This window comes from Lolium perenne, chromosome 2, assembly GCF_019359855.2.
Source record: "Lolium perenne isolate Kyuss_39 chromosome 2, Kyuss_2.0, whole genome shotgun sequence".
Classification (NCBI taxonomy): domain Eukaryota; kingdom Viridiplantae; phylum Streptophyta; class Magnoliopsida; order Poales; family Poaceae; genus Lolium; species Lolium perenne.
The window spans coordinates 67,833,299-67,905,387 of record NC_067245.2 but is presented as its reverse complement, the minus strand read 5'-3'; the positions used below and the strand labels follow the sequence as shown (position 1 = coordinate 67,905,387).

General features: G+C 43.4%; 2 protein-coding genes across 2 annotated transcripts; one reads left to right on the top strand and one right to left on the bottom strand.

The window, feature by feature from the left end:
- Positions 1 to 14,143: 14,143 nt before the first annotated feature.
- Positions 14,144 to 17,363, top strand: LOC127332866 (calcium-transporting ATPase 7, plasma membrane-type-like). The gene has a single exon (XM_051359201.2). The coding sequence runs from the start codon at positions 14,192 to 14,194 to the stop codon at positions 17,228 to 17,230; it is 3,039 nt and encodes a 1,012-aa protein (XP_051215161.1). The 5' UTR covers positions 14,144 to 14,191; the 3' UTR covers positions 17,231 to 17,363.
- Positions 17,364 to 29,672: 12,309 nt separating this feature from the next.
- LOC127332865 (uncharacterized) lies at positions 29,673 to 35,369 on the bottom strand. The gene is made up of 4 exons (XM_051359200.2): positions 35,008 to 35,369; positions 34,461 to 34,715; positions 33,173 to 34,355; positions 29,673 to 30,073 (listed from the first exon to the last, which is right to left on the bottom strand). The coding sequence occupies exons 2-4, from the start codon at positions 34,680 to 34,682 to the stop codon at positions 30,060 to 30,062; spliced, it is 1,419 nt and encodes a 472-aa protein (XP_051215160.1). The 5' UTR covers positions 34,683 to 34,715; positions 35,008 to 35,369; the 3' UTR covers positions 29,673 to 30,059.
- Positions 35,370 to 72,089: the final 36,720 nt, after the last annotated feature.

Here is a 72,089-nt window from a genome sequence, read left to right as displayed (position 1 = left end):
CCAAGTATCTCTTTTTACTTTGTTTTGGAGATTCTATGCTTTATGTACTTGTCATCCTACAAGTTGAATGTCCCATGAACCTTCACCATGAGTACCCACACCTCATGCTATATAGGTAGGACACTTAAGCCTATCATCGTAACCATATAATGTCCTCAAGAGCATCAACTGAAGTACCTCTTGCCCCTTGGTAGGAAATACCCTTTTGAAATTATTATTTTCATGGTTGGCGGGTCATATCCATGCTTCGAAAGATAAGACAACAAACAAATGAATCACCTCAACACTTTCTTTTATTTACTATTTGCATAGCTTTTTATTAAAGGATTCATAGAATGTTCATGTTGGAAATTTCCACCGTGATTCAGCATGGCTTTAGTTGGCGGCCGAGGCATCTCTCTCATTATCTGAGAACTCCATAGTGTTCCATTTCATTTCAAATCTATGGGCATCCATATAAAAATAACATGGTATCAAAATAAAGCTTTCTCCAAAATAACATGGTTGAGCTAACAAACAACTTATAAAATGTCAACCACATAAATTTCCATAGTGGTAACACTCTACACCTTACTTTATCATGAGCTTAAAACTACACAAAAGAGAATTTTGAAGTATTTGGAGGAATAGCACACATATTTTACTTGGAGTAGTGCCACATAGGTTGGTATGGTGGGTGTTTAGTTTTCGGTGTTTGGAGACAAGTTTTAGCTTGTTTTGAGAATTTTGGGCTAGCAAAAAGATCTAGAAGCATGCCATAGTGTCCATAGTGCCAATAATTTATTATCAACAAGGCTCCTTAGTATTAAACATTCATGTACATGATAAAAAGGTAGCACTATATAAGGCACTAGGAAAATATCATTCACCAAAGTAGTTAAAACTAGCAACACTAAGCATAACTTCGAATTTTAGCCTTTTTTACTTTCATTCCCTTTTGTCTTCATAACATAAACTTATTTTAATCAAGGCTATCATTCATGGGACATTTTGTTTCAGTTGATCTTTCCTAAGCATGAAAGTATATCCATCATGGTGATCTCATTTATTTTCAAACAAAACTATACATTACACTAACAAAGACGACCCAAGTTCATGCGATCATTCTATGTTGCTCAAAAAACAAAGTTTAGAGGTTGCAAACCAGGAACTTAAGTAGGTCCAGTGGGGTTCCTTGGACATCCTCAAGCTGATGGTCTTCACCATTTTTGGTTAGCTCTTGGTGTGGTGTTCCTCTATTCCCTATGAAAAAACTTCAACACAAACTCTCTCCCATTTCTTTTCTATGGGGTGACATTAGTGATACAAGAATAGGATGGTTGGTACAATATAATCCTAATACAAAATTTTCCTTAATGGTCCAGCAAGAATATAGTGCCATACACATTCCTAGCATATCAAAAGATTCATGGAAAATCATTTTGGGACAAAAGTAATGGCTCAAACACTAATAGGCAGAATCTGTCCAGATTTTTAGTCGCAACAAAACAGGTTGAATTCGACCACTTATACATGTCAGGAATTTTTGAAAATTTTTATGCTTATATAGGATTACAAGTTTCAGCTTTACTGAATTTTTCGTGATTTTAGGAGTTACCAAACATAGTACAAAAATGAGGCACTAAAAAGTAGCATGCATAAATCAGCAACTCGTATTACCAAACATCCAAATGGGTTAAACTTGGTATTTTATTTAAATTAGCAGAGAGGTAACTAAAAAAACTCTCGTGCTACTCAAGAGTGCATAGGAAAAACTAAAAATAAAATAACTCGGATTGCATCCGGCCAAGCGCTTTCTTTATAGCCATATAGCTAGGCTTTACTTACTTGTTTCAAGTGGCATGAAGATCATGTGGTAGCTTGTATCTTGGTGCTACATCCTTCTTCCTTGAAAATGTCCATGATAACAAAATCAACATGCACAAAATGCATATGTAACTCAACCATTATATCATATACTTTTGCTAAGGCTTGTGTGGTTGACTCATTAGCAAGAAAAAGATCTATTGGGATTTTTTTTCATAGTTTTGAGTTCTAGTGGATCATATAATTCTTTAGATAGCACAGAGATAGTAGATCCAAGATCTATGATAGCATGTTGGGTCTCTTTGCCAATACTGACTAATATCTTGGAATCCAAACATCCCCAAGCTTTGGAGGTATCATAACTTCATTATTGTATCTTTCTATCTTTTCTTTGATTACATAATTTGCTATGTAAGAGCCAAATCCTTTTGATGAACATTAATAGATGGGTCTTTAGAAAACTTTTGAAAAATATCAATAAGTTCATGCAAGCTACATTTATCAATATCAAGTAGAGAATCCTTTGTTTCACTTAACATTTTAACTTCTTCTATATTTTTTTCTATACTATGTAGGTTAAAGATTTCATATATATCATCAAATACTTCCTCAGGCACTTCAGTTTTCTCCAAACTTTCCATAATTTTTACTTCCAAAACCAGGCCATCCAATAACACATAGTCATTGGAGGCTGTTATATTCATGAAAGCATCCCCACATTCATTATCCAAATATGTCCTAGAGGTATTAGTTAGACCCCTATAAAATATGTGCATTAACATCCAATCCCTAAGGCCATGCTTTGTTCCATAAGAAAGTCCTATAAATCTTTCCCGGGCTTTTACTAGTAATTCATCCTTGTTTTGTTTAAAGAATATTATGATTTCCCTAGGTGACTTACTATTTCAGGGTATCCAAATATTTCTACAAAGGCAACTTTAACATTAAACCAAGAGCTAAAGTTTCTAGTAGGCCATTTTAATATTTAGTCTAATGCTTTCCCAACAAGTGAATATGGAAAAAGTTTAACCTTGATTATGTTATTATTTGTCTTGCTTATGTTCAGAGCCTTGCATCTCTCATTGATTTTTCTTAGATGTGTCATAGGATCCTCCTTTGGTTTTCCATGAAAGCGGTTTTCATAAATTACTTTTGTTATTGCAGGATCACTTTCAAAGGGTTCAATGGGTATGCCATCTTTTTATGGAAAGTTTCTCACACTAAAATGAAAATAAGTTCTTTTATCAATTCTTAGAAGGGTTACAATATTTTATGTGTTTTTTGTGTTTTAAAGAAAAAATTAAAAGAAAGACTAAAACCAAGATCAAGAAAATTAATTTGAAAATCTAAAGGAAAAATAAAAGCTCACAATGTGGTGCGACCTCCCCAAGCTTAGGTGTTTGCACAAAGTTAATGAAGATGTCCCTCTTGTAACTATGGTGCCAGAAGATGCTCTAGCAGTTGTTGTGGGGATTCACCAGACTATAACCAAAATGATGTAGCTTCTTGCAATTCCCTGGCAACGGCGCTAGAAAATTGTCCTGGTAGTTGTCGTGGGAATTGGCTTCTACTTCACCACGCGACAATCACTATGATATAACTTCTCCCAACTTCCCGGCAATGGCGCCAGAAAATTGTTCTTGATGACAATAATCTATGTGTACCAATTCATTGGGACTCCAAGTGCAAAGTGTTGTAGCAAGCATATTTTTCTCACAAGCGTATTCTTCCTTCTCCTCTTCTACCAACCTGCAAAATAAAGTTCTTGCCTTGTGTCCCCAACTCTACTGTGTGGTTGTCAAGCACAAGGTTCCGTATTAGTAATAGGAAATACAAGTAAGAAATAAAAATAAAGTAAAGTAAACAACTTAAGGAAACTAACTAAAACAAGTTTAGGCTAAGGGTATTTGGGTTTTGTGTGTATGTATTTAGATATAGTATTTTTGGTATTTACGGATTAAATAATAGTAGAAAATATAAAGCAAGGTAAATTTATTGAAAAGATGTTTCTAGTGATTTAAAATGGACTGGGGTTCATGGGGTCACTTGTATACTCTCTTTTTAGTTGTTGTAGACACTAACAATTTATCATTGTAATAATATTGGTGGAACTTCAATATGAATTTGATAAGAGTCATGTGGGCATTATGTACTAACATAGAGATGATGCAACATATCCGTCTTATACTCCTCAAGAAAGGGAAAATCCAATAAATTTTGAATTAAGAATCAACAGACTATAGCCTTAAGCAATATGATATAATGTTTGAATATCAAATATGACCTTGAACAAACAAGATTATCACAATGTCACATGATAAATATAGCACATGTATTCACTTCATCGCTAGTGAGGCAACAAAAGAAAGGTAAATACCATAGTAGATCATGAATTTATTATCACTATTCAATCACCACCACCATGCTATTCCATCTAGTACACACTTCTCCCTATACATGTTCTTGCATACAAGTTGGATCAGAACGAACACTTAAGAATGGGGTACATGATATGCATCTATCAATACATCTTACACATAATAGATTCCAATCTCATATATCAATATCATAAAATAAAGATCCACTACATAGAAATTACATATATGACCATAATCATGTTGGGTAGCTCATATGGTACTACAATCTATGAAGAACAATAGAGAAAGATCAAGGTACTGCCACAAACTCATAGTACAGAGGTGTACTACTCCCTCTTCATCATGGTGATGATGTTGGAGATGTTGGAGAAGGTGGAGATCCCTCCGGTGGCAGCTCCGGTGGAGTTTCCCCCTCCAATCTTTGCTGGTTTTGGCTCTGTTTCAATGTTTCTCTATTTCCGTCGAGCTCTCTTCGAGGAAGCCTCAGGAACTCATATATAGGGGTATTTAGGTCAAACTAAATCCTTGGGCGAAAGAATCGGGTGAATCAGACAACCGAGGAGGAAAAGAGGGGGGTGCGCACCCTCCCTGCCAGGCCGCGCCACCTGCCCTTATTTGGTCCTCCTGTCCCATCTCGTGAGGTCCAAGCGCTTCATATGCTTCTCTTGATGAAATATTGACATTCCTCATTTTGACTTCATTAAGGTCTCTGATAGTAAAAAAATACACAAAACATGGTTTTCCTGTCCTGCAGAATCATAACCCAAATAAATAGGATCTTTGGTAAATCCCCAAAAATTAATATAAAGCATGGATATAACATCATATTATGTTGAAAATATGTGGGAATATGTGTCAACAAACTAGAAAGTTCATGCATGCATCTTACATGCATCAAACGCCGCCTCTGTGAATCTCAGGAAATTATGGGACAACTTATTTTGCTATATGGAGCTCCTCATAAAAAAAGATGCAAACGAGGTGACGCACGAGGGCTAGATTCCCCCATGGTGCAGCAGGGGTATCATGCCGCGCCATGTGGTCCATCTTGGTCTCCGCGCCGACTTCTTGTGTCCATGATCTTCTCTTCGAAAAAAGAACTTCTGTCGTATTTTCCATGATTTAATTGAGTACTTGAAGGTCCGTAAAACATAACAAACAAGAGATTTTCTAACTCGAATGAATTAAATAGCAAAACAATGTACTTTGTAAGAAAGTCCGATAAATTATCTGAATAAGTAGAAATAATGCAATAATAATGTACAACAACAGTATAAATTATCACTTTATGGTGCAAATATGATGATATAAAATGCATGTATCAGCTCCATCATGCTTAAATATTTCCTCGTCCTCGAGCAAATAATAGTATGTAACATGTGGAATTGCTCATAGTTAATAAATGAAATACATGCATTGTATTATTATAATGTCAATTACTAAAAAAATGTTATAAAGTAGCAGCCATCCAAATGTTGAAACCATATGAAGTAGTTTTGCAAAAAAAAAGTCTTCACTTAGAGCCAAAAGTAACTATTGTATGTTGGCAACTGAATGACATATTGTTTTTCTTTCCATAAATTTGTACTTCCTCCTAATTATTGGAGATGACCTTGGTCCACTTTATAATAAACATAAACTTACATAGGATAAGTTACTCTGAAGAGAATAGCTCAGACAAGACAGACATGAAGTTTGACCTTATTATCCAAGTATTTGTCTTAGATGGTCAAACACATTCGCCAAAAAAGATGGCAACAACGGGTCTTGCAAAAGAACTCCCATATTATTTATTTCATCTTTTTTTTGCAGCAACCGATAAGAGCTCTGCCTTTTCATTAACAAGAAGGGAAATGACCAATTAATGAGAAAAATTGGCTGAACCGAACGGCACAATGCAACGCACGGTCTTGAGACCGCACACCACACTAGAAGACGATTCTTTCACTCAGGTGGCAAAAGACGACACCCTACAGCTTGACAACTGCTTCGGGAGCCATCGCTCCAACATCTGAACCCCTGCAACCCACCCACAACAGTACAAAGACCATGCCCCAACGAGGTCGTTGGCTCTGTCGAGCAACACTTGACACCAAAGAGATGAAGGCCACATAAGCAACACAACATCGAAGCCCGAAGCCGCCGCTCCGGTGTCCACCCGGATTGCGAGCGAACAGATGCATCTCCACAAATGTAGAAGGATTCCCGGAGCCGCCGCCCAAGCTTCCAATCCCATCCCGAACCGTGCACATGTCTGGCCGATTGAGAAGCTGCCAAGCAAAGAAAGATAGCAAAGATGAACGAAGTACCCAACCTCCAAGGAGACACCCCATGGGGGACGCAACGATGACGTTGCCGACACCCACTCTGACCTCAACTAGAGTTTAGGTTTTCACCCGTAGAAATCGAGACTCGAATCAACGAGGGAGGTGAAGGAGCTCCTCGGTGATGCCTCCAACGAGGGGAGCAATGTCCGAAGACACCGACATTGTCGGCATCGGCCGAGCTTGGTGTAGTGCTTTTGGGCGGAGTTCACCATGTCCAAGTTGTTGGAGTCCTGCTGTCGTTGTAGATGTCATGCCCGCCCTGCAGCTGGCCTCCTTGCATCTCGGAGCCTACCATGGATACTCCTTCCATGGTGGCCCTCGCCATGCCCTTTGTTTCAAGGCCGCCGTCCTGACGTTCTCGCTGCAGCACACACAACCCCTGCCCCACCACCCACACGGACATGGAGGAAAAGATACTGAGGTGCCAACCTGGCCACCCCCTTCATGAACCTTAGGGCCTCACCGTGTGCAATCCTCCGCGCGCATGCCCTGGACGGCCATCTCGAGCTTCATATTTTTCTTTCCTCTTTACTTTTCCTTTTTTTCTTCTTTTATTTTCTTATGTTCCTTTTAGAAGTTCTATTGCAAGATCCTTAAATTACTTAGTTGACCACTTGTGGTTAAGAATGAGTTAGAGTATCTCATCTCCCATTGATAGCATGTTTACCTAGTGTCATATCTTATACAACTTAATATCTCCCATAAAGATAAATGCAATAATATAAAACTCAACACTTGTTTCATTTATATAATATTTAAGATTAATTCTTTGCTTGTCCAACATGCTCAAGTTAGTTAATTCTAAGAAAACTGTGATCGAAACCACTATCAAATGTGATCCTTTGCATGTGTGGTCCCCATAAATTTTCAAAAAATGGAAACAATGGATAACACCATACTTATATTATCATAAAAACCCACTTGCAAATTGATACACAGATAGATATTGCTCAAAGAGAAAGCATAAACTAATATGCAAGATAATAAATCCCCATAATAAAAGATAATGAGATGCAAGATATTAAATTGAAAGCACAAGAAACTAGATAACCCCCCAAGCTCGAGTTGTTGCTGCTGGTCTTCACACACCATTCTTTGGTGATGGAGGTGAAAGGACGTGATGTCTCTTGGGGGGGTAAATAGACGTTTTAAATTTTTTCTACGTATTTGGGTCGCAAGAATGTGAAATTAAACTAACGTTTATTTTACAAGCATAAAACCTACATAAGTTGGGCTCAACTAAGTGCAATAATAGCAACTCAAGCTAAGCAAGATAGGCACAAGATATATGTAACACAAGTCATAGAAAGATATAAGTAATTTGAGCATGATGGCTATCACAAGGAAATTAAACTTGGGTATAGAGATAACCGAGGCAAGCGGAGACGAATATGTATTCCTGTGTTCCTTCACATGAAGTGAGGTATGTCACGTTAGAGAGATGCATGATACCACAAAGGTCTCACAAATGCCACGAATGCTCATCTTTTCTCCAAGCCAACTAGGAATCCACCCTCCAAGAGTAACAAGCTCATGGTCTTTCACTCCAACAAATCGTAATGGAGAGCTCAAAATTTATGCAAGGATGCAAATCAAGAATAACCAAGGGTGTTAAAATCCTTCACACTCCAATCCTACCAAAGTAACAAATGCTATGGAGGAACTAGAGATGAAGAACAATGGAGGATATCAAGAAATAACTCCAAGATCTACATCCCAATATCTCTTCTCCCTTAGTGGAGGAATGGATTGGTGGATATTGTAGATCTAGATCTTCTATTCCAAATCCCTCAAGAAGATGCAAGAATCATAGGAGGGAATGGATAGAATCAAGCTTTTGAGGTTCAAAAATGGAGTATGAGAGAGAGAGAAAATGGAATGGTTGATCTTACCTCCTCAAGGAGGAAGAAAGGCTATTTATAGTCCAAGGAAGAAAACTAGCTATTTGAAGAGATTCTTGCGAGTCAGTCTGGTAGAAAGTCCGCAACGTCGAAGATCCCTCCATACCGACCGGTCGGCCGGTTCAACCGCTGAAATGGATGACAGGTGTTGGGTAGGCAGCTGGACCAGACCGGTTGCACGAACAACGAGCCAATGCCTACGTTGAACCGATCTGGCAGGCCGGGCCAACACCAAAATGATCAGATGGTTATAGTCCTCAATTAAGACTATAACCAATACCGTGTTTCGACAGGCACCAATGACATGGCACCCGGGAGTCCACCGGACATTCCGGCGGTGTATCCGGCGCTGCCGGTTTGGCCACCGACTTCGTTGGAAATTCTCCGAAGTGCATTTTCTCAAAAGAACTTAACTATCAGAGATTTCTCGAACTCCGATTTAGATGGAAATATTAGGAATCATCATAGGATATTTTTAGAAGATTTTAGAAGACAAAACTCTCCAAACTAAGAACCGGTAAAACATCCAAGCATGCAAAGGATTTTTCTCCCAAAGTCGATAAAGTTACCCAACCGAAGACCCCTCTTGATAGTGTGACTATATATCTATAACCTGCAGGTCTCCCAACAACTACCTTGAGACCGGTGAAAGGAAGACCTATCAAGGTCAAACATTTGCCTTGTGGTACCCGCTTGATCTTGGTGACAACGCTTCAAGATCCATTCCAGCGGGAATGCACCACATGATCATTGTTGCTTCGTGAAGACTCACAATTTGCTCCCCCATACACCACAATCGGATAGCTTCATTAGGACACATCTTCACATTTTTCATTATCACCAAATGGATGACAAGATTCAAGCATATGATCTTCTCAAGATGCTCATCTTGAACTTGACCTTCTTAACCTTGATGAGGATCACCACTTGATGTCATCCTTTCATGAGATATATGAGATCTTACTTTTGATGCATGCCCATGAAAATATACCAAACCCACATATATGATGGGTTAGTTCACAAAGCATAATTGGCAAGGCTTACCATACCACAACATCACATCTGGTACATTTTTTATGCTTCATGTGTTGACAAACTTGAATCCAATCTTATCTCTTAGTATTGGTTAACCTTGTATCTCTTCATGCTCTATCATAATATCTTGATCATCCATTGCTTAACACATAAGCTAGAGCATCGCTAAAATGAGTTCCACACAAGAACTCCATCTTCATTTCTTCTTCTTGATCATGTCTTATTGTTCTCTTTAAATCGATGATCTTGATGCCAAAACTCAAGGTATATCATTATCTTCATGGCATCCACACTTGAATCCAACATACAGACTACAAGAATTACCTATGGAATATTCTTCATATAAACTCAATGAAAACATTAGTCTATAGGATTTGTTATTAATTACCAAAAACACACATGGGGGAAATGTACCCTTGCACGAGGGTCATAATGCTTCTTGACTTCTAACATGAGGTTCATCATAAGGTTGTAGGCTTGTTTGAAGTCCTTGACGGCTTGATCTAGATTTCCACAAAGTGTTTGCCCAACTTTCTCCTTATTGAGTTTCCACTCAGGAGTTGGTCGCCTTTGCTTCTTCTTTGGGTGATGCCTATCCCCTCTCCCAGGAGCTGCTTCTTAGGGATGTGAGTGTATTCCCTACGATTTAGATTAGCAAAACGATTTTTGGAGGATAGGGAATGCCTTGGAGCCTTTCCACCATCTTGTATGCGAGCAATCCTTCTCTTTGACGGTTCAGGTTCCACCACCTTTATGACTGCAAAAGGAACATGAGGTGGCCATAACTTTCCCTTGTACCCCGTATTAGTGATGTGTGTGTGGTCTTCTTCTCCGTCTTATTCTTCACAGTAGTTATTCACCTTCCTCTTAGCCCTCCATGGAGACGTGGGGTTGTTCCTATTTATATCTTCATCATCGTCTTGTTGCGTGGAGCATTGGTAGAAATCTCCGGAAGACATGGTGGAAGCTTTTGACTAAGAAATCTGAAAGACAGAACTTGAAAACAATGTTTGCTTCGAAATGAATCGATGCGAGATTAGATTGAGAAGAAGGCGTATATAAAAGGTTTTACGTAAGTACCGAAGTCTGGGCACAAAATGGTGGCAAAATAGAGTCTGCTGATGGGGGACCACCTAGTGGCACGAGAGGGGTGTCTGGCCGCACCACGTAGGCATTCCCCTCCTCCCCGACTCTATTTTGTCGAGATCTTTATCATCGTGGCTTATTTTCCAAAAAATATTTCATGAGTTTTCGAAACAGTTACATACATAAATGTTACCTTTTATTAATTTCGGAGTTCCTTGTATTTCTATGCTATTACCTTGTCGGAACTTTGAAGATGCAACTCTTCCACTAATCCCATAAATTTTTGACTTGCAATATAATGTATAAGACATTGCCCATTAACAACATCGGGTTTCCCTCTAGTATCTCCTTGAAGTCGAAAAGTTCTGGAGTGGTAAACCTCTTGTATGACCTTTGGGCCTTCCTATTTTAACTTTAATTTCCCTCTAAAAACTTAAAACGAGAGTTGAATAATAAAACTCGATTACCCTCTTAAACTCTCTTTTAACGATTTTCTTGTCATGCCAAATTTAACCTGTTCTTTATATAATCTAGCACTTTAAAAGTACTAGGTTATTTAACAAATTAATGTCTAGGATTCGTTTTTCGCTATCAGTTTTAAAATTAATAAAAGTGCTAGATTATTCATATACCAAATTAATGTCTAGGATTCTTTTTTCTCTATCCGTTTTAAAATCAAACTTCAATTGTTTAACTGCCCAACAAGACCTGTGGTCTAACTCTACTAGAAGATGGCAAGATTTCCCATAAACGAATTTGTTAGGGGATATACCCATATGGTTGTTAAAAGCAGCTCTATAAGTCCTAAAGTGTCATTAATTTAACTTGACCACTAGTTTAACGATGATATGCTGAACTAACTCTGTGGTTTTAACAAAACGTTCCTAAAACTGAATTCCAAAAATAAGAACCATCAGTAATTAAAAATCTTAGAACTTCAAAGCTGAGAAGAATGATGTCTTTAAATTTCTTTATTGATGTACCATGATCAGCCCTCGTTGGAGTTGTGTACGGATATTCACACGTTTAGACTGCTCATAGTGGGAGTAATATAGCTAGTAACATCACATATCTTAAGGCATTTTGGTGATATGACATGCCAATAAATGAAGAAAGATAGGGAGGTGGTAACTAGTTAGGGTTACGCGTAGGACCTGTAAACCGTGACGGAGGTAGTATGTTACGATAACATCACACACCTCAAAGCAAAATGAGTCTACAACATAATAAATGATACAATGCATGCCACTACATATAAGTTACTACCCACTATTAAGGTAGTAATTTAGACTAGTAACATAGCATATGTTACTAGTTTAAGTTACTCCACACTATGACCAGCCTTACAAATGATCGGAGTCCTTTTTTCCAACATTTATTTAGAACGGTAGTACTGTAGTATAATTTTATATCCACTGTCATGCTTCTGCGTTTTGTGAAAATTAAAAATAAGTACGGAGTACGTATGATTTTGTTTGCTACTCTAGGTTTTAAAAACTAAGGTCGCAGGGGCTGTGTCCAGAGTCCAGACTAAGCGAGGCCGTGTTTCGCTAAAATAGATTATCGAAGGCGGAGTATCCTCGGAAAATAGATTATCGAAGGCAGAACCGCGGGCACGACGCTGCCGACGTTCTCCACCCGGCAGCAGGAGTAGTAGCTTGCACTCCTGTTCACAGATGGCGCCGAAACCGCGTATAGCCGTATACTAATCGATCGACCAAGCTGTTACCACATCTGTGGCCTCCAGCAATGTAGGTTCCCATCTTCGTGCCGGCCGCCGGCGCAGATACGTCGGAGCGGACGCGCCGCGCCGTTTCTGTTGCCTATGCGTCTCCATGGCACACTGTGCCGACAAATACCCGAGCAGTTAGCTCGATGCCTCGATCGACATATGAACGGCCCCCGTGTCTTAATTAGCTTGCCTTAGCTACTAAGTGTTTTTTTGTTTTGTTTTGCCAATCCCTTAGCTACTAAGCGTTGCTGTCCCGTTCGTACGCACAGTACTCTACATTCTAGTGGATAGTGCCACGTCCTACCCACGTACGTATCCATTGATTGTAGGATTGTATGGTGTGGCTAATTCCCGGTCGATTTTCTGTTAAGTAAAATAATTCATCCGTTCTTAAATATAGGTTGTATATATAGTTTTTGGCATGGACATTAAAGTATGCATATGAAGGAAATGTTAGTTACACCAATTTTGGCGAGATGACATGAGAAAATATAGGAGTTTACATGAGACATAATCAATCCAATTAAAATTCGAAACAAGTGATGCAATGTAATATACCTTATATTTCCGATTCTTTTTTCCCAAAAACTATATATCTTATATCAAGAAAAAGAGGGAGTATTATTATAAGATTTTGTATTATATGAATACATTTTTATTACATGAATATATTCGTACTGCGTAATATTTTTAGATGCAACTTACTTGCGGTTTAAAAATCTCAATTGCGATCCAATGAAAAATCTCAGCAACTCGACTTGCAACTGAAAAAAAAAATGGACTTGTTGAGCGCTAAGTTAATTCTAAGCTAGTTCAGAATTAGCAATTCCGATATACTAGCATGTTCAGGAACTGATCATAGAGTACTTGGTAAGAAAAACGATGTATCGAGACGGTAGGAAACACAACTTCCTTTCAACTCGACAAGGCAAACACCTTTCGGTATCATCCTAGAAAAGTCCCCTTTGACTCATAGGTGTAGATGCACCCACTGCATATAAAATATATTTTCAAATGTTGAAAATTTCTGAAAAAAAATTCTAGGTATACATCCGGGCAATCTATGTCCGCATACACAATTTCGCGAAAAAGCGACATTTTCTGTGACTTGTGCGAAAAAGACAATTTGGGTGCTCCTAGCCTCCTACAAGACATTTTATTTTGTCTTTTTTACACAAACCCCAAAAAATGTTATTTTCTCTCGAACATTTGTGTGTGAACATGGCATATCTGGATGTGCGCCCAGAATTTTTTTATTTTAAAAATACATTTAAAATGCATTTTTTTATAATTGGTGCATTTGGACATATGAGGCAAAACACCCGGACTGCATCTTTTCCTTCCATCTGAAGCAACAGAAAACAATCTGGTCTGAAACAAAGGAACGCGCACCTTTGTGATCCGGAGTACCTTTTGGTTGTACCTAGACGTCGACGAAACTATGGCAAGTATACTAAATAAATGGATGTTTAGATTTGTTACATATACAATCGGTGCTTGGTAAGCGCCTTTTACTTTGGCATGTTGAATGTTCCTTGCCGTTTACCCTGCAATTCTGCATGCAACATCGGCGTAACGGACCAACAACATTTGGTTACATTCTGTTGCCGTGACGTGAAGAAAGAACGGATTTATCCTCACGCTGCAATGACGCGATTCATCCACTAGCATACTTACTTATGTTCTCATAGTCTAATATCATGGAAGCTTCCTCACATTCCTCGTATATAATTCAACCGGAGCTGCAGCATATATATTCATGAATTCCTGATCAACCTAGTCACCGACCTCATCTCCCAGCCTAGGATCACAATTCACAATCCGGTCTCCTTTTCTTGACTCATCACCTCGCAACCGCTACGTTGATCAATCCATCGCTTCCCATCCTTCTCGCGTCTTGCCTTGAATTGCATTGCTGCAAAACTCATGGAGTGCACCGACATCCTGATCGCCGCGGGGCGTCGCTCCGTGTCGCCGTCGTGGCAGCCGGCGAGGCAATGGCGCAAGGCTCTCAACGTCATCCGGACGTGCCACAGGCTTGCTCGACTCGGCATTCTCTCCGCCGGCGTCCTCCCACGGAGCACCTCCTACGTCGCCATCAAGATCCACCACGACGGCGACTCCGATGCTGATGCCGACACGTGCGGCGCGGGATTCTCGGTCGCCGCTGACGACGACTCCTTCAAGGCCCTGGTCAAGGAGAAGCGCGACCACTGCTTCCGCCGCCTCGGCGGGGGCGCCGGCATTGCCGCAGCGCTGGCGTCGGACGCGGAGCGCGGCATCCGCGGGGACGACGGCGACGTGCGCCGCCGCAGGGAGGCGTTCGGCGGCAACACGTACCCGAAGCCCAGGCCCAAGAGCTTCTTCAGCCACGTCTGGGACGCGCTCAGCGACGTCTTCCTCATCGTGCTCCTCGTCTGCGCCGTCGTCTCCCTCGGCTTCGGCATTAAGGAGCACGGCCTCAAGGACGGCTGGTACGACGGCATCAGCATCTTCCTCGCGGTGTTCCTCGTCGCCGCGGTCTCCGCCGTCAGCAACCACAACCAGGCCAAGCGGTTCGAGAAGCTGGCCAGCGAGTCCGACAACATCGCCGTCACCGTCGTCCGCGCGGCCCGGAGGCAGGAGGTCTCCATATTCGAAATCGTCGTCGGGGATGTTGTCATACTCAAGATTGGCGATTCCGGGCCGGCGGACGGGGTATTCCTTGAAGGGCATGGCCTGCAGGTGGACGAGTCCAGCATGACCGGCGAGCCCCATCCGATTGAGATCGACGCCGAGAAAAGCCCCTTCCTCACCGCCGGCGTTAAGATCATCGACGGCTATGGACGGATGCTCGTTACCGCCGTCGGCATCGACACCTTGTGGGGCGAGATGATGAGCAGCATCACCAAGGAGACCACCGAGCCGACGCCGCTCCAGGAGCGCCTCCAGGGCCTCACCTCGAGCATCGGCAAGATCGGTGTCGCCGTTGCGGTGCTCGTCTTCACCGTGCTCACCGCGCGCCACTTCACAGGCAGCACAAAGGACGACCAGGGGAAGCCGCTCTTCGACAAGGGTCATGTCACCTTCGACGCCATCTTCAGCGCGCTTGTGACTATATTCCAGCAGGCCGTAACCATCATCGTCGTCGCCATCCCAGAAGGCCTCCCGCTTGCGGTCACGCTCACGCTCGCATTTTCCATGAAGAGGATGGTAAAGGAGAACGCGCTGGTGCGCCGCCTATCAGCGTGCGAGACGATGGGTTCCGTCACGGCCATCTGCACTGACAAGACTGGAACGCTCACTCTGAACCAGATGAAGGTGACCGAGTTCTGGGTCGGCACGGAGCAGCCTAGAGCCACCACGGCTATCGCAGGGAGCGTTATGAGCCTACTCTGCCAGGGAGCTGGGATCAACACCACCGGAAGCGTGTACAAACCAAACAACGTGTCGCCGCCGGAAATATCGGGCAGCCCTACGGAGAAGGCGCTGCTGTCCTGGGCCGTGGCGGACCTCGGCATGGACGCCGACGCATTGAAGAGGAGCTGCAAGGTGGTGCATGTTGAGGCGTTCAACTCCGACAAGAAGCGCAGTGGCGTGATGATTAGAGACAACGCCACCGGTTCGGTGATCGCGCACTGGAAAGGCGCCGCCGAGATGGTCCTGGAGAACTGCTCAATGTATGTGGACACGGACGGAGCGGCGCGCGAGCTCGGCATGGAGCAGAGGAAGAACCTCGAGAAGGTCATCAACGACATGGCGGTCGGCAGCCTCCGGTGTATTGCATTCGCCTACAAGCAAGTCAACAGCGAGCAAACAAAGATTGACGACGAGGGGCTGACATTGCTGGGCTTCGTCGGCTTGAAAGACCCGTGTCGGCCAGAGGTCAAAGCGGCCATTGCAGCTTGCACGAAGGCCGGCGTCGCCGTCAAGATGGTCACCGGAGACAGCATCCTCACAGCGCGCGCGATCGCAAAGGAGTGCGGCATCATATCCAGCAACGACCCCAACGGCATCGTCATCGAGGGGCACGAGTTCCGCGCCATGTCGCCGGAGCAGCAGCTCGAGGTCGCAGACAACATCCGCGTCATGGCTCGGTCCCTGCCGCTGGACAAGCTGGTGCTGGTGCAGCGGCTGAAGCAGAAGGGCCACGTGGTTGCCGTGACTGGCGATGGCACCAACGACGCGCCGGCACTCAAGGAGGCCGATGTCGGGTTGTCCATGGGCGTCCAGGGCACCGAAGTGGCCAAGGAGAGCTCCGACATCATCATCCTCAACGACAACTTCGACACGGTGGTGACGGCCACACGGTGGGGACGATGCGTCTACAACAACATCCAGAAGTTCATCCAGTTCCAGCTCACCGTCAATGTCGCCGCGCTGGTCATCAACTTCGTGTCGGCGATCACCACGGGCAAGATGCCACTGACCACCGTGCAGCTCCTGTGGGTGAACCTGATCATGGACACGATGGGCGCGCTAGCGCTGGCCACAGACACGCCCACCAAGACGCTCATGGACCGTCCACCCATTGGCCGCACCGCGCCGCTCATCAGCAATGCAATGTGGCGCAACCTCATGGCGCAGGCGGCGTTCCAGATCGCCGTGCTGCTGGCGCTTCAGTACCGAGGCCGGGACGTCTTCGGCACCGACGACAAGGCCAACGGCACCATGATCTTCAACGCCTTCGTCCTCTGCCAGGTGTTCAACGAGTTCAACGCGCGGGAGATCGAGAAGAAGAACGTCTTCGCCGGGGTGCTCAAGAACAGGATGTTCCTAGTCATCATCGCCGTCACGCTCGTCCTGCAGGTGGTCATGGTGGAGGTGCTCACGAGGTTCGCCGGCACCAAGAGGCTGGGATTGGGGCAGTGGGGCGTCTGCCTCGCCATCGCCGCCGTGTCGTGGCCCATCGGCTGGGCCGTCAAGTTCATCCCCGTGCCGGACCGGACTCTCCATCAGATCTTGACACGCCGGAAATCGTCATAACTGATAGTACTGCATTGTTTCATAGTATTTCGCATACACTAGGGTCCAATTCTTTCATACTAGTGTACATTGTTTTAAACATCATCCGTCGAATCTTATGTAATTAGTAAATATACGTCTTTTATTCAGAGTATTTCGTAGATCCTTCATTTAGAGCTAGCCGACTTCAGTTCTGCAAGAACTAATGTTACAGTAATTCACGGAATGATTCCCTGACAGAAACATGACAACTTGGCTATGAGTATGTAGGTATATTTCTTAACTTGGCTACCGTGTTTTCCATCATGCAGATATCCATGTGGAGAAGAATGTGAACAGCAACGCATCTGATATATTATTTCAGGCATGATCCATGTGTAGGAATAACAAATTTGATCGAGGGAACAAGCTTCAGGACACCTGAATGTCAGCTTGAATGCGCCTAATACGATGACAATTCGGGCTGTCAATTATAAGATAGCGTCCGTTCTAGATGGTCCACATGTTTAGTAATTTTCAGGTCCGCAACTCTGAAACTACGCCTAGACAATATCTTCGTAATGTCCTATGTAGAGTACTACTTTACTATTCCCTCTGTTTCGTAATGTAAGCCGTTTTGGGCGAAATGGTTTACATTATGAAACAGAGTGATGTCTGATTGTGTTTTGATTCCGCTTGTTGCCTATGAAAATGCATATGTTTTTCGTTGTTTCAATCCTTGCCAGTGGACCAGTGGGGATAGTATTTCCCGCTAAAGGGCGCCTAACGGTGGACCCGCAGGAATAGTATTTCCTGCCAAAGAAACGTCGCAAATATTTTCTTATCCCTAACACCAATGTCTGAAGGTGCATCAACGGGATATGGTTTTCCGCCACACAAATAGCACCAAATAGTTATATTCCTAGCATTTCATAAGTAACAGGGATATATTGCAACTGACATGGATGATGTCGATGCCCTGACTAGATAAAACTGGATTACCACTATGTGGTGACCCGACATAACATTGCATGGTGTAGTACATAAATCGCTGACGTAACACCAATGAAATACCGTTTCACTAGTTTTACATCCCTTAAAGTGGTACAAAAGAAGCATTGCGGTTCCAAGGTATGCCTATAGAATTACAACACAGCCTCCTAATTACAGTGAGGCAAAACCTGCAAATAAAGCTTCATAAGAACAACTCGTAGACTATACTTATCACTATCTCTACCTCTAAAATTACTTGGCTTGCTAATGAAACTATCACTGAATCCTAGTTATTTAGGTTACAGGATTAGGAAATTGGTTCCCTCCTACTCCTAGTCTAAGTTTCCACCATGGCTGATGTAGAAGTTGACTCCACTGACTTCACTATTTGAGTTATGCCTCTTATAGTAGTTGACTCCTCCATGTTCGAGTTCCACAATGGATTCTCCTTCTGTGATTCCCAATATAAGCAGGGGGTTCTACTGCCCCACAGCTCTGGAAAACGCTGAGAATTTGGTACGAAAATGCAATGGGTGCCAGCGGTACGCCAAGCAAAATCATACCCCAGCATCCGGTCTCAAAACTATACCATTAACTTGGCCGTTTGTTGTTTGGTTCCTTGACATGGTTGGTCCGTTCAAAACCGCAAGGGGCAACATGACCCACGTCCTGGTGATGGTGGATAAGTTCACCAAGTGGCTGGAAGTGAAACCTATCGCAAAGTGTGATGGGCATACGGCGGTGAAATTCTTAAAAGATGTAATCTTGCGGTATGGGTACCCGCATAGCATCATCACTGACAATGGCACAAACTTTGCTCAAGGTGAGTTCAAAAGATTTTGTGAGGATAACAACATCCGGCTGGATTTGTGCTCCGTAGCACACCCACAAGGCAATGGCCAAGTGGAAAGAACTAACGCTCTTGTGCTTTCCGGTATCAAGCCAAGGCTGATCGAACCGCTTGAAAGATCACTGGGATGTTGGCTTGACGAGCTACCATCCGTGCTGTGGAGCATACGAACAACACCAAACCGGTCTACCGGATACACTCCATTCTTCATGGTTTATGGGGCAGAAGCTGTGATTCCAACCGATATCATACATGATTCACCAAGGGTTCAGCTCTATACCGAAGAAGAGGTAAAAGAGGCCCGAGAAGATGATGTGGACTTGCTAGGAGAGGCAAGAGAGCTGGCTTTGGCAAGAACAGCCATATACCAGCAGAACCTCAGACGCTATCATAGCCGGAAGGTTAACCCGAGAGTATTCCGGGAAGGAGATTTGGTGTTACGCCTAGTGCAGCGCACTGAGGGACGCCACAAGCTCTCACCTCCGTGGGAAGGACCTTTCATAGTGAGCAAGGCTCTACACAATGATGCCTAATACTTAATCGATGCACATGAATCAAAGAAGGGAAAGGCGGACAGGTCAGGAGAGGAAACTAAGCGCCCATGGAACATAGCTCTGCTGCGTCCTTTCTATTCCTGAAGTTGTGCTGTAAGGAGTTCTTTTTTGTACCTTAAGTGCTATGAATAAAAGATGCCGGCACCTCGAATGAATCTCGGGGACTGCCTCTACTGAAAATTGCATGCAATGTGTTTATTTTTTCAGTTTACCGGTTGCTTGATGAACGTTTTTTCTTTCCGGTTTAGTAACTTGCTAAACTTACCGGAGTCTTCGACTTTGCTGTTGTCCGCAAACCGGCTTCATGGCAAGCAAGATAAACCGGTAGGAACTAAGCACGTGAAACACGAAAAGAGGGAATGGGAACAAATAATCCGGAAAAAGTTTAACTAACCCCGGTCATACAGGTTTTTTGTGAAAAATTTCGAATTATTTCTAAGTTCAAGAAAGTGCGTGCTTGGCAAAAGAACTTTGGGACTCATACGCCAAAACACCCAGAGAGGTAGGAAGAGCCAAAGCAAAAGAACCAAGTGTGCATCGGATTGGATGCCGAAACAATTCCGGAATCTTCACAGTGCAAGATCAAAGCAAACAACAAGCAAAATGCTAAGATAGCATACGAAGTTACTTTGATAACTTACCGGTATAAAAGACACCGGCATAAAAGTTATAGCACAACCAAAAGAAACGCTAAGTTTTATATTACATCATAAACCTCGGCATTCCGGGGTAGAATTTAACGAACATTGTTTTCAAGATAACCAGGGGCAACATATGCAAGTTGAGATACACTCAGGCAACGGGGGGCTGCGCGCCGGCCTCAGGAGCTTCCGGAGGAGCATTGCCTTCTTCCGGATGGGCGTCGCCTTCTCCGGCTTCTTCATCCTCCTCGTCCTCGATGTCTTCTCCCTCGTCGTCAGAAATTGCGTCCTTGACGTCGGGGGGAGGAGGGATGAAGGTGCGCACATGGGCGAACTCTGCTATCCGGTAGGCGCGGTCCTGGCGCTTGGCGGTGCGGACTGGATCCGTATCTGTGGGCGAGTCGCCGCGGAGGCTGTGGAAAGCGTCCAGATACAAGTCTTCGTACCAGGAGCAGGCGATGCGCAGCGCCGCATCCGCTCCGGCACGAGCCGCCGAACACTTCCACTCACGGATCCGCCGGCGTGCGTCCTTCAGGCGATCGGCAGTGAGCGTAATGTTGGCGGGCACCGGTTCCCCAGGCCACAGCACTTTGAAGATCTGGATGGCGACATCCGGAAGATCAGCAAGATGCCGGTCCACGGAGCGCATGTGCTGGACCCAGGCGGAGAGCGCGACCAGATAATCATAGCCATCCCAGGGCGCATCCGGATTGGGCATAGCGTGCTCAGCCCTGCACTCCGCTACCTTTGCGACAGCGTGTGCTTGAGAGTCCGAAAAGATCCCTATAAAGAAAGAGAAAGAAAGAAAAATGCAACCGGTGTAAGAACATACCGGTAACAAGTTTAAGCTTCTAAGCAAGAGAGAAAGGAAGAACCGCTTACTGAGGGCGAGGGCGTCGATCTGCATCACCAACCGGTCGTATTAGGTTTGATCGGTGGTGAGCAGGGCGATCCGGTCCTGCGCCGCTTTCCGCGTCACAGTCTCCTCCTCCAGCTCCGCCCGCAGCATAGCGTTAGCATCAGTATACTCCTTCAAGGATTCATCTAGCTTGGCCTCCGCTGCGGCTTGGGCCTCCTTGAGCTCTCGCGCGTGCCGGAGTTCAGCCTGCATGAGCTGATCCTTCAGCGCGGCATTGATGCTCTGCTGGGCGTCCAGCGCTTGGCGGTGCTCGGAGACGAGCTGCTCCTTTTCAGCTGAAATCCGGAAAAGATATGTTAACAAAAAGAAGAATCCGGTAGGTAAAAAAGATACAAGACAAGCGAAAAGAAGAGATGGTACCTTTGAGCGTGGAGAGCTGGGCGGTGAGGTCCTCGAAGGAGGCTTCCGGAAGAGCTGAGGTGCAAAAAAGTTAGTGCTGAAAAAGAAAAGCAACCGGTAAAAAGAAGCCGGAGGAACAACAACTAACCTTGGCACTTGCTGTGGGCCTCGGAAAGCTCCCCGTGCTCCCACAGAAGCTCCTCGAAGAGCTGCTTCCGGGTATCCAGCGTGCTCTGTTCAAGATAAAAAGGTTTCGGTAAAAAGATGCCGGCGTTGAAAAAAGAATTTCACGCTAAGAGTTGCGCTCTCAACCCGAAACTCGGGACTGGCTATGCCGGTTTTTTGTGTTTCTAAGGAAGTTTCGCGCTAAGAGCTGCGCTCTCAGCCCGAAACTTGGGGACTGGGAGAGTATATACATAAGATTGAATACCGGCTTGAATGTAAAAAAGATTGATGTTGTGCAACTTACCACCACATTGGCGTTGGCATCGTGCCACGCGTTGTCAAATTCTTTGACCGCGCGCCGCAGCCGGCCAAAATGTTGCCCGGTGCTCCGAGGCCCAGCGGGGTCAATCGCCGGCAGCTTGTCCTTGCCGAGGCCACGCGTCGCTGGCGACAGATCTGCCTGATTCCACTTTACAGCGTAATCAAGCAAATGGCCCAGGTCAGCTCCTCTGCGGTGGAGCTCGGTGATCCGGCCTACTTGGGCTGAGGCCGTCTCGCCGGCCGCAATGGCGGCGCGGCCGGCGTGCAGAGCTAGTGTCTGCGAGCCGGAGGAAGGAGCGGTGGCCACGGTCACCACCGCAGCAAGTTGCTGGGTGGTGAGCTTGCCGCCCTCTGGCTGTGTTGGCTTGGCAGGAGCCGACTTGCCGGCTGAAGTTGTCGGAGGAGGAGTTGGTGCAGTCTTGGTTGGCGCAGGAGCTTCAGGAGCGTCCTTTGCCGGAGCGGAGCTTGCCGGCGCGGAAGAATCCGGCACGGTCTTCGAGGGGGAGGAAACAAGAGTTTTCTTCTTTTTTGGGACGGGAGGAACCTGAGGTTCCGCCCTACCGGCATCTTCGGTGCCGGCACCGGTGTTGCTGGCGCCGGTGTCTTGGACTTCTGGAGGGGAGGCAAGGTCCTCCTCCGCGTGGTGGTCTGAAGGTTCAGGGGCCGCGCGCCCCGTACTTGTGTTGCCTCCCAGAGGGGAGGCAGAAGGGTTGCCGGCACCAGATGGTACCGGACTTGGCTGAGGAGGAGTTGAGGTCCTGGTGGCGTCCTCCGAGGTCTCCGGCCTCATGCCGGTGGCGCTCTTGGAGATCTTGAGAGCAGGCCTAAAAAGATAGAAAAAGAAGTTCAGAAGAGGCAACCGGAAAAAGAGATTCACGAAACAAAAGGAAAGTGGAAACGGAAACTTACCCGGAAGCAACCGGCATCTCCCGCTTCCGGTAGTGCTTCGAGGTGACCTTCTTCCCGCCGATCTCCATCCGGGAGCGTTTCGCAGGGGGAGCTCCGCTTGAGCCGGCTTCGGGCGTGGGCGCCTTGTTCTTTCGGCCCTGGGAGGTGAGCTTCTCAATGAATTCATCCCCGGCCTTGGCTTGCAGCGGGCTGGCGCGCTGCACAACCTGTGGGTTGGCGCTGGCTGAGGGGGCGTCTATAGAAAGCAATAGATGAGAAAGCGAAAGAGCAAAGTACCTCAAGAATAGTGACCTCATCGTCAGAACCGGAGTCGTTGGTAGAAAAGTTACCGGGGCGCGGAGTGTGGGTGCGGCCCATCTTGTTCTTGGTCCAAACCACGTAAGGGTCCGGATCCACCTCGTCCAAGTCGCGCTTGCGGCAAGGGCCTCGTTCCTCCGCAGCAATGCGAGGAAAGCGCTCGCAGGCCTGAAAGAGAAAAAAGTCAGTTAGTTATGCATTGAGAAGCTACCGGAAAAACAATCCGGATTGCTTAAGTTCTTACAGCAGCAGATGGAGGATTCATGGAGCTGAGGGGAAGATGGCCCCACTCCCAATCCGGTGGCATATCAGTATTGCAAATCTGCTTGGCCTTGAGGGCTATGTCCTTTTTGCTTAGGGCCAAGCCGGTGATTTTGGTGGGATCGCGGGGGCCGCACATTTGGCTCATTTTGTGAGCTCGACGCTGGAGGGGAAGCACCCGGCGCGAGATGAACGCGCGGATAATATCGTCGGAGCAGATTTTCGTCTCCTTGAGATTCTCCACGAACCGAACAATCCGGTTGGTCTCGATATGGTCGGTTCCCGGATAGTAACCCTAGTTGGCCTTCGTGGGCGTCGCTGGATTATAGGCCGGCAGGTTGATGAAATCTGAGGAACCCTTGTTCCTCACATAAAAGAAAGTCTCCTGCCAGGCCCGGCAGGAATCCAGGCAGGAGAATTCGAAGAAGGGGCTCCCTTGGCGGGAGCCCACGATGCAAGATCCGCATTGCACCGGAGGTTTGGGCTTGTGGATGTCTTTGCCTTGGACCGAGTTGATCTGAAGGCTGAAGAAGCGAGCGAAAGCTTCTTTTGTGGGAAGGAGGCCAACGTAGGCCTCCATGAAAGAAACGTAACAAGAAAGATAGAAAATGGCATTGCCAGGAAGGTGATGGGGTTGGAGTTTGTAGAAGTCAAGAAATTGGCGGAAGAAATCGGAGGCTGGAAGGCCGAAGCCGCGCTCGAAGTGAGCGACAAAAACAACGAACTCTCCGGGTTCAGGCGCGGGTTCCACCTCATCACGTGGAATCCGACAAGATACCTGTGCCGGTATCCTCCGGGAGCGGTACAGCCAATCGATGTCTGGCTGCGTCACATCTGAGCCCTTCTAGGCTCCCCGGGTGATGTTAGCCAAGTCCACTCCGGAACCTTGGCGGGAGCTGCTGGCCTCCTGGCCCCTTCTGGAACCGGCATCCGGAGCGGAGGAGGAAGCTTCCATCCGGTCAAGCTCAGCTTCGAGCCCGTCGGAGGCCTGGCTGTGATGGCTGCTGGCGGCTGGCTCGAAAAGATACTCTTCGGTAAACATGCAAGTCTAAAGGTACCGGAGTCTACCTAAAAACAGGTTTCCCAAAATCTAGCCCCGCGCGAAGATCTACGAGCAAGAGAAAAACCAAAAGAAAGAGGGAAGGTAAATCCCCAGCCGGCCAAAGAACTGAGAAGCAAAAAAGAAGAGGGCAAAGAGGCATTGAGGCTAACCTGAGGCGGCGGAAGACGTTGTGGACGACGGTCGCCGGAGATGCGGCGAGCTCGCAGTCGTCGACGAGGGCTGGCGAGAAAGAAGAGCACAGGTGGCCAAGGAGCGCCCAATGCAGCAACTGCGGAAGCGCGGCAGAGACTCTCTGCGCGGTGGAGACTCTCAGCACAGCAGGAGTAGCGGCGGAAGTTTGTCGGGAAGCAGCGCTCTGGCGGCGAACGGCGGCGATGGGAGCGCAAGGGGCGAGGAGCTCTGAGCGCGTGAGAAGAGGCGAATGCGGAGAAGAAGAGGAGAAGGAACTGCCCTGCCCTTAAATAGGGAGGAGGAGTAATGGGCTGGCAACCGCTGGGCCGCGGCGGTTCATTTCGTGGGCCGCCACGTGGCACATTGATACACGCGCAGAAAACAAAAAGACACAGGGAGGCCACACGGATCCGGAACGGCAGCGCGGATCCGGTGCGGCGCCATAAATGCTAGCGCAGAAGTCGAAGGGAAGTGACCCCTGACACTGTCACGCCAGGCACAGTGCGCATGTCACTGATAGGCGCTATACCCGAGATATTCTCGACTTCGTCGAGGAGAGGTTTAATGACAAAGATACCGGAGGAAATCGGTAAGATGATATAAGTTCGGCAAAGACGCCGGAGACTTTGAGCTGATTGCCGGAAGGATTAAACCGGTACCTTCAGTAAAGAGAACCTGACATGGTCCGTTGGATAGGATCCACCGGACTATACCAGCTTCGGGGACTAATGTTGGGGGGGTGACCCCCGGTATGCCAAAGGCATGCCAAACCGGATGGTTTGAGCCATCAAAGTACCGGTTTAAAGGTTATTCCGGAGGACAAAGGTTGGTTATTTGCAAAGTGAATCATACCGGTATCCGAGGAGGGGGATACCGGAACCGGCTAAGAAGGTACCGGAGTACCGGTACAGGCTACACTGTAGCACGTCGGCAAGACTGGTCAAAGATTCTCTCCAGAGCTAGAAGACAAAGATGAGTGAAGCACTTCAGCTTTAATCGAAGCCCTGACGCCAAAAGCAAGTGATGACGTAAAAGGTACCGGAGGATGTCACCGCTCCTGATTAAAGACATACCGGCGTCACCGGTAGCCAAAGTGGCTTTGTAAAGTGGTTTGTCTAGTCAAAGATCCCATTAGGGTTTCCTAGGGTTTCTTCCCCTGTAAGTCACCCTCTCCCCTATATAAGGAGAGGGGGCACACCCTTACACGGGGACGCTCGAGAGATAGGCTATCTTGTATCCAGAAACCTGTAATCTTACATGATCGAGAAATAGAGAGATCTAGAGGTGACATTGTCCTTGTGTTCTTCTTCTTGTACCTCTGGCCAAGGCCAAGTTCTTGAAGAATCCATCCGTAAACCTCTTCATCCATACCAAAACCCTCCCCCGAATCCTCTAGCGCACATTCGGCCCCAAGATAAGCCATCCCATGGCATCTGTCTGTTCACCACGACGACAGTATTTGGCCATTTTTTAATACTTTTATGTGGTTCTATGATGGTAATATACGAACATCGATTGTGTATCACTTCACATATATTAGCTAATTGGGTTGCACCTTACTGTAATGAAAAGGAGTATGGATAGAAAAAATATGATAGAATTCTTGTCTAGATCTTTAGAGTTACATTAGAGGGGTTAATATGATCAGGAACCTTAGACCTTCAAGCAATGGTTGAATATTTATGCCTTTAGTGAATCACTTGTTGGCTGATATCAATGGCTTAGGGACCAATCAATAGGATATGTTCGCTCATGCTTATGGCTGCAACTATTTTAGGCTTCGACCAATGAGAATAAAGCTTGACAAAATATTTCTCATGCTTTTATAGTAATTTTTATGCCATAAAGTGTGTGTCGCCCTCGGGAACGTTTGTCTCAAATAAGAACACACTCAAGCGTGTTTTCTTGCTGAAGAGAAGATCGGTCTTTCTCTGAAAAGAGCATTTACTTTACTTGTCATTCAATTTCTTTCAAATTATAATCCAGAATATACAAATCCTTGCATCTTCCATTGTTTACATTGTTGAATTTGCAAACCAATACATTTAGCTCCTCGTCGGTTCAACAACATTTGGTATTCGAAAGATGCTACAATTGACCACATACACTTGTGGACACCACTTGGTTATCACCACCGAAGCAATCAGAGACCCGCATCAACAAGAGCAGTGATAATGACACCTAAACTCTGAAAAGGTTCTCAAAAACGATACCTCCGAGGAAGGTAGCGGTGCACAAACAATCTCGTCGTGGGTCAGATTCTGGGTTTTCACCATGGAGAAAGTCAAATCCCCAAACAATGTCTTTAACAAGGAAGGACGAGGAAGCCACCATTGACTTAGGGTTTTGACCCTAGAATGGTGACCGCCACAGCTAGTGTCGTCATCCCTACTTTCCACTGCTACAAAATGTCAATCGTGCAACACGCGTGCTTCACCTGATCCGCTGTCAGACCACTCTGGAATCTTCAAAAAAAAATTGCCATGATCCCCCTAACAACACCTTGCATATTGTGGCACGGAAAGTGCACATGCGGATCTAAGGTGGAGGCGTGCCACTAGACTTGGAGATCGCCAGCAACGACGTCAACACAGAAGATCACATCTCATGGCGAACTTAAAGCAAGCGAATTAGCCCATAGCTCCGTGTACCAAAAAATCGATCTAGCGATGCGGACATGTGCCCGGCCAACCGTGTCTCCTACGCCAAACTTCACGTTCTCGCCACAGGCAATGGCACTGCCATGCTCGGTGGCCACCCATCTTATTAATAGAAATCTTGCCCTGGTTATGATAACAAACTGGCCAAGACCACCAAGAACTGCGAAGAAAAACTGTCGCTTGACGTGGACAAGCAAGTTAGGACCTCCCCGTTTCATGTGACGACTTCCAGTTGCAAGACATTGTTGATCTACGGGCCATGCTTGAACACCTGGCCTCTGAGGCCTAGAGGCACTCTTCGAGAACCTCCACTCACAACGTCGACATCTACACTCAGCGAAGATCCATATTCCGAAGCACAACGAAATAGAGTCGGTTGTGCGGGCTAGGTTTGAGTCGATGTCGATGGCATGCCGACGCTGGTGGGCGCGTGCCCTCCCGTGCTTCAGTGGCGAGGGCTAGCTCGATATGGCAATAGCTCTCGCGGTGTGACAAACAGCTGAACCTCAAGATGGAAAAGGCGGCGACAATGGCTGAGTACACTGGAGACGAGAAAGAAACGACTAGACGCCCTACGCAGGGTGAACAAGGCGGGAACCTTTGGAGTCGCCTTTGAGGCAACCCAGGAGGTTAAGTTTAGCTAAAAAATAAGGGGAGACTCCATTTTTAGGCCACGTATTAAATTATTGTTTTCCCTACGTGTTTCAACATGTCACCACGACTCCTATCCGCCCGTTTTATTATCACGATGAGCAGCCCATCCGCATCATTAAGCACTGGGGTGGTGGCACCACATCACCATCAGAACGGCCGTGGCACCACATCATACTGCGTGGCAAGCGGGAAAGTTGATTTGGCTCCAGAGCTTGTACGTAACGGATTGTTTTTAAAAATCGAAAAGAATATATCTCCAGTAAAAAAAATATATAAGACTTCTGCTGGATGTGTTCCACATATCTGTCCGTAAAATTCTATTAAAATATTTTAATTTTAAGTTGGAATAAATAATTTTATGCCTAAAAAAATCAACTCCATTTCTGTCTAAATATTTTTTTTTTGTCTAAATATTTCAGGTATTTTGAGTTATGGAAATAAATTACTCCAGGTAGCCCGAGGAAAAAAATCCACGGCGCGCAGCGCTGAGTCAAATCGTTGTTAGCTGATAAATTGTAAGAATTTTCTTTACATCAGTTTTCTTCTCATTGTTTAAGTTGTAGCTCTTGTTGGTACAGATTTTGGATGCTAAGAGCTTCAAATTTTAATGAGAAGTGGTACTAAATTCCAGTCAGCTGCTACTGAATTTATCTGTGATGAATGGGTTGTCTGAATTCAAATATAGAATATCCTGTACAACACTTTTTTTAGATGATGTACAACACATATTAATGTTGTTTGTATTGTCTAGTGTCCAAAAAGTAGTAAGTCTGAAGCGTTTAGTTTAGCTATGTGGATTGATGTAACGTAAGTGTGGATGTTACTTGGGTCGCTGCTGGCCTTTGGATGGCTGATGTGAGGGGGGGATGTTGCGGCGTGACTCCTGATCCCAGTGCCCACAATTCACCGGCCTAGAGGTGGCACCGTGGAAGGAAATGGATTATGGACTATTACAGGTAAGCGCACATGAGGGTGGCAGGGTATAACGATGACTAAAAGTCATTGTCAGCTTGAGCGAGGAGATTGGAATCATTGGAAGCTTGGAGCTGCAGCTAGGAATGAGTAGCAAGGCAGGAAGGGGAAAGAGCACCGAACTACCATGACGGAGCCCTGGCGCGAGGGAGAAGATGCCATTGTATTCCCAATAAGGCCACAGGCAAACATCAGATATGGGAAACCGTTAGGTGAAGAGCGTCACATGCAGGTAACCGAAAGTGACAGTGTAACATACAAGAGTGAAGGTAGTGATGAGGAAGGAAGCAAATCAAGATATATGGAAGCAGAAAATAGTGGGCTATTTATAGAGGAAAGTACAGATAGATTGCTGTCCTTTAACTACCTAAAAGCAGGTTACCCTCCACATGAGACCTAAAGCTACTTTCGAAAAGACGGAAATGGAAGGCACGAGCACATGCACCCTAAGCTAGGAAAAGCTTGCATTTGAGTACCTACCGACTGGATAAGCTCTAAAACGATGCAACACGATGTGCTAATATGCCTGATCAGATCAAAAGTTCTATTTCCCATTGCAAACAAGCGAAAATAATACATACAAGGAAGAAGAAGCATAGTTATGTACTTTTGGTGACTTTATTAATGGGGGCCAAGATGGAAATGGCACCCCCCAAATAGTTTTATACTAGTATAAAGTCAACCAAATCTCTAGTAACAAATGAAATGGTCAAAAGAGAAGAAAACACACGAGCTAATGTTGCCATAAATGGGCAAGATAATACAGCATTCCTGGTATACAAGTTTGTCCGTATGACAGAATTCCAGCTTATGTTGGAACACTTCTAAGTGTGTGCCGCAATCACCACTGCACATCTCATTGGAAAACCAAAAGACCTAATACACGTAGAAATTAAACTAAAATCTGAAACCTTCACAAAATGTTTGTATCCGCTCCTCTAGCATGTTGGTGTCCATAAACCACACCTCTGGTTAGCTAGAAACAATTAACTAACCTGTATATTAATCTGATATCACCAATTCACAGTACTGCACCTGAATACCTGATATAAAGGGTGTCTCGCCTATCCCAAGTCATATATGACTATAATAATATTCTCGCCTAGGAAGTGATACCTGTAAAGGGGTAAATAATCATAATCAGAAGCAAGTACCATATAGTTTCTTCTTTGTATAGGTTTCGACAAGAAAGATGGCATTAACAACAAACAGACTCGATTACTGCATGTACAATGTACCTTAGATCATGTGCGGACTACTAAATGTATAGCATTATGAAGTAATTAGAAATCTTATGCATTTTCGTTCCCAAGCATATTCATAAAGGAAGTTATCACACAGTACATGTGCATGACAGATCAGATAGCTTGAGTAACTCTTCATGACAGAGTATTGCCTGTGTCCTTGAGACAAGGAGCCCTAACACTAAACAGCACATTTGACTATCTACACATGAAATGGGGCAACCAATGAAGCACCGTTGTCAGTATCAATATTCAAATCTACATCTCTACAACACCAGTCAAGCAAGATCCATCCAAGTCTCAGTGCATTGAAGTATCAAAATTAACACGGCCTCCAAATTAAAATTCAAACCAACATCTCTACAGCACCAGTTGAGAAAGATCATCCAAGTCTCAGTGCATAAAAGGATCAAGATTAACGCTCCCTCCAAATTAACGTTCAAATCTAGATCTCTAAGTCTCAATGGATCAAACTATCAAGATTAATACTCCCTCCGAATTAAAATTCAAATCTACATCTCTACAACACCAGTTGAGCAAGATCATCTACTCCCTCCGTTATGTTTAAATCTACATTCTAAGCCAATTTTTTGTTCCATATTAATCTACATTCTAGCTTTAGTCAACAAGAACACGGAAAATGAAGCGATATTGTTCTCTGGATTGGATGTCATTACTTTCAATTTAGCTTGGATAGGTTGTTTATCTATCTAAGTAGTATAATAAATGCAGTACTAGTTTGTCTGTTTTTTTCTAGAATGTAGAGTAAATCAGAACAGAGGGAGCAAGTCTCATCTCAGTGCATAAAAGTATCAAGATTAAAGCTCCCTCCAAATTAACATTCAAATCTCCATCTCTACAACACCAGTTGAGCAAGATCATCTAAGTCTTGGTGCATTTCTATGGAGAGAATCTACATCAAACTTTCTTCTCTAGTACATTTAGTTATTTGAACAAATCAGATTAACGTGTTGCCAGAATTCTAAACACAAACAACCACAAAGGAAAATTATCACAAAAGATATACTCCCTCCAGCCCTAAATAAATGTCATAGGTTCAATAAACCTAGACAGATTTTAGCCTACTACCTCTGTTCCAATGAACAAGGCTTATATTATTTTTCAAAGTCAAACCATGTAAAGTTTGACCAAGTTTTAACAAAAAAATCATTAACATGCAAATACAAAATCAATAAATACATCATGAAATATATTTTTCCAAATGATATATATAAAATATCATAATAGTTGATAAATTTTTCAAAGAGTTTGGCCAAACTTTATTTGGCTTGACTTTTCAAAAAATATATGAGCCTTATTCATTTGATCGGAGGGAGTACGTGTTGCCTAAATCTGCTACTAGCATTTAGGGCCGGAGGGAGTACTATTAATAAATGAGCATTCAATGGGTTGCCATGATTAGTTTCTAAGAAAGCAATTCATTCATATTTGGTTCATTTTTTGGATGATGCCAATGTTCTTCTGTCCACTTTGTTCATTTTTCTTGCCAATGTTGGCCAATTTATGGATAAGCAAAATGTTAGCCAATACGTTGGCAAGGGATATATAGGTTGAAACCAAGCACAACACTAGACTATCTACTGAGCACAGAAAACTAACAATAAAAGACATCATCTTTGAAAACAGAACCACCAACATAAGTCCTTAAAGAAAATGATAATTTAGAGCTATAATGCTACAGTAGTTCATCTGACGAAAGGAAACATATGTACATCCTCGGCGCACTTCACTAAGAAATCCACGTAAGTCACTTATGCCAGGGGCCTCCTTCAAACTGATGTTTTAACTTTAGGTTCTAAATATATTCGAGAAGTGATTTGCTTAGCCAATGACAACAGACATATGTATACAACATGCTGTCATAATGGTTCATGGTTCACCCTCATTTCCAGTTATATTTATATTTCAATATTACCCTCCCTAGTTCCTTTTGCATTGTTCAGCAATATTAACTACACATCTCCAACACTATAGTTCACCCTCAACTTCAGGATGGCACTACAAAAACAAAGTTGTACTCTCTCCATTTCATATTAATTGTCGCAGATTCAGATGTATCTATACACGAAAACGTGTATAGATACATCCGAATCTGCGACAACAAATATGAAATGGAGAGAGTATCACAGATCACAAGTTCTCCTTATCATAGAGTTGGGTCATAAAATTTGTCCTAGCATTATGTCAAAGATGGATGATCATCAAATTACAGAAATTATATCCCATACCAATCATTAAATTGATTTACTTGGTACACTAAATGGCGAAACACATCAGCGGCCCTAAAGAGCTAATCCATTATGTTTGTCATGTTCCAGGTCAATGGAACGGATGAAGGAAGTGCTCGCTATTTGATTTATTCATTATCACACAAAGCTTTGGGCATGTCCAAAAGTTTTTACTGCATAGTGCTTTCATTATGGCCAAAACAGACAGGCAGCGCCCAGTACAATGTCTAGACTCCTATAAATCAACTGATCTACCACGTAAATGCTCTAAAACAACAGTAGTACGCAAAAAGTGCAGCGACTAGCTGAAAATCTACTACGCCTTGAATAAACAAAGTTGCATCCAAGCTTTAAGGACAAGTTGTGAACATTTCATGCTCATACAAAATGCAAGCTCACAAATCTTATACATCGTCAATTCCGAACCGATCATAGGCAATATATCAGTTACGGTGCATATAAAACCTCATGAAAGCCCCAAAAAACGTCTACTGACAACGTTGTAGCATCAACTGATTAAGCATATGGCGTGCAATTATGAAACATTTCCATTTCTAAATGCATAGACATGTAAATGTTGTTTGTCTAAACTATGATGAGAAGATCAAATTGGGCTATTTACATACGAATGAAGCTTCTTGAATAGTTATGCAACACCTTCAGTTTTTTTTTTAAAAGGGACAAAACGTAAATTGTAGCAAAATGTTGAAGCGGATACTGACCTCTGCTTGTCTGATTATTATTAACAGTATAGTTGCCCATGTAACTTGCTGGCATGTTCGATTTGATATCTGGATCAATATTTCCAAGATCATTATCAAAAGGGGGAATATCGATCTCAGATGACGTGAACCTCCAGGTTGAGTCACCATAGATAGAGTTGTTGCCATATGTATCTATGTTGTTCATTTCATATGCATTGGCTGACGCAGAGAAAGGTTCACCAATGGTGCCAGTTGGGTTGCTCCTTCCATAGCCACCAGATGGCAAACCAAAGTTATCTCCAGTCCCACGGCCAATGTTACCAGCCCCGAGGCTTGAAATGCCTCCCATCCCATGGGCAGAAGTAGGACCTCCCCAATTTATGGTGTCACCAGTAAGGCCAACCTGACTCCCACTTCCAGATGGTACGAAAGAGCTCATGTTTGTGGGGCTGTTCTGGTAGTTGACATTCCCGTTGCCCCAGACGTTCCTCCCCATTGAGCTCAGTATTGACCCCGAGTCGTCATTAAGACCGACGTACCCGATAGGACTACCTAATCTGTTTGAACCACCATTGTAGTAAGAACCCATTTGGCGGCCATTTGAGTTGCCGAGGAAACTGTTGCTTGCACCAAAGTTTGCATTCATCCCAGCATCAACATTCATGCCCATCCCATAGCCAGGTCCAAACGAAGAGAAGCCGTTCCGGGCACCCGAAAGCAGCCCATACCTTCCATCGACCCTCATGCCGTAACCTCCTATGGGGGTCGGGTTGTAGCCCTGGTTGAAGCCATTGAGGAAGTTATGGACCCTGCTCATGGCAAAGTTCTGCCCTCCGGCAGGTGAGCGTGCAACAGGTCCAGGGGACTGCTCCTTGGGGACAGCTCGCTTGACTTCAACCATCTTGCCATTGAGCTCGTGGAAGTTCTTGTGCAGCGCCTTGTCCACGGCGTCCTCTGAATCATAGGTGATGAAGCCGAATCCCCTAGGCCTCTGCGTGTTGTGGTCGTACATGACAACCACATCCGTTATCATGCCGAACTGCTCAAAGTACCTCCTGAACTCAACCTCGGTGACGTTGGATGCGAGGCCCCCGACAAAGATCTTCCTGGTACGGACCGGCCCGGGCGACCCTATGCTGCTGCCATTGTTCTTGCTCGCGATGCTCTGGTCGTCCCTGGGCACAGCTTTCTTGGCTTCCACCTGCAGGAATTTCAGCGTAAGAGAGGGAGAGAAAGAGGGAAATGCACGTGAGTGGATGAGCAGCAGCAGAAGAAGAAGATGGAAGGAGCATGACGTAGTAGTTACCATGCGTCCATCTATCATGTGCTTGTCCATGGTGACCCGCTCGGCAACGCCCGACTCGGCAAAGACTATGAAGCCGAATCCCCTGGCGCGGCCGGTGTTGCGGTCCCTCATGATGACGGCCTCGGTGACCTCCCCGAAGCGTCCAAAGTAGTCGCGGAGGCGGTCCTCGTCCGTCTCCCAGGAGATGCCGCCGACGAAGAGCTTGCCGGAGTCGGCCTCCATCTCGTGCGCGCGTCCTCCCCTCCCCTCCTACCCCTGCAATCCACAAGTCAGGCGCAATTCATACCAGCCAGCCATAGCGAATGCAGACAAAACCCCGGCTTATCCACAAGGCAGGCAGCGAGCCACGGCGCGGGCGCGAGCTACGTTAGATCCGAGCTGAAAGCAACGCGGCGATCGAGCAGCAAAGCGACAAACTTTGGGTAGCAGGCAGGGCCACTGGCAGAATTACGCTCGCCCCCGCGAGATCCGTACCAGATCCGGCCGATCCGGCGCCGATCGGCGCGGAAGGAGGTGCGGCGGATCGGATGGTGGCGGGCGGACTCACCGATCGGTCGTCGTCGGCAGCGGCGGCGGCGGCGGACGAGGCGGAGGGATCGGGGGGACCCGCAGCGTGGCCGGTCCTCTCGATCTCCGGCGGGCGCCAAGATCTGGATGCGGCGGTGGGGGGGAGGAGGAGGATGGACGGAGGGGGGAGGTGGGGGATGGTGGATGTTACTTGGGCTTGGACGCTTCGTCTCCTCCTCTCCTTTTTATCCAACTTTTGCTCCGCCTCTCTCCTTCCTCCCTCCCTCGCTCGCTCGCTCGGTGCTGCGATGCCGATGCGATGCGGTGGTTGTTTGTTTTTACTTTTGCGGAGCGGAGGGGAGGGGCTGCCTTCCCTTTTTTAATCGCCTCAATTTGCGCGGATCGCCTAGATTGGGAAAGCAGCAGCAGCAGCTGAGGCAGGGTGACGCGGAAAATAACAGGATATAATTATCAGAGCTCGGTCTGCCGCGCTGGACGCTTAGCTGGGCTGGTGCGCCGGAGGAGGAAGACGATTCAACCTCACGCCGCCCTCTTGCTGTTGCCAGCAGGAGCCGCAGCTTGCCATTGACGACGTGGAAAACCGGAGCCCGTGGGATTCTTTTTCGAAATCTCTTTGCGGGAGGAGATGTTTTCGAAACATCGCATCAAAAAAAACCTCACATGATTCAAATATGCCACATGCTAGAACATGGGCTCGTGAATGATCAAATGCTGTTGAAGGAACATGAGGTTGTACTTACGTTTTGTATACCATGTAGATATTGTTTTATTTTTACACCACACATTTGGTCATACATTTCTTCTTCTTTTTTCAACTTGCATTGTTATCCCAGGGATCAGTTTTGGGTAGCCAGCCAACGTCCGATGCGTCAAATATGTTACTCCCTCCGATTTAAATTAGTTGTCTGCATAGTAAAACATGTCTAGACACATCCATTTTTTTTGTCAGTTATTTTGAACCGGATGAAGTAAATCATTGTGGTGGCTAGCTCCATTTTAATGTTTCTTGGGAGTCACAAAATGGGAGTATAAAAGACTTGATCTTTATAGGTCTTCATTTTCTAGCAAAGCGATGACCACACCTCCACAAAAAGATGGTTGAAAGTGCATGGAGCCCCATGTGTGGTTTTGATAACTAATGACATTGTCTATGGACTAATGTTTTCCTTGAATTATATTTTTTAGGATTTGTCCTTAATCCTTTCTTGAACTATTTGTTGGCGTCAAGATTGAAATATGGAGAAAGTGAAGAAGATCATGTGATTCAAGCCCAATCTTGATCGCAGCCCACCTCTGATCCGGTCAAATTCTGGTGATAACAGATGGCCAAGTTATTCAAGGGGTGATCCTAAGAATGGTCACTTGGAAGTTGAGCCTATTCAAAGCATGTCTTGAAGAATGAGGCAATGGAGTGCGAGTTTAAGAATGAAGAAATGGTGTGTCTGCTCTCGCTCTCAGAATCTCCATCGTCATCTTCTCCCTAAAACCCAAGTTCATGATCCATGGGCATTGCCGAGGTGAACCCTCGTCACTCGCAGAACGTTCGGCCCTCACTTTCCTAGGAATATCTGGCCCCCGTGAAATCTGCAATGATTGGTTTTCATGGGTACCTATAAAAGGCCACTGACGAGGTGGCTCCTCGGCAATGCCCACCATGAGGGGCTTAGGGTCAGCGGAAGCCTACATGTTAGCACTAGACATCGGATACCAGACAAGCGGGAGGCAAGATTTACCCAGGTTCGGGGCCCTCGTAGAGGTAATACACTTACGTCATGCCTGTCTGATCTTGATTATGAGTGAAATTGATTACAATGGGGCACCCAAAGGACTACGTAGTGGTGTTCTCGCCGAGAGGCAAGGTGGCTAGGGTTTGGTGTATGCGTGAGAAGTTGAGAGAGAGAGATCTGGCAGCCCTCTCCTGGCCTTTATATAGGAGGCTAGGTCCCGAGAGTCCTATGCGGATTCAGTTACAATACAGATATATTCCATCTAATCTTCCCATACCTGATGTTTCCTTGCCCTGTACTTCAAGAAATCGTCTCATTCCATCTATTCACCGCGCAACCGACGTCTTGGACCTCCTTGGGCTACGGTGCTCCAGATGGGCCCCTGTTGGGCCAGACGAGGTAGGGCAATGTCGGGTACCCGAAGGGTAATGTCCACATCAGTAGGCCCCGAGTGACTGGCTCAAGCGAAGCTTCAGGTAGGGACTGAAGTTGACACCAGCCGATACTTTCCAATATATTGGGTCTTCAAAAGATACAAGCTTGGTAATCACCGAAGAGTTGAGTACGTGTAAAGGATGGAGTAACGAGCCCAGATTTACCCGGTAAATCGAGACTGGCACTACAAGAAAAGTTGCCATAGCCGACGAAGTTGAAGTCGCGTCGTGGTTGCTGCTGCACCATGCCCGACGATTTTTGCTATCATCCAAAACGTCGCGTATGGTGGCCCGGGACGTGGTGCATCACGAATTCTCGGGATCGCCGACCGAATCAACGCAAATCCGCACCGCCCGGGGATGTAGGGCCCAGATGGCAGCCTCTCTAGCATTGTTTTTTTTTCTCGATCGCGTCATCTCGTTCAATGCTCTCCGATCGAGCTGTTTACGATACATGATCATGGGTCCCGCATGCCATCCTCTATGAACGAAAATTCCTTCTTTTCTTGGATTTTTTTTGCCCCTGATTTCTGGCTACTTCCTTTTTCGTTTGATCCCGTGCCGCCTTGGAAACGTTGAGACCACTGCTGCAAAATGGGACCCGCATGTCATCCTCTATGTGCAATCAAGTTTCTTTTCTTGGAGTTTTTTTTGGCACCTGATATTTGGTCACTTGCCTTTTTCTTTCGATCCCGTGCCGTCTCTCAAACAGTGATACCGCTGCTGCTAAATGAGACCCGCATGTCATCCTCTATGTACTATAAAACTTTCTTTTCTTGGATTTTTTTGGCACCTGATATCTGGTCACTTGCCTTTTTCTTTCGATCATGTGCCGCCTCTCAAACGGTGATACCGCTGCTAGAAAATGGGACTCGCATGTCATCATCTATGTGCAATCAAGTTTCTTTTCTTGGAGTTATTTTTGGCACCTGATATTTGGTTACTTGCCTTTTTATTTCGATCCTGTGCCGCCTCTCAAACGGTGATACCGCTGCTGCTGAATGGGACCCGCATGTCATCCTATATGTACAATCAACTTTCTTTTCTTGGAGTTATTTTTGGCACCTGATATTTGGTCACTTGCCTTTTTCTTTCGATCACGTGCCGCCTCTCAAACGGTGATACCGCTGCTGCTAAATGGTACCTGCATGTCATCCTCTATGTACAATCAAGTTTCTTTTCTTGGAGTTTTTTTACCCCCTAATTTCTGGCTACTTTATTTTTATTTTGATCTCAAGCCACATTTGAAACGTTGAGACCGCTGCTGCAAAATGAGACCCGCATGTCATCCTCTATGTGCAATCAAGTTTCTTTTCTTGGAGTTTTTTTTGGCACCTGATATTTGGTCACTTGCCTTTTTCTTTCGGTCTCATGCCACCTTTGAAACGTTGAGTAACCTACTGGTTCATGGGACCCGCATATAATCCTCTATGTACAATAAAAGTTTATTTTCTTAGATTATTTTCACCCTCTGATTTTTGGCTATTTCCTTTTTCTTTCGATCTCTGCTGCCTTGCAAACGTTGAGAATGCTGCTGCCTCATTGGTCCCGCATGTCATCCTCTATGTACAATCAAGTTTCTTTTCTTTGATTATTTTTGGCTCTTGATATTTGGTCACTTGCCTTTTTCTTTCTATCTCATGCCGCCTTTGAAACGTTGAGTAAGCTGCTGCTAAATGGGACCCGCATGTCATCCTCTATGTGCAATCAAGTTTCTTTTCCTGGAGTTATTTTTGGCACCTGATATTTGGTCACTTGCCTTTTTCTTTCGATCCAGTGCCACGTTTGAAACGTTGACACTGCTGCTGCAAAATGGGACCCGCATGTCATTCTCTATGTACAATAAAATTTCTTTTCTTGGATTATTTTTGGCTCCTGATATTTGGTCACTTGCCTTTTTCTTTCGATCTGATGCCGCCTTTGAAAAGTTGAGACCGCTGCTACAAAATGGGACCCATATGTCATCCTCTATGTACAATAAAAAATTATTTTTGGCTCCTGATATTTGGTCACTTGCCTTTTCCTTTCGATCTCATGCCGCATTTGAAACGTCGAGGAACCTGCTGGCTCATGGAACCGCATGTCATCCTCTTTGTACTATAAAAATTTATTTTCTTCGATTTTTTCACCCTCTGATTTTTGGCTATTTCCTTTTTCTTTTGATCCCTTCTCGCCTTGGAAAGGTTGAGTAAGCTGCTGACTCATGGGACCCGCATGTCATCCTCTATGTACAATTAACTTTTTTTTTGGATTTTTTTGACCCCCTAATTTCTGGCTACTTTCTTTTTCTTTTGATCTCAAGCCGCATTTGAAACGTTGAGACCGCTGCTGCAAAAATGGGACCCTTATGTCATCCTCTATGTACAATAAAGTTTCTTTTCTTGGATTATTTTTGGCTCCTGATATTTGGTCACTTGTCTTTTTCTTTCGATCTCATGCCACCTTTGAAACGTTGAGGAACCTGCCGGCTCATGGGTCTCACATGTCAGCCTATATGAACAATAAACTTTTCCTTTCTTGGAGTTATTTTGACCCCTAATTTGTGGCTATTTTGCCTTTTTTATCCCGTGCCACCTTGGAAACGTTGAGGATGCTGCTGCCTCAAGGGTCCCGCGTGTTATCCTCTTAGAACGATAAATGTTTCTTTTCTTGCATTTTTTTACCAACTGATTTTTGGTTTATTTTTTCTTTCGATCCCATGCCGCCTTTAAAACATTGACGACGCTGCTGGCTCATGGGTCCCCGATATCAGCCTCCCCGTACAAGAAACATGTGACATCTTGATTATTTTGCAGACAATAAACAGTGTATTTCGCTCTAAGCTATTGCAAAGGGATAAATTAAATCTTTGTTTTTACATAAACAAACTTAGATGTTAAATCTCCTTGTTTTTTGTTTTTGCGAAGCATAGAACTTTCCTGTTTTGGAGTGGGCTAAAATTATACGAGTCAAAAGGGTTCCAGCAGGATAGTTCGAAGGCCCAGATGTCCAGATGCAGCCCAATTGAAATCTTTCTTTTCTTGGATTTTTTTGACCCCGTGCTGCGAAATGGGATCCGCATGTCACCCTCTATGTACAATAAAAGTTTTTTCTTGGATTATTTTTGGTACCTGATATTTAGTCACTTGCCTTTTTCTTTTGATCTCATGCCACATTTGAAACGTTGAGGAAGCTGCTGGTTCGTGGGTCCCGCAAGTCATCCTTTATGTAGAATAAAAGTTTCATGTCTTGGAATTATTTTTTACCCCTAATTTGGTCACTTGTCTTTTTCTTTCGATCTCATGCTGTCTCTGAAACGTTGAGTAAGCTGCTGGCTCATGGGACCCGCATGTCATCCTATTAATTATGTACAATAAAAGTTTCTTTTCTCAGATTATTTTTGGCTACTGATATTTGTCACTTGCCTTTTTCCTTCGATCTCATGCCGACTTTGAAACATTGAGACCGCTGATGTCTACGCACGCTTCTATTCCTGTAGACAGTGTTGGGCCTCCAAGAGCAAAGGTTTGTAGAACAGTAGCAAGTTTCCCTTAAGTGAATCACCCAAGGTTTATCGAACTCAGGGAGGTAGAGGTCAAAGATATCCCTCTCAAGCAACCCTGCAATTAAGATACAAGAAGTCTCTTGTGTCCCCAACACACCTAATACACTTGTCAGATGTATAGGTGCACTAGTTCGGCGAAGAGATAGTGAAATACAAATAATATGGATGATTATAAGTAGTAATTGCAATCTGAAATAAAAATGGCAACAAGCGAACATGTAGCAGAACTTGTTGGAAACGGTGTTTCAATGCTTAGAAACAAGGCCTAGGGATCATACTCTCACTAGTGGACACTCTCAACAATGATCACATAATTGAATAAATAAATGCTACTCTCAAACACTCTCTTGTTGGATAACAAACACCATTCATTGTGTATGGCTGCAAAAGCACACCTCAAGCCGGAGTAAACAAGCTCCACAACGTCATAAAGGAATCACACATGATGCGCACACTGTCACCATCACACCGTGGAGAGTGACTCCGGAGTTCATATTAAAGTAACCTCTAGAGTGCATAATAGACAAGAGTAACAATCTACATATTCAACTAGATTACAAAGCTCATGATCACATAAAGATCACACCATGGGAGAGAGAGATGAACCACATAGCTACCGGTAGAGCCCTCAGCCTCTGGGGAGAACTACTCCCTACTCATCATGGGAGACATCAACGGCGATGAAGATGGCGATGGAGTCGATGGAGATGGCTCCGGGGGAAATTCCCCGTCCCGGCAGGGTGCCGAAACAGACTTCTGTCCCCCGAATTAGGTTTTTTGGTGGCGGCGGAGCTACGGAACTCTTCTGGAGAAATCGTCGATCGTGCTAGGGTTTTCGCAGCAGGAGCTTTATATAGGCGAAAGGGCGGCGTGAGGGGGTGCCCGAGGGGCCCACCCCATAGGGCGGAGCCGCCCCCCTCCTGGCCGCGCCAGCTGATGGGGAGGAGGCCTTGGGCCTCCTCTGGCCTAGCCCTTCTGGCTCCGTGGGTCTTCTGGCGAAATAGAATTTCTGTGATTTTTCTGGATTTTTCCGAGCACTTTGGTTTTTGGGCCTTTTCTGCAATAAACAGACATAATAAACAGAAACTGACACCGTGGCATCTCGTTAATAGGTTAGTCCAATAAATGCCATAATATGATATAAAGTGCATATAAAACATGTAGCTATTGGCATAAAATTAGCATGGAACATAAGAAATTATAGATACGTTGGAGACGTATCAAGCATCCCCAAGCTTAGTTCCTACTCGCCCTCGAGTAGGTAAACGATAAAAAGAATAATTTCTGAAGTGACATGCTACCAACATAATCTTGATCAATACTATTGTAAAGCATATGAGATGAATGAAGTGACTCAAAGCAATGGTCTATAGTTTGCTAACAAAAAGATAATGACTAAACAACTGAATCATATAACAAAAACTTTTCGTGAATAGTACTTTCAAGACAAGCATCAAAAAGTCTTGCATAAGAGTTAACTCATAAAGCAATAGATTTTTAATAAAAGGTTTTGAAGCAACACAAAGGAAGATTTAAGTTTCAGCAATTGCCTTCAACTTTCAACATGCATATCTCATGGATAATTGTCAACACAAAGTAATATAATAAGTGCAATAAGTAAGCATGTAAGAATCAATGCACACAGTTGACACAAGTGTTTGCTTCTAAGATAGAAAGAAGTAGGTAAACTGACTTAACATAAAGTAAAACAAAGGCCCTTCGTAGAGGGAAGCAGGGATTAGATCATGTGCTAGAGCTTTTCAAGTTTTGAAATCATAAAGAGAGCATAAAAATAAAGTTTTGAGAGGTGTTTGTTGTTGTCAACGAATGGTAGTGGTGTCGAGGGTACTCCTCGGCAATGCCCTCCGATTGGGGCTTAGGGTTGATGGAATCCTGCAAGCTGACACGAGACATTGGTTCACAGACAAGCGGGGAGAGCGATTTACCAAGGTTCGGGGCACTCGATGAGGTAAAACCCTTACGTCCTACCTATCTGATCTTGATTATGAAGATATTGGGTTACAATGGGGTGCCGAATAGTTCGGTTGAGATCTCGTCGAGAGGCTAAGTGCTGCGGCGACCTAGCTCTAGACTTTTGGTGGCTAAGATTGATAAGATTGATTGTGTCCCTCGGCAGCCCCTCTCCTGGCCTTTATATAGGGGGGCAGGTCTCAAGAGGTCTAACCGAGTACGACTAGGTTTACAGTAGTTTTAAATCTAATCTTTCCTTGTTCGGCTGCTTCCTTGTCTTGCCCGCCAAGGAATCTTCTGGTGCGCCATCCAGGTGGCCCGTCTTGCCTCCAAGTGCCTTCATGGGCCTCCAACTAGATAATACAGGATAGAGCAATGTCGGTTACTGATACGTCTCCAACGTATCGATAATTTCTTATGTTCCATGCTTGTTTTATGACAATATCTACATGTTTTATACATACTTTATATCGTTTTGATGCATTTTCCGGAACTAACCTATTGACGAGATGCCGAAGTGCCAGTTCCTGTTTTCTGCTATTTTTGGTTTCAGAAATCCTAGTAAGGAAATATTCTCGGAATTGGACGAAATCAATGCCCAACATCTTATAATTCCACGAAGCTTCCAGAACACCCGAGAGGGACCAGAGGAGAGCCACAGGGGGCCCACACGTGTGCCCGGCGCGGCCAAGAGGGGGGCTGCGCTCCCCTATTGTGTGGCGGCCCCATAGCCCTTCCGACTCCGCCTCTTCGCCTATAAGAAGCCCCCTGACCTAAATCTTCGATACGAATAAGCCACGGTACGAGAAAAGTTCCAGAGCCGCCGCCATCGCGAAGCCAAGATCTGGGGGACAGGAGTCTCTGTTCCGGCACGCCGCCGGGACGGGGAAGTGCCCCCGGAATTGAAGGCATCTCCATCGACACCACCGCCATCTCCATCACCGCTGCTGTCTCCCATGAGGAGGGAGTAGTTCTCCATCGAGGCTAAGGGCTGTACCGGTAGCTATGTGGTTAATCTCTCTCCCATGTACTTCAATACAATGATCTCATGAGCTGCCTTACATGATTGAGATTCATATGATGAGCTTTGTATCACTATTAATCTATGTGCTACTCTAGTGATGTTATTAAAGTACTCTATTCCTCCTCCATGATGTAATGGTGACAGTGTGTGCATCATGTAGTACTTGGCGTAGTTTATGATTGTGATCTCTTGTAGATTATGAAGTTAACTATTACTATGATGGTATTGATGTGATCTATTCCTCCTTTCATAGTATGATGGTGACAGTGTGCATGTTATGTTAGTACTTGGTATAATTGCGTTGGTCTATCATGCACTCTAAGGTTATTTAAATATGAACATCGAATGTTGTGGAGCTTGTTAACTCCGGCATTGAGGTGCTCTTGTATCCCTACACAATTAGTGTTGTTCATCATCCAACAAGAGAGTGTAGAGTGGTTTTATTATGTGATAAATGTTGAGAGTGTCCACTAGTGAAAGTATGATCCCTAGGCCTTGTTTCCGAATAGAAAAGTCACACCACAAAGATTCCTATCTCCCACGTCAACTGCACACCAAAGAAGCATTTTACGTGCGCCGTTGTCACTGTTTATTTACTGTTCCACTGCATGTTTACTCGCTGCCATATTTTATTCAGATTGCTATTACCACTCATATACATCCATATTACTTGCATCTCACTATCTCTTCGCCGAACTAGTGCACCTATACATCTGACAAGTGTATTAGGTGTGTTGGGGACACAAGAGACTTCTTGTATCGTGATTGCAGGGTTGCTTGAGAGGGATATCTTTGACCTCTTCCTCCCTGAGTTCGATAAACCTTGGGTGATCCACTTAAGGGAAAACTTGCTGCTGTTCTACAAACCTCTGCTCTTGTAGGCCCAACACTGTCTACATGAAAAGAAGCGTGAGTAGACATCAAGCTATTTTCTGGCGCCGTTGCCGGGGAGGAAAGGTAAAAGGCACTCACACTCCGGTCCCAGGTAACTAAGTTATTTTCTGGTGCCGTTGTGCGTGCTCAAAGCTATTTCCTTTAGATCCTGCAATTGCATCTTTTTGTTTCTTGTTTTTATTTCACTAGTTAGGCATAATGGAAAGCAACATGGAGCTTTTTAATCTATTTCCTGAGTTAAGACATGGATTGTTTGCTGCGAAAATTAAAAAACCTATGGAACCTTATTTGCATGCTAGTAGCAATGATATTAGTATGAATGCTTTGAACACCATTGTTGCTAATGATATGGAAAATTCTAAGCTTGGGGAAGCTGGCTTTGATGAGCATGATATTTTTAGTCCCCCAAGCATTGAGGAGAAAATTTTCTTTGATGATACTTTGCGGCCTATTTATGATGATTATAATGAGAGTGGTCTTTTGGTGCCACCTACTATGGAGAGTAAATTTTATTATGATTATACTATGCCTCCTACACTTTATGAGAATAGTAATGATAGCTACTTTGTTGAATTTGCTCCCACTATTACTAATAAAATTGATTATGCTTATGTGGAGAGTAATAATTTTATGCATGAGACTCATGATAAGAATGCTTTATGTGATAGTTATATTGTTGAATTTGTTCATGATACTACTGAAAGTTATTATGAGAGAGGGAAACATGGTTATATGCATCTTAATAATATTAAGTCTCCCCTCTTTATGTTGAGAATCTTGAAGTTACACTTGTTTTATCTTCCTATGCTTGTCACTTTGCTCTTCATGAACTTGTTTATTTACAAGATTCCTTTTCATAGGAAGTGGGTTAGACTTAAAATTGTTTCATACTTTCTTTTTGATGCTCTCTTTTGCTTCAACTCTTATTTCTTGGGAGTGCATCATTAAAATCACTGAGCCCATCTTAATGGCTATAAAGAAAGCACTTCTTGGGAGATAGCCCATGTTTTTATTTTACTACAGCAATTTTTGTTTTATATTTGTGTCTTGGAAGTTGTTACTACTGTAGCAACATCTCCTTATCTTATTTTATTGCATTTGTTGTGCCAAGTAAAGTCTTTGATAGTAGGGTTGATACTAGATTTGGATTACTGCGCAGAAACAGATTTCTGTCTGTCACGAACTTGGGCAGTGTTCTCTGTAGGTAACTCAGAAAAATCTGCCAATTTACGTGCGTGATCCTCAGATATGTACGCAACTTTCATTCAATTTGAGAATTTTCATCTGAGCAAGTCCAGTGCCTCTAAAAAATTCGTCTTTATGGACTGTTCTGTTTTGACAGATTCTGCCTTTTATTTCGCATTGCCTCTTTTGCTATGTTGGATGGATTTCTTTGTTCAATTGACTTCCAGTAGCTTTGTGCAATTTCCAGAAGTATTAAGAATGATTGTGTCACCTCTGAACATGTGAATTTTGATTATTCACTAACCCTCTAATGAGTTTGTTTTGAGTTTGGTGTGGAGAAAGTTTTCAAGGGTCAAGAGAGGAGGATGATACAATATGATCAAGAAGAGTGAAAGCTCTAAGCTTGGGATGCCCCCGTGGTTCATCCCTGCATATTTCAAGAAGACTCAAGCATCTAAGCTTGGGGATGCCCAAGGCATCCCCTTCTTCATCGACAACATTATCAGGTTCCTCTAGTGAAACTATATTTTTATTTAAATCACATCTTATGTGCTTTACTTGGAGCGTCTGTTTGCTTTTGTTTTTGTTTTGTTTGAATAAAGTTGGATCCTAGCATTCATTGTGTGGGAGAGAGACACGCTCCGCTTTTGCATATGGACAAATATGTCCTTAGCTTTACTCATAATGTTCATGGCGAAGGTTGAAACTGCTTCATTAATTGTTATATGGTTGGAAACAGAAAATGCTACATGTGGTAAATGGTATAATGTCTTGAATAATTTGATACTTGGCAATTGTTGTTCTCATGATTAAGCTCTTGCATCATATACTTTGCACCTATTAGTGAAGAAATACATAGAGCTTGCTAAAATTTGGTTTGCATGATTGGTCTCTCTAAAGTCTAGATATTTTCTAGTAAGGGTTTGAACAACAAGGAGGACGGTGTAGAGTTTTATAATGCTTGCAATATGTTCTTATGTGAGTTTTGCTGTACCGGTTCATACTTGTGTTTTGCTTCAAATAACCTTGCTAGCCTAAGCCTTGTATTGAGAGGGAATACTTCTCGTGCATCCAAAATCCTTGAGCCAAAAACTATGCCATTTGTGTCCACCATACCTACCTACTACATGGTATTTTCTGCCATTCCAAAGTAAATTGCTTGAGTGCTACCTTTAAATTTCTATCCTTTGTCTTTGCAATATATAGCTCATGGGAAAAATAGCCTAAAAACTATCGTGGTATTGAATATGTACTTATGTATCTTATTTCTTATTAAGTTGCTTGTTGTGCGATAACCATGTTCCTGGGGACGCCATCAACTATCTTTGTTGAATATCATGTGAGTTGCTATGCATGTTCGTCTTGTCTGAAGTAAGGGCGATTTACCATGAGTTGAATGGTTTGAGCATGCATATTGTTAGAGAAGAACATTGGGCCGCTAACTAAAGCCATGATCCATGGTGGAAGTTTCAGTTTTGGACAACAATCCTCAATCTCTTATGAGAATATTATTTGTTGCTGAATGCTTATGCATTAAAGAGGAGTCCATTATCTGTTGTCTATGTTGTCCCGGTATGGATGTCTAAGTTGACAATAATCAAAAGCGAGAAATCCAATGCGAGCTTTCTCCTTAGACCTTTGTACAGGCGGCATAGAGGTACCCCTTTGTGATACTTGGTTAAAACATATGTATTGCAGTGATAATCCAGGTAATCCGAGCTAATTAGGACAAGGTGCGGGCACTATTGGTAATCTATGCATGAGGCTTGCAACTTGTAGGATATAATTTACATAATACATATGCTTTATTACTACCGTTGACAAAATTGTTTCTTGTTTTCAAAATAAAAGCTCTATCACAAATATAGCAATCGATGCTTCCCTCTTTGAAGGGCCTTTCTTCTACTTTTATGTTGAGTCAGTCTACCTATTTCCTTCCACCTCAAGAAGCAAACACTTGTGTTAACTGTGCATTGATTCTTACATACTTGCATATTTGCATTCATCATATTTCTCTGTATTGACAACTATCCATGAGATATACATGTTACAAGTTGAAAGCAACTGCTGAAACTTATATCTTCCTTTGTGTTGTTTCAATGCCTTTACTTTGAATCTATTGCTTTATGAGTTAACTTTTATGCAAAACTTATTGATGCTTGTCTTGAAAGTACTATTCATGAAAAGTCTTTTCTATATGATTCAGTTGTTTAATCATTGTCTTTACCATTGCTTTGAATCGTTGCATTCATCTCATATGCTTTACAATAGTATGATCGAGATTATGTTGGTAGCATGTCACTTCAGAAATTATTCTTTTATCGTTTAGCTACTCGAGGACGAGTAGGAACTAAGCTTGGGGATGCTGATACGTCTCCAACGTATCGATAATTTCTTATGTTCCATGCTTGTTTTATGACAATATCTACATGTTTTATACATACTTTATATCGTTTTGATGCATTTTCCGGAACTAACCTATTGACGAGATGCCAAAGTGCCAGTTCCTGTTTTCTGCTGTTTTTGGTTTCAGAAATCCTAGTAAGGAAATATTCTCGGAATTGGACGAAATCAACGCCCAGCATCTTATAATTCCACGAAGCTTCCAGAACACCCGAGAGGGACCAGAGGAGAGCCACAGGGGGCCCACACGTGTGCCCGGCGCGGCCAAGAGGGGGGCTGCGCTCCCCTATTTTGTGGCAGCCCCGTAGCCCTTCCGACTCCGCCTCTTCGCCTATAAGAAGCCCCCTGACCTAAATCTTCGATACGAATAAGCCACGGTACGAGAAAAGTTCCAGAGCCGCCGCCATCGCGAAGCCAAGATCTGGGGGACAGGAGTCTCTGTTCCGGCACGCCGCCGGGACGGGGAAGTGCCCCCGGAATTGAAGGCATCTCCATCGACACCACCGCCATCTCCATCACCGCTGCTGTCTCCCATGAGGAGGGAGTAGTTCTCCATCGAGGCTAAGGGCTGTACCGGTAGCTATGTGGTTAATCTCTCTCCCATGTACTTCAATACAATGATCTCATGAGCTGCCTTACATGATTGAGATTCATATGATGAGCTTTGTATCACTATTAATCTATGTGCTACTCTAGTGATGTTATTAAAGTACTCTATTCCTCCTCCATGATGTAATGGTGACAAAGGTGTGCATCATGTAGTACTTGGCGTAGTTTATGATTGTGATCTCTTGTAGATTATGAAGTTAACTATTACTATGATGGTATTGATGTGATCTATTCCTCCTTTCATAGTATGATGGTGACAGTGTGCATGTTATGTTAGTACTTGGTATAATCGCGTTGGTCTATCATGCACTCTAAGGTTATTTAAATATGAACATCGAATGTTGTGGAGCTTGTTAACTCCGGCATTGAGGTGCTCTTGTATCCCTACACAATTAGTGTTGTTTATCATCCAACAAGAGAGTGTAGAGTGGTTTTATTATGTGATAAATGTTGAGAGTGTCCACTAGTGAAAGTATGATCCCTAGGCCTTGTTTCCGAATAGAAAAGTCACACCACAAAGATTCCTATCTCCCACGTCAACTGCACGCCAGCAAGCATTTTCTGGCGCCGTTGTCACTGTTTATTTACTGTTCCACTGCATGTTTACTCGCTGCCATATTTTATTCAGATTGCTATTACCACTCATATACATCCATATTACTTGCATCTCACTATCTCTTCGCCGAACTAGTGCACCTATACATCTGACAAGTGTATTAGGTGTGTTGGGGACACAAGAGACTTCTTGTATCGTGATTGCAGGGTTGCTTGAGAGGGATATCTTTGACCTCTTCCTCCCTGAGTTCGATAAACCTTGGGTGATCCACTTAAGGGAAAACTTGCTGCTGTTCTACAAACCTCTGCTCTTGTAGGCCCAACACTGTCTACATGAAAAGAAGCGTGAGTAGACATCAAGCTATTTTCTGGCGCCGTTGCCGGGGAGGAAAGGTAAAAGGCACTCACACTCCGGTCCCAGGTAACTAAGTTATTTTCTGGTGCCGTTGTGCGTGCTCAAAGCTATTTCCTTTAGATCCTGCAATTGCATCTTTTTGTTTCTTGTTTTTATTTCACTAGTTAGGCATAATGGAAAGCAACATGGAGCTTTTTAATCTATTTCCTGAGTTAAGACATGGATTGTTTGCTGCGAAAATTAAAAAACCTATGGAACCTTATTTGCATGCTAGTAGCAATGATATTAGTATGAATGCTTTGAACACCATTGTTGCTAATGATATGGAAAATTCTAAGCTTGGGGAAGCTGGCTTTGATGAGCATGATATTTTTAGTCCCCCAAGCATTGAGGAGAAAATTTTCTTTGATGATACTTTATGCCTATTTATGATGATTATAATGAGAGTGGTCTTTTGGTGCCACCTACTATGGAGAGTAAATTTTATTATGATTATACTATGCCTCCTACACTTTATGAGAATAGTAATGATAGCTACTTTGTTGAATTTGCTCCCACTATTACTAATAAAATTGATTATGCTTATGTGGAGAGTAATAATTTTATGCATGAGACTCATGATAAGAATGCTTTATGTGATAGTTATATTGTTGAATTTGTTCATGATACTACTGAAAGTTATTATGAGAGAGGGAAACATGGTTATATGCATCTTAATAATATTAAGTCTCCCCTCTTTATGTTGAGAATCTTGAAGTTACACTTGTTTTATCTTCCTATGCTTGTCACTTTGCTCTTCATGAACTTGTTTATTTACAAGATTCCTTTTCATAGGAAGTGGGTTAGACTTAAAATTGTTTCATACTTTCTTTTTGATGCTCTCTTTTGCTTCAACTCTTATTTCTTGGGAGTGCATCATTAAAATCACTGAGCCCATCTTAATGGCTATAAAGAAAGCACTTCTTGGGAGATAACCCATGTTTTTATTTTACTACAGCAATTTTTGTTTTATATTTGTGTCTTGGAAGTTGTTACTACTGTAGCAACATCTCCTTATCTTATTTTATTGCATTTGTTGTGCCAAGTAAAGTCTTTGATAGTAGGGTTGATACTAGATTTGGATTACTGCGCAGAAACAGATTTCTGTCTGTCACGAACTTGGGCAGTGTTCTCTGTAGGTAACTCAAAAAAATCTACCAATTTACGTGCGTGATCCTCAGATATGTACGCAACTTTCATTCAATTTGAGAATTTTCATCTGAGCAAGTCCAGTGCCTCTAAAAAATTCGTCTTTATGGACTGTTCTGTTTTGACAGATTCTGCCTTTTATTTCGCATTGCCTCTTTTGCTATGTTGGATGGATTTCTTTGTTCAATTGACTTCCAGTAGCTTTGTGCAATGTCCAGAAGTATTAAGAATGATTGTGTCACCTCTGAACATGTGAATTTTGATTATTCACTAACCCTCTAATGAGTTTGTTTTGAGTTTGGTGTGGAGAAAGTTTTCAAGGGTCAAGAGAGGAGGATGATACAATATGATCAAGAAGAGTGAAAGCTCTAAGCTTGGGGATGCCCCCGTGGTTCATCCCTGCATATTTCAAGAAGACTCAAGCATCTAAGCTTGGGGATGCCCAAGGCATCCCCTTCTTCATCGACAACATTATCAGGTTCCTCTAGTGAAACTATATTTTTATTTCGTCACATCTTATGTGCTTTACTTGGAGCGTCTGTTTGCTTTTGTTTTTGTTTTGTTTGAATAAAGTTGGATCCTAGCATTCATTGTGTGGGAGAGAGACACGCTCCGCTTTTGCATATGGACAAATATGTCCTTAGCTTTACTCATAATGTTCATGGCGAAGGTTGAAACTGCTTCATTAATTGTTATATGGTTGGAAACAGAAAATGCTACATGTGGTAAATGGTATAATGTCTTGAATAATTTGATACTTGGCAATTGTTGTTCTCATGATTAAGCTCTTGCATCATATACTTTGCACCTATTAGTGAAGAAATACATAGAGCTTGCTAAAATTTGGTTTGCATGATTGGTCTCTCTAAAGTCTAGATATTTTCTAGTAAGGGTTTGAACAACAAGGAGGACGGTGTAGAGTTTTATAATGCTTGCAATATGTTCTTATGTGAGTTTTGCTGTACCGGTTCATACTTGTGTTTTGCTTCAAATAACCTTGCTAGCCTAAGCCTTGTATTGAGAGGGAATACTTCTCGTGCATCCAAAATCCTTGAGCCAAAAACTATGCCATTTGTGTCCACCATACCTACCTACTACATGGTATTTTCTGCCATTCCAAAGTAAATTGCTTGAGTGCTACCTTTAAATTTCTATCCTTTGTCTTTGCAATATATAGCTCATGGGAAAAATAGCCTAAAAACTATCGTGGTATTGAATATGTACTTATGTATCTTATTTCTTATTAAGTTGCTTGTTGTGCGATAACCATGTTCCTGGGGACGCCATCAACTATCTTTGTTGAATATCATGTGAGTTGCTATGCATGTTCGCCTTGTCTGAAGTAAGGGCGATTTACCATGAGTTGAATGGTTTGAGCATGCATATTGTTAGAGAAGAACATTGGGCCGCTAACTAAAGCCATGATCCATGGTGGAAGTTTCAGTTTTGGACAACAATCCTCAATCTCTTATGAGAATATTATTTGTTGCTGAATGCTTATGCATTAAAGAGGAGTCCATTATCTGTTGTCTATGTTGTCCCGGTATGGATGTCTAAGTTGACAATAATCAAAAGCGAGAAATCCAATGCGAGCTTTCTCCTTAGACCTTTGTACAAAGTGCATAGAGGTACCCCTTTGTGATACTTGGTTAAAACATATGTATTGCAGTGATAATCCAGGTAATCCGAGCTAATTAGGACAAGGTGCGGGCACTATTGGTAATCTATGCATGAGGCTTGCAACTTGTAGGATATAATTTACATAATACATATGCTTTATTACTACCGTTGACAAAATTGTTTCTTGTTTTCAAAATAAAAGCTCTATCACAAATATAGCAATCGATGCTTCCCTCTTTGAAGGGCCTTTCTTCTACTTTTATGTTGAGTCAGTCTACCTATTTCCTTCCACCTCAAGAAGCAAACACTTGTGTTAACTGTGCATTGATTCTTACATACTTGCATATTTGCATTCATCATATTTCTCTGTATTGACAACTATCCATGAGATATACATGTTACAAGTTGAAAGCAACTGCTGAAACTTATATCTTCCTTTGTGTTGTTTCAATGCCTTTACTTTGAATCTATTGCTTTATGAGTTAACTTTTATGCAAAACTTATTGATGCTTGTCTTGAAAGTACTATTCATGAAAAGTCTTTTCTATATGATTCAGTTGTTTAATCATTGTCTTTACCATTGCTTTGAATCGTTGCATTCATCTCATATGCTTTACAATAGTATGATCGAGATTATGTTGGTAGCATGTCACTTCAGAAATTATTCTTTTATCGTTTAGCTACTCGAGGACGAGTAGGAACTAAGCTTGGGGATGCTGATACGTCTCCAACGTATCGATAATTTCTTATGTTCCATGCTTGTTTTATGACAATATCTACATGTTTTATACATACTTTATATCGTTTTGATGCATTTTCCGGAACTAACCTATTGACGAGATGCCGAAGTGCCAGTTCCTGTTTTCTGCTGTTTTTGGTTTCAGAAATCCTAGTAAGGAAATATTCTCGGAATTGGACGAAATCAACGCCCAGCATCTTATAATTCCACGAAGCTTCCAGAACACCCGAGAGGGACCAGAGGAGAGCCACAGGGGGCCCACACGTGTGCCCGGCGCGGCCAAGAGGGGGGCTGCGCTCCCCTATTTTGTGGCAGCCCCGTAGCCCTTCCGACTCCGCCTCTTCGCCTATAAGAAGCCCCCTGACCTAAATCTTCGATACGAATAAGCCACGGTACGAGAAAAGTTCCAGAGCCGCCGCCATCGCGAAGCCAAGATCTGGGGGACAGGAGTCTCTGTTCCGGCACGCCGCCGGGACGGGGAAGTGCCCCCGGAATTGAAGGCATCTCCATCGACACCACCGCCATCTCCATCACCGCTGATGTCTCCCATGAGGAGGGAGTAGTTCTCCATCGAGGCTAAGGGCTGTACCGGTAGCTATGTGGTTAATCTCTCTCCCATGTACTTCAATACAATGATCTCATGAGCTGCCTTACATGATTGAGATTCATATGATGAGCTTTGTATCACTATTAATCTATGTGCTACTCTAGTGATGTTATTAAAGTACTCTATTCCTCCTCCATGATGTAATGGTGACAGTGTGTGCATCATGTAGTACTTGGCGTAGTTTATGATTGTGATCTCTTGTAGATTATGAAGTTAACTATTACTATGATGGTATTGATGTGATCTATTCCTCCTTTCATAGTATGATGGTGACAGTGTGCATGCTATGTTAGTACTTGGTATAATTGCGTTGGTCTATCATGCACTCTAAGGTTATTTAAATATGAACATCGAATGTTGTGGAGCTTGTTAACTCCGGCATTGAGGTGCTCTTGTAGCCCTACACAATTAGTGGTGTTTATCATCCAACAAGAGAGTGTAGAGTGGTTTTATTATGTGATAAATGTTGAGAGTGTCCACTAGTGAAAGTATGATCCCTAGGCCTTGTTTCCGAATAGAAAAGTCACACCACAAAGATTCCTATCTCCCACGTCAACTGCACGCCAGCAAGCATTTTCTGGCGCCGTTGTCACTGTTTATTTATTGTTCCACTGCATGTTTACTCGCTGTCATATTTTATTCAGATTGCTATTACCACTCATATACATCCATATTACTTGCATCTCACTATCTCTTCGCCGAACTAGTGCACCTATACATCTGACAAGTGTATTAGGTGTGTTGGGGACACAAGAGACTTCTTGTATCGTGATTGCAGGGTTGCTTGAGAGGGATATCTTTGGCCACTTCCTCCCTGAGTTCGATAAACCTTGGGTCATCCACTTAAGGGAAAACTTGCAGCTGTTCTACAAACCTCTGCTCTTGGAGGCCCAACACTGTCTACAGGAAAAGAAGCGTGAGTAGACATCAGTTACCCGAAGGGTAATGCCCACGTCAGTAGCCCGTGAGTGTCTAGCCGAACATAGTTCGAGTAGAGACTGAAGCTTGCCTCCTTTTAATGTTCTTCTCCTTGATTGTTCTTGTTCATCTTGAATCAACATCATCTTCTTTCTGTCGGGTGCGCGTCAGCGCTCCCGATGGGAGTAGCCCCCGAGTCTAGGTACGGATGCTTGCAATCCGTGCGTAGACTCAAGTTGTACCACTCGAACGTTTTGCTCTACCGAAGTTTTTCTGCAAGTCTTCATAGATCATCCGATATATTTTCCGCATGCAAGGGATAATGAGTAACGTGCCCAACTTTTGCTGGTTAACTACCGATGGCAAAACAACGTTACCCTACGCAGAATCAAGTCCCCGGGCATGATCCTGGAGTGCAAAAAGGTTCTGTCGGGTGCGCGTCACGCGCTCCCGATGGGAGTAGCCCCCGAGTCTGAGCGCGGGTGTTTGCAACCGGGTGCAGACTCGAGCTGATTAGTCAACTTTTTCTTCAGTCTTTTTTTACTTCGACTCCTCATTCTGTCAGGTGCACGTCATTGCTCCCGATGGGAGTAGCCCCCGAGTCTAAGTGCAGATGCCTCGCAATCTGCGCATAGACTCAAGTTCACCAACCGATACCTTTTTATTCCTTCGAGTGCTTCGAGCATTCTTCACGACGTCATCGATGACGTTTTACTGACATCTTAATTTTGACTGATAAGACGCAACCCGCTGGGCCCATCCTTTCTCTGTCTGGCCCTATTTTTAAGAAATATCCGCCCTTCTCGCGCAGTTACCAAGGCGGCTCCTCGATTCCCGCAATCATCAATGGAAAAAGGTCCACTTAATGAACTGGCACAATGACACGTGCCCACGCAGCCCTCAAGTTTTTTCCTCTCTTAAAAGCTTCAAAGAACGAAGATCTCTAATCTTCTCCCACATTTGCCGTAGCATCTTCTTGTCCTTCTTCTTCTTCTTCCTTTCTTCGCAACCGCTGCGCCGCCATGATACGTCTCCAACGTATCTATAATTTCTTATGTTCCATGCTACTTTATTGATGATACACACATGTTTTATACACACTTTATGTCATATTTATGCATTTTCTGGCACTAACCTATTAACAAGATGCCGAAGAGCCAGTTGCTATTTTCTGCTGTTTTTGGTTTCAGAAATCCTAGTAAGGAAATATTCTCGGAATTGGACGAAATCAACGCCCAGGGTCTTATTTTTCCACGAAGCTTCCAGAAGTCCGAAAGGGAAACGAAGTGGGGCGACGAGGCAGCGACACGCCAGGGCAGCGCTGCCCAGGCCCTGGCCACGCGGCCCTGTCGTGTGGGCCCCTCGTGACGCCCCCTGACCTACCCTTCCGCCTACATATAGCCTTCGTCGAGAAAACCCCAGTACCGAGAGCCACGATACGGAAAACCTTCCAGAGACGCCGCCGCCGCCAATCCCATCTCGGGGGATTCAGGAGATCGCCTCCGGCACCCTGCCGGAGAGGGGAATCATCTCCCGGAGGACTCTTCAACGCCATGATCGCCTCCGGAGTAATGTGTGAGTAGTTCACCCCTGGACTATGGGTCCATAGCAGTACCTAGATGGTTGTCTTCTCCTCATTGTGCTATCATTGTCGGATCTTGTGAGCTGCCTATCATGATCAAGATCATCTATTTGTAATGCTACATGTTGCGTTTGTTGGGATCCGATGAATATGGAATACTATGTTATGTTGATTATCAATCTATCATCTATGTGTTGTTTATGATCTTGCATGCTCTCCGTTGCTAGTAGAGGCTCTGGCCAAGTCGTTACTTGTAACTCCAAGAGGGAGTATTTATGCTCGATAGTGGGTTCATGCCTCCATTAAATCTGGGACAAGGATGAAAGTTCTAAGGTTGTGGATGTGCTGTTGCCACTAGGGATAAAACATCAATGCTTTGTCTAAGGATATTTGTGTTGATTACATTACGCACCATACTTAATGCAATTGTCTGTTGTTTGCAACTTAATACTTAAAGGGGATCAGATGCTAACCTGAAGGTGGACTTTTTAGGCATAGATGCATGCTGGATAGCGGTCTATGTACTTTGTCGTAATGCCCAATTAAATCTCACACTACTCATCATAATATGTATGTGAATTGTCATACCATCTCTATTTGTCAATTGCCCAACTGTAATTTGTTCACCCAACATACTATTTCTTATCGGAGAGACACCACTAGTGAACTGTGGACCCCGGTCCATTCTTTACATCGAATACAATCTAATGCAAACATTGTTCTTACTGTTCTTTGAAAACATCATCATCCACACTATACATCTAATCCTTTGTTACAGCAAGCCGGTGAGATTGACAACCTCACTGTCACGTTGGGGCCAAGTATTTTGGTTGTGTTGTGCAGGTTCCACGTTGGCGCTGGAATCCCTGGTGTTGCGCCGCACTACACTCCGCCACCATCAACCTTCAACGTGCTTCTTGGCTCCTATTGGTTCGATAAACCTTGGTTTTTTTACTGAGGGAAACTTGCCGTTGTACGCATCACACCTTCCTCTTGGGGTTCCCAACGGACGCGTGTTGTACGCGTATCAAGGCTAAATTTATGGCGCCGTTGCCGGGGAGATCAAGACACCCTGCAAGGGGAGTCTCCACTTCAAATCTTTTTACTTTGTTTTTGTCTTGCTTTATTTTATTTACTACTTTGTTTGCTGCATTATATCAAAATACAAAAAAATTAGTTACTTGCTTTACTTTATTTACTATCTTGTTTGCGTTCTCCATATTAAAAACACAAAAAAATTAGTTACTTGCATTTAGTTTATCTAGTTTGCTTTATTTACTATTGCTAAAATGGGTACTCCTGAAAATACTAAGTTGTGTGACTTCACTAGCACAAATAATAATGATTTCTTATGCACACCTATTGCTCCACCTGCTACTACAGCAGAATTCTTTGAAATTAAACCTGCTTTACTAAATCTTGTTATGGGAGAGCAATTTTCTGGTGTTAGTTCCGATGATGCTGCTGCCCATCTTAATAATTTTGTTGAACTATGTGAAATGCAAAAGTATAAGGATGTAGATGGTGACATTATAAAATTAAAATTGTTTCCTTTCTCATTAAGAGGAAGAGCTAAAGATTGGTTGCTATCTTTGCCTAAGAATAGTATTGATTCATGGACTAAATGTAAGGATGCTTTCATTGGTAGATATTATCCTCCTGCTAAAATTATATCTCTGAGAAGTAGCATAATGAATTTTAAGAAATTGGATAATGAGCATGTTGCCCAAGCATGGGAAAGAATGAAATCTTTGGTTAAAAATTGCCCAACCCATGGACTGACTACTTGGATGATCATCCAAACCTTTTATGCAGGATTGAATTTTTCTTCGCGGAACCTATTGGATTCAGCTGCTGGAGGTACTTTTATGTCCATCACTCTAGGCGCCGCAACAAAGCTTCTTGATAATATGATGATTAATTACTCTGAATGGCACACAGAAAGAGCTCCACAAGGTAAGAAGGTAAATTCTGTCGAAGAAACCTCCTTCTTGAGTGATAAGATTGATGCTATTATGTCTATGCTTGTGAATGGTAGACCTAATGTTGATCCTAATAATGTTCCTTTAGCTTCATTGGTTGCCCAAGAAGAACATGTTGATGTGAACTTCATTAAAAATAATAATTTCAACAACAATGCTTATAGGAATAATTCTGGTAACAACTATAGGCCATATCCTTCTAATAATAGTAATGGTTATGGTAATTCTTATGGGGATTCTTACAACAATAATAGGAGTTCACCCTCTGGTATTGAAGCCATGCTTAAAGAATTTATTAGTACACAAACTGCTTTTAACAAATCTGTTGAAGAAAAGCTTGGTAAAATTGATATTCTTGCTTCTAAAGTTGATAGTCTTGCTGCTGATGTTGATCTTTTGAAATTGAAAGTTATGCCTAATGAAGATAAAGATATTAAGTCATTTGCTACAGCAAACGCCATCCAAGTTAGAATTAATGAGAATATTAGATTGATGGCCGAATTGCGTGCTAGGTGGGAAAAAGAAGAAAATGCTAAAGAGAATAATGTAGCTACAGTTTGGACTATTACCACCACTAGTAATACTAATGCTTCACATGTTTCTACACCTCCTACTATCAATGGTAAAATAATTGGTGTTGGCAATGTTTCTACTCCTAATGCAAAGCTTGCAAAACTGGCTGAAACTGCTAAAACTGCTGAAACTGCTTGTGATAAAACTGCTGAAATTTTTTCTAATGTTGGGGACAATGATCCCATTACTTTAGATCATAATGGGTTAGATTTTGATGATTGTCACATCTCTAAAGTTATAAAGTTCTTACAAAAACTTGCTAAAAGTCCCAATGCTAGTGCTATAAATTTGGCCTTTACAAAACATATTACAAATGCTCTCATAAAAGCTAGAGAAGAGAAATTAAATCGTGAAACCTCTATTCCTAGGAAGTTAGAAGATGGTTGGGAGCCCATCATTAAGATGAAGGTCAATGATTTTGATTGTAATGCTTGATGTGGTCTTGGTGCAAGTATTTCCGTTATGCCTAGGAAAATCTATGATATGCTTGACTTGCCACCATTGAAAAATTGTTATTTGGATGTTAATCTTGCTGATAATTCTACAAAGAAACCTTTGGGGAGGATTGATAATGTTCGCATTACGGTTAACAATAACCTTGTCCCCGTTGATTTTGTTGTGTTGGATATTGAATGCAATGCATCTTGTCCCATACTATTGGGAAGACCTTTTCTTCGAACTGTTGGTGCTATTATTGATATGAAGGAAGATAATATTAAATATCAGTTTCCTCTCAAGAAAGGTATGGAACACTTCCCTAGAAAGAGAATGAAGTTACCTTTTGATTCTATCATTAGAACAAATTATGATGTCGATGCTTCATCTCTTGATAACACTTGATACACACTTTCTGCGCCTAGCTGAAAGGCATTAAAGAAAAGCGCTTATGGGAGACAACCCATGATTTTACTTCTGCACTTTTGTTTTATATTTGAGTCTTGGAAGTTGTAACTACTGTAGCAACCTCTCCTTATCTTTATTTTATTTCATTGTTGTGCCAAGTAAAGTCTTTGATAGTAAGGTTCATACTAGATTTGGATTACTGCGCAGAAACAGATTTCTTGCTGTCACGAATTTGAGTAGTATTCTCTGTAGGTAACTCAGAAAAATCTGCCAATTTACGTGAGTAATCCACAGATATGTACGCAACTTTCATTCAATTTGAGCATTTTCATTTGAGCAAGTCTGGTGCCCCTAAAAAATTCGTCTTTACAGACTGTTCTGTTTTGACAGATTCTGCCTTTTATTTCGCATTGCCTGTTTTGCTATATTTGATGGATTTCTTTATTCCATTAACTTTCAGTAGCCTTGTGCAATGTCCAGAAGTGTTAAGAATGATTATGTCACCTCTGAACATGTGAATTTTTGATTATGCACTAACCCTCTAATGAGTTGTTTTGAGTTTGGTGTGGAGGAAGTTTCCAAGGATCAAGAGAGGAGGATGATACAATATGATCAAGGAGAGTGAAAGCTCTAAGCTTGGGGATGCCCCCGTGGTTCATCCCTGCATATTTCAAGAAGACTCAAGCATCTAAGCTTGGGGATGCCCAATGCATCCCCTTCTTCATCGACAAAATTATCAGGTTCCTCTAGTGAAACTATATTTTTATTCCGTCACATCTTATGTGCTTTACTTGGAGCGTCTGTATGTTCTTGTTTTTGTTTTGTTTGAATAAATTGGATCCTAGCATTCATTGTGTGGGAGAGAGACACGCACCGCTGTTGCATATGAACACATATGTTCTTAGCTTTATTCTTAGTGTTCATGGCGAAGGTTGAAACTGCTTCGTTAATTGTTATATGGTTGGAAACAGAAAATGCTACATGTGGTAATTGGTATAATGTCTTGAATAATTTGATACTTGGCAATTGTTGTGCTCATGTTTAAGCTCTTGCATCATACCTATTAGTGAAGAAATACATAGAGCTTGCTAAAATTTGGTTTGCATGATTGGTCTCTCTAAAGTCTAGATATTTTCTGGTAAGGGTTTGAGCAACAAGGAGGACAGTGTAGAGTCTTATAATGCTTGCAATATGTTCTTATGTAAGTTTTGCTGTACCGGTTCATACTTGTGTTTGCTTCAAACAACCTTGCTAGCCTAAGCCTTGTATTGAGAGGGATTACTTCTCGTGCATCTGAAATCCTTGAGCCAAAAACTATGTCATTTGTGTCCACCATACCTACGTACTACATGGTATTTTTCTGCCATTCCAAAGTAAATTGCTTGAGTGCTACCTTTAAAATTCCATTCTTTGTCTTTCAATATATAACTCATGGGAAAAATAGCCTAAAAATTATTGTGGTATTGAATATGTACTTATGTATCTTATTTCTTATTAAGTTTCTTGTTGAGCGATAACCATGTTCCTGGGGACGCCATCAACTACCCTTTGTTGAATATCATGTTAGTTGCTATGCATGTTCGTCTTGTCTGAAGTAAGGGTGACTTATCATGAGTTGAATGGTTTGAGTATGCATATTGTTGGAGAAGAACATTGGGCCGCTACCTAAAGCCATGATCCATGGTGGAAGTTTCAGTTTTGGACAACAATCCTCAATCTCTTATGAGAATATTATCTGTTGTTGAATGCTTATGCATTAAAGAGGAGTCCATTATCTGTTGTCTATGTTGTCCCGGTATGGATGTCTAAGTTGAGAATAATCAAAAGCGAGAAATCTCCTTAGACCTTTGTACAGGCGGCATAGAGGTACCCCTTTGTGACACTTGGTTAAAACATATGTTATGCGATGATAATCCATGTAAATCCAAGCTAATTAGGACAAAGTGCGGGCACTATTGGTATACTATGCATGAGGCTTGCAACTTGTAGGATATCTTATACATAACACATATGCTTTATTACTACCGTTGACAAAATTGTTTCTATGTTTTCAAAATAAAATCTCTAGCACAAATATAGCAATCCATGCTTCCCTCTTCGAAGGGCCTTTCTTCTACTTTTATGTTGAGTCAGTTTACCTATTTCCTTCCATCTTAGAAGCAAACACTTGTGTTAACTGTGCATTGATTCTTACATGCTTGCATATTTGCATTCATCATATTACTTTGCATTGACAACTATCCATGAGATATACATGTTACAAGTTGAAAGCAACCGCTGAAACTTAATCTTCCTTTGTGTTGCTTCAATGCCTTTACTTTGAATCTACTGCTTTATGAGTTAACTCTTATGCAAGACTTATTGATGCTTGTCTTGAAAGTACTATTCATGAAAAGTCTTTGCTATATGATTCAGTTGTTTACTCATTGTCTTTACCATTGCTTCGAATCGCTGCATTCATTACATATGCTTACAATAGTATTGATCAAGATTATGATAGCATGTCACTTCAGAAATTATCTTTGTTATCGTTTACCTACTCGAGGAAGAGTAGGAACTAAGCTTGGGGATGCTCATACGTCTCCAACGTATCTATAATTTCTTATGTTCCATGCTGCTTTATTGATGATACACACATGTTTTATACACACTTTATGTCATATTTATGCATTTTCCGGCACTAACCTATTAACAAGATGACGAAGAGCCAGGTGCTGTTTTCTGCTGTTTTTGGTTTCAGAAATCCTAGTAAGGAAATATTCTCGGAATTGGACGAAATCAACGCCCAGGGTCTTATTTTTCCACGAAGCTTCCAGAATTCCGAAAGGGAAACGAAGTGGGGCGACGAGGCGGCGACACGCCAGGGCAGCGCGGCCCAGGCCCTGGCCGCGCGGCCCTGTCGTGTGGGCCCCTCGTGACGCCCCTGACCTACCCTTCCGCCTACATATAGCCTTCGTCGAGAAAACCCCAGTACCGAGAGCCACGATACGGAAAACCTTCCAGAGACGCCGCCGCCGCCAATCCCATCTCGGGGGATTCAGGAGATCGCCTCCGGCACCCTGCCGGAGAGGGGAATCATCTCCCGGAGGACTCTTCATCGCCATGATCGCCTCCGGAGTGATGTGTGAGTAGTTCACCCCTGGACTATGGGTCCATAGCAGTAGCTAGATGATTGTCTTCTCCTCATTGTGCTATCATTGTCGGATCTTGTGAGCTGCCTATCATGATCAAGATCATCTATTCGTAATGCTACATGTTGCGTTTGTTGGGATCCGATGAATATGGAATACTATGTTATGTTGATTATCAATCTATCATCTATGTGTTGTTTATGATCTTGCATGCTCTCTGTTGCTAGTAGAGGCTCTGGCCAAGTCGTTACTTGTAACTCCAAGATGGAGTATTTATGCTCGATAGTGGGTTCATGCCTCCATTAAATCTGGGACAGTGACAGAAAGTTCTAAGGTTGTGGATGTGCTGTTGCCACTAGGGATAAAACATCAATGCTTTGTCTAAGGATATTTGTGTTGATTACATTACGCACCATACTTAATGCAATTGTCTGTTGTTTGCAACTTAATACTGGAAGGGGTGCGGATGCTAACCTGAAGGTGGACTTTTTAGGCATAGATGCATGCTGGATAGCGGTCTATGTACTTTGTCGTAATGCCCAATTAAATCTCACACTACTCATCATAATATGTATGTGCATTGTCATGCCACCTCTATTTGTCAATTGCCCAACTGTAATTTGTTCACCCAACATGCTATTTCTTATCGGAGAGACACCACTAGTGAACTGTTGACCCCAGTCCATTCTTTACATCGAATACAATCTAATGCAAACATTGTTCTTACTGTTCTCTGCAAACATCATCATCCACACTATACATCTAATCCTTTGTTACAGCAAGCCGGTGAGATTGACAACCTCACTGTCACGTTGGGGCAAAGTATTTTGGTTGTGTTGTGCAGGTTCCACGTTGGCGCCGGAATACCTGGTGTTGCGCTGCACTACACTCCACCACCATCAACCTTCAACGTGCTTCTTGGCTCCTACTGATTCGATAAACCTTGGTTTCTTACTGAGGGAAACTTGCCGCTGTACGCATCACACCTTCCTCTTGGGGTTCCCAACAGACGCGTGCTGTACGCGTATCACGCCACCACCACTTTTTCGATCCTCTCCAGATCTCGCAATGGTGAAGAAGAAGAGCCTCACCGCCGCTGCCAGTTCTACGAGTGGTGGCGCTGCCGCCAAATCCTCCTCGAATGCTCCGAAGAGGAGTGCTTCAGATGCTCCTCCTCCAGCTCCGGCGCCGCCGGCGCCGCCAGGCTCGATAGCCAAGCCTGGGGATTGGCTAGCGTCCATCACGAAGCGTGATGAAAAGAGGGCCCGAAGCCTCGGGTTAATCTCCTCTGACGAAGGGAACGTGATTCTTCCAGGTGCGATTTCTCGGCCCAATCCCCCTGCTGGTTTTTCCGTGGTGTTCCCTGCTGCCTCAGTATCGGGGTCTCTCGCTTCCTGCCCATGAATTCCTTCACCATCTTCTGCGGACCTACGAGATCCAACTGTGGCAACTCACCCCTAACTCAATCCTTCACGTTGCTGTGTTCATCACCCTCTGTGAGGCGTTCTTGGGCATTGAGCCCCATTTTGGGTTGTGGAAAAAGATCTTCTATGTTAAGAGGTACAGCAGTAGTAATGGATCTTTTGTCATCGGAGGAGTGGGGTTTGTGGCTCGTTCAGAGGTTAACTATTTCAGTTTCCCAATGAGAGAATCTGTGCAAGGATGGAGACTGAAATGGTTTTATGTCAAGGACTCCTCGACAACCGAGTTCCAGCTTCCTTGCTTTGCCGACGTCCTTGAAGCTAAGCCTAAGGATTCTTGGAAGAACATTCTCTCTCCCGACGAAAAGTTAGCAGCCGACGAATTATTTGCCAAATTCCTTCGGATCAAAGAGGCCGATGGTCAAACTATGATCGGCACAGAGGTGGCAGCGGTGTTCTTGAAACGTCGAGTCCAACCAGTCATGGCCATAATTCGTCCGATGTGGTTGTATTCGGGTCCAAAGGATGAAACTAGGATAAATATTGCTGAACTGTCGGAAAAGGAACTGCTTGATGTAGTCCGTCGCCTTACTCTCTTTAGTCAGGAAGACTCGATCCCGTTGATATCTTCTTATACTCCCCTTGATGCCGATCATCCACCATCAGAGGTAACTTTCCTTCTCATACTCTTATTACGCTGCTTCCACTTAGTCGACATAATTACTATTGTTCTTATTTGTTCTTTTCTTCGATAGATCCCCATAGTTTCTGAAAACTTGCATGATTCGCCGAATGATACTTCTGAGGGAAGAGGCTCCTCAGTCCCTGTTGATTTTCACACTATCGAGCACACAGGCCCAGAAAGGGAACACGATGATCCGATAGATTCTGAAGCTGTCCACACCGATCTTCCTTCCTCAGTCGATGATACTTGCGACACAGAGGGATCAGTGCGTGATGATGACGCTGATCGTGATACCTTTGTTAATGCAGCTATGGAGGAGACCAGGGCTTCACCTGCGAAGAGATCAACCGGCGGCTTTGCCGACGAAGACGATCTCTTTGATATGTAAGCGCCTTCTTCCCTGAATTCATATTTCGTCCTTTACTTCTTGCATTTCTTTCATAACTTTTGTCAATTATTTCCTTTTGCAGTGATGAAGGTTTCATTGAGCCTCCGTCTAAGAAAACCAAATCTGGCGCTGCTCCGCCGGATGTCGCGGCTTCCGAAGCTTCGGCTCCTAAGACAGCCCCCGCGGCTCAGGTATCGACTGTTCCTCCCTTTCTAAGGGGAAAGATGTTCCTTCAACTGCTGCCGCCACAACTCCTCCTTCTGTAAGTCCTTTTGGATTACAACATGAATTTCCTGAAGTGTACCTTTTTTAACGATTCTTCGTCAAACATTCTCTTTCTTTTAGGACCTGCGAGGTGTTATATCCTCTTTGGAGGCCTTCGCCTCCCAATTCACTTCTCTAGAGGCAGACAAGGTTCGGCTTCAAAAGGAAGTTAAATCTTCTTCCTCGAAGCTGGATGGCGCAGTCAAGATAGCTGCCGAAGCTCGCCAAGAGGTCGACTCCTTGAAGGATGAACTGGGCAAGTTGATGGAGAAACTGAAAGAAGAGGAGGCGTCTAGGCTGGCTGCCGAGGCTCGGGCAGCTGAAAAAGATGAACTCCTTCGCCAGTCCTCCTTAGCTTTGCTTGGTAATCTCTTTTACGCTTCTCTGTTGATTGTTGTACTTTGACAATTCAATTCTTTGCCAATAATTCTTTCTGTTTCATTCTCTTGCAGAGGCCGCCAACATCCCCGCCAATGCCCTGGACAAAATTCCAAACAACTCTCCGGCAAACGGTGTGTCGATGACTCTCGCCTCCCACCAGCTTACACGGGAGCTTCTTGAGAAGGGAAAAGGTGCCATGGCGCGGATGCACTCGATGATCTTCCCCAAGATCAATCAAGACAAAAATCTGGGGCAGTTGTCGACGCCTTCGCGGTTGACACCAAGGAGGTTATCGAGGTATTCAAACGCACATCGCGTACCTATGGTGCCCTCCTTGCCTTCCAACTTATGATGGGTCACGGCTTTAAGGCCGACATCGAAGAAATGTCTAAGGAGCTGCCGAAAGAGCAGGATGGGCAGTTCATTGATTTAAGCATCTTCAAGACGTTGGCTCTTAAGTGCACACACCAGCTCCTCGAGCTGGTGTCATCAAGGAAGACATCGCCTGGCCCTAGCTTATCGACTCAGACCCAAGCCCTCTGATTTTTGTAACAAACTTTTCTTTGAGCTGATGTGAAACAATGTTCTGTTGGATGACTTCTGCTTGTAATAAACTTTGTGCTAGCAATGTTGCTAGCACACTCTTTGTTATGATATTTTCGCTTGCATTCTCCCGATGGGAGTACCTTCTGATGTTGATACGAATCGATCTGTCATGCCTTTGACGCTTTTCCTTCCAGGTGTTCCCAGTGCCTGCATTTGTTGATGATTCTTCGGGTGCTCTTTCTGAAGATGATCGAGTCCACCGTATGAAGGATCGGATTGCGCAGTTGGAGAAGGATCTGCGCAGCACCTATGCCTTGGCTGCTATCATCAAGAAGAAGGGCGAGATTGCAGCTGACGTAGAGCGCTATGCTCTTACTGAACTGCATAAGGCCACTCAAAGTTTAAACTGTAAGTTCCATGGTCCTTGCGTTCATTACTTTTCCGTCAAAAGCGTATTGCCCGATCTTCCGTTGATTGCTCTGCTAGTCATATCCTTGAACCGTGCGGAAGAGAACAAGCGGATTCACGAGCATGTGCACGCATTGACCCAGTTATCATCAGCCGAAGAAATTTTCTGGCGGGAACACTTGAAGGCTTCGGCTGTTGCACAATTCCAGGATCGGGTCCAACAAGTCCACCATTTCTTCGACAAGTGCTACACAGCCCTGAGGGTAATTTGGAGGATGATGTTTCCCTTGAACGTGGTTCCTCCTACGCTGCTGACTCTGATGTCTGAGTTTGGGAACACAAAGAAGATTCGAGACTCTTGCCCTTGTCCTTGCGCGTTACCCCTCAGCGAATCTGCTGACTATTGCCAACGCGGTTGGTGATTTGGAGACACTGTATCCGAAGGTACTGCTGCCCGCTGCTGCTTGTGACGGTAAAGCACACGTCCGTTGGGAACCCCAAGAGGAAGGTATGATGCGTACAACGGCAAGTTTTTCCCTCAGTAAGAAACCAAGGTTATCGAACCAGTAGGAGTCAAGAAGCACATTGAAGGTTGATGGCGGCGGAGTGTAGTGTGGCGCAACACCAGGGATTCCGGCGCCAACGTGGAACCTGCACAACACAACCAAAGTACTTTGCCCCAACTTAACAGTGAGGTTGTCAATCTCACCGGCTTGCTGTAACAAAGGATTAGATGTATATTGTGGATGATGATGTTTGCAGAGAACAGTAGAACGAGTATTGCAGTAGATTGTATTCGATGTAAAAGAATGGACCGGGGTCCACAGTTCACTAGTGGTGTCTCTCCCATAAGAAATAGCATGTTGGGTGAATAAATTACAGTTGGGAAATTGACAAATAAAGATGGCATGACAATGCACATACATGTTATGATGAGTAGTGTAAGATTTAATTGGGCATTACGACAAAGTACATAGACCGCTATCCAGCATGCATCTATGCCTAAAAAGTCCACTTTCAGGTTATCATCCGAACCCCTTCCAGTATTAAGTTGCAAAAAACAGACAATTGCATTAAGTATGGTGCGTAATGTAATCAACAAATACATCCTTAGACATAGCATTGATGTTTTATCCCTAGTGGCAACAGCACATCCACAACCTTAGAACTTTCTGTCACTGTCCCAGATTTAATGGAGGCATGAACCCACTATCGAGCATAAATACTCCCTCTTGGAGTTACAAGTAACGACTTGGCCAGAGCCTCTACTAATAACGGAGAGCATGCAAGATCATAAACAACACATAGATGATAGATTGATAATCAACATAACATAGCATTCAATATTCATCGGATCCCAAAAAACGCAACATGTAGCATTACAAATAGATGATCTTGATCATGTTAGGCAGCTCACAAGATCCAACAATGATAGCACAATTAGGAGAAGACGACCATCTAGGTACTGCTATGGACCCATAGTCCAGGGGTGAACTACTCACACATCACTCCGGAGGCTACCATGGCGGTGAAGAGTCCTCCGGGAGATGATTCCCCTCTCCGGCAGGGTGCCGGAGGCGATCTCCTGAATCCCCCGAGATGGGATTGGCGGTGGCGTCTCTGGAAGGTTTTCCGTATCGTGGCTCTCGGTACTGGGGTATTCGCGATGAAGACTTTAAGTAGACTGAAGGGCGGAGTCGGAGGGCTGACGAGGGGGCCACACGCTAGGGCCGCGCGGGCCCCCCCTTGGGCCGCGCCGCCCTAGTGTGGCGGCGCCTCGTCGCCCCACTTCGTTTCCCTTTCAGTGTTCTGGAAGCTTCGTGGAAAAATAAGCCCCTGGGCGTTGATTTCGTCCAATTCCGAGAATATTTCCTTGCTAGGATTTCTGAAACCAAAACAGCAGAAAACATCAACTGGCTCTTCGGCATCTTGTTAATAGGGTAGTGCCAGAAAATGCATAAATATGACATAAAGTATGTATAAAACATGTAGGTATTGTCATAAAACAAGCATGGAACATAAGAAATTATCGATACGTTGGAGACGTATCAGCATCCCCAAGCTTAGTTCCTACTCGTCCCGAGTAGGTAAACGGTAACAAAGATAATTTCTGAAGTGACATGCCATCATAATCTTGATCAATCTTATTGTGAGCACATGTAATGAATGCAGCGATTCAAAGCAATGGTAAAGACAATGGTTAAACAATTGAATCATATAGTGAAGACTTTTCATGAATAGTACTTTCAAGACAAGCATCAATAAGTCTTGCATAAGAGTTAACTCATAAAGCAATAAATTCATAGTAAAAGCATTGAAGCAACACAAAGGAAGATTAAGTTTCAGCGGTTGCTTTCAACTTGTAACATGTATATCTCATGGATAGTTGTCAACATAAAGTAATATGATGAATAAAAATATGCAAGTATGTAGGAATCAATGCACAGTTAACACAAGTGTTTGCTTCTAAGGTGGAAGGAAATGGGTAAACTGACTCAACATAAAAGTAAAAGAATGGCCCTTCGAAGAGGGAAGCATGGATTGCTATATTTGTGCTAGTGTTTTTATTTTGAAAACAAGAAACAATTTTGTCAACGGTAGTAATAAAGCATATGTGTTATGTATAAGATATCCTACAAGTTGCAAGCCTCATGCATAGTATACCAATAGTGCCCGCACCTTGTCCTAATTAGCTTGGATTTACATGGATTATCGTCGCAATACATATGTTTTAACCAAGTATCACAAAGGGGTACCTCTATGCCGCCTGTACAAAGGTCTAAGGAGAAAGCTCGCATTGGATTTCTCGCTTTTGATTATTCTCAACTTAGACATCCATACCGGGACAACATAGACAACAGATAATGGACTCCTCTTTAATGCATAAGCATTCAACAACAAATAATATTCTCATAAGAGATTGAGGATTGTTGTCCAAAACTGAAACTTCCACCATGGATCATGGCTTTAGTTAGCGGCCCAATGTTCTTCTCTAACAATATGCATGCTCAAACCATTCAACTCATGATAAATCACCCTTACTTCAGACAAGACGAACATGCATAGCAACTCACATGATATTCAACAAAGGATAGTTGATGGCGTCCCCAGGAACATGGTTATCGCACAACAAGCAACTTAATAAGAAGTAAGATACATAAGTACATATTCAATACCACAATAGTTTTTAAGCTATTTTTCCCATGAGCTATATATTGCAAAGACAAAGGATAGAAATTTAAAGATAGCACTCAAGCAATTTACTTTGGAATGGCAGAGAAATGCCATGTAGTAGGTAGGTATGGTGGACACAAATGGCATAGTTTTTGGCTCAAGGATTTGGATGCACGAGAAGTAATCCCTCTCAATACAAGGCTTAGGCTAGCAAGGTTATTTGAAGCAAACACAAGTATGAACCGGTACAGCAAAACTCACATAAAAACATATTGCAAGCATTATAAGACTCTACACTGTCTTCCTTGTTGCTCAAAACCCTTACTAGAAAATATCTAGACCTTAGAGAGACCAATCATGCAAACCAAATTTTAGCAAGCTCTAGGTATTTCTTCACTAATAGGTGCAAAGTATATGATGCAAGAGCTTAAACATGATCCTTATGAGCACAACAATTGCCAAGTATCAAATTATTCAAGACATTCAACCAATTACCACATGTAGCATTTCCCGTTTCCAACCATATAACAATTAACGAAGCAGTTTCAACCTTCGCCATGAACATTATGAGTAAAGCTAAGGACATATTTGTCCATATGCAACAGCGGAGCGTGTCTCTCTCCCACACAATGAATGCTAGGATCCAACTTTATTCAAACAAAAAAACAAAAACATACAGACGCTCCAAGTAAAGCACATAAGATGTGACGGAATAAAAATATAGTTTCACTAGAGGAACCTGATAATGTTGTCGATGAAGAAGGGGATGCCTTGGGCATCCCCAAGCTTAGATGCTTGAGTCTTCTTGAAATATGCAGGGATGAACCACCGGGGCATCCCCAAGCTTAGAGCTTTCACTCTCCTTGATCATATTATATCATCCTCCTCTCTTGATCCTTGAAAACTTTCTCCACACCAAACTCAAAACAACTCATTAGAGGGTTAGTGCATAATCAAAATTCACATGTTCAGAGGTGACATAATCATTCTTAACACTTCTGGACATTGCACAAAGCTACTGAAAGTTAATGGAATAAAGAAATCCATCAAGCATAGCAAAACAGGCAATGCGAAATAAAAGGCAGAATCTGTCAAAACAGAACAGTCTGTAAAGACGAATTTTTTAGGTGCACCAGACTTGCTCAAATGAAAATGCTCAAATTGAATGAAAGTTTCATACATATCTGAGGATTACTCACGTAAATTGGCAGATTTTTCTGAGTTACCTACAGAGACTCCTGCTCAAATTCGTGACAGCAAGAAATCTGTTTCTGCGCAGTAATCTAAATCTAGTATGAACCTTACTATCAAAGACTTTACTTGGCACAACAATGCAACAAAATAAAGATAAGGAGAGGTTGCTACAGTAGTAACAACTTCCAAGACTCAAATATAAAACAAAAGTGCAGAAGTAAAATCATGGGTTGTCTCCCGTAAGCGCTTTTCTTTAACGCCTTTCAGCTAGGCGCAGAAAGTGTGAATCAAGTAACATCAAGAGACGAAGCATCAACATCATAATTTTTACCACTTGCCACAGTAGGTATCTTAGATGCTCCATTATCTATAGTGGTATTAAGGGCTTTGTCAATTTTAGGCCTATAATAGTTTTTTTTGGTTTAGGCACCTTAGAGACATACATGAACTTTTGCTCCTTACCCACATAAGCTTTCTCCTTAAACTTAATAGAAGAAAAAGTTGAACCCAAGGTTACCATAGCTTCTTCAAGTTCACTAATCCTTTGGGTTTGATTATCATGAATGGCACAAGCTTCTAAGATGGCAATTTTCTCATTAATTCCACCTAGAGATTTGTCAAGTTTATCAGTGCTATTAAGTAATTCTCCAAGTTTAGTCTCAATACTTGGAAGATTTTGCTCTATGGTTTCCAACTTTTTCATGACATCTTCAAGAAAGATTTCAATTTTAACTTCATTAACAGGTGGTATTCCAA

Bases quoted from the DNA above. Each gene is read 5' to 3' on its own strand.
- LOC127332865 (XM_051359200.2), bottom strand. From the start codon at position 34,682: ATGGAGGCCGACTCCGGCAAGCTCTTCGTCGGCGGCATCTCCTGGGAG. The intron at 34,356-34,460 runs GTAACTACTACG...AAATTCCTGCAG, and splicing joins ACATGATAGATGGACGCATG to GTGGAAGCCAAGAAAGCTGT.
- LOC127332866 (XM_051359201.2), top strand. From the start codon at position 14,192: ATGGAGTGCACCGACATCCTGATCGCCGCGGGGCGTCGCTCCGTGTCG.